Here is a 67976-nt window from a genome sequence, read left to right on the forward strand (position 1 = left end):
GGAAAAGACTGTATTCTAGTAAAACTGCACAAAGAGGCTGTGGGTTCGATTTGAACTCTGGGCCGTGGCTTGCCAGCTCCAGGTCTAGGGCTTCTACAGCTGGGAGGGTCTGGGGCCTAAGGTCTCCCTCCTCTCCTTCTCTCCCGCTTTCTCTCTCTCTCTCTCTCTCTCCTTTTTTCCCCCTCTCTCGGTGTCTACTTCCTCCCTCTTTCCCCAATCCCTCCTGACAGCTGCCTGGCCCAGCCTCTGGCCGAGTGCGCACTAAAAATATCCCCGCAGCAGCCAAAGCACCTGGGGGCCGCGCCTGGAGCATGCGCCAGGAGCCGGATGTGCGACCTTGGCCCGGGCACCCACCAGCTCACGGGAAGCCCCTCCCTGATACTCATGCTGAGCCTGAGCCACACTGCCCCCTGATTCCTCCATGTTCCTTCAACAGCTAGATCACACCTGCAGGCCTCTGCACCCACGGCGTCCTCTCCCTGGGCTGCCACCAGCCAGCCATGCATCAGTGAGCAAATACCGGATACCACCCTGGCAAGTGGGGGAGTCAGACACACAGGAGGATACGACAACCCATGGTGCCTGGGGGGGTAGCACGGTGCCAGAGGAGGACCCACATGCTGCTTGGGGATGAGAGAAGGCCCCATGAGGAAGCAGAGGGTTAAGCCACGTTGGGGGAAGAGGGAGAACACACCTGGCAGAGGGACCCACAGAGGCCCAGGCTTGGTCTTTTAAAGGAACCGAGAGAAGCCTGGTAATATTGAAGCTGCCCAAGTGGAGGGTGCGGGGTGGAGCCGGCCCCACAGCTGCCCCACTGAGCAGTCGGGATTTCCCCTTCAAGGGGCTGGGGGGGGGCGGGAGGGGCCGGGGGGCAGGGGCCCTTTACTGGGAAGATGTGGGCTTTTAGGAGCTAATGGTGGAGGAGGGAGGGGTTGCCTCTCCCAGGAAGAACAGTGCAATAAGCGCTCATCTTCCAAGCCCCACCTGCTAGATCCCCTCCTCCAGGAAGCCCTCCCTGTTCTGCCTCTGGTTCCGGCCTACCCCACTCCAGGCCCTCCTCTGGCTCTTCCTGACCCGCTCCCTTTAAAATGCCACCCCATCCACCAGCAAGTCACCCTCCTCTCTTTCCTTCTAGTCTGTAGTCTGGGTTGCTGCCAGGACAGGACAAGGCAGGCACCCACCTACACACAGTATGTGCCTTCCCCCACCTGGCACATAGTAGGTGCTCAGGAAATGGCTGCAAAGCTGGTGACCTTGGGGATGTTACCTAACCTCTCCATGGGCCCCCGACCCTCGCCTTCCCCTATCTCAGAAATGAGAAAATTGGCCCAAACCTCCAGGTGGCCCCAGGCTGTATTGGCAGTGACTAGACCCCCAGGTTTCCTTCCCTAACAGACAGTCCTGCATCCTGTCCTCCCCATCCCCACAGCTTCGTTTTAGGATCCAGGTGAGCGCTTTGGCACCAGTACACCTAAGTCAAGTCTTGTCTTTGACATGTCTTTGGTGTGTGACTTCAGAGAGTAGCTCCTTGTCCCCGAGCCTCAGTCCCCTATCCTAGAAAATAGGAATCACCACCCCCACCTTCTTACCCCTGGCTGGGGCTTGGGAGAGGTGTGTATGGGGAGTGTAAATGCATTTGGCCCATTCGAGTGGTGCCAGGGCCCCCAAGAAGCTTCCAGCCTGTTGGGGGAAGGGCTGAGCCCAACACAATGCCCTAACCCTGGCGGGTCAGCATTGGGCTGGAAGGAAGCCTGACCAGGGCTTCTGTGTAGGAACTAAGAGCTAAGTTACCGGTTAGATGTAGAGCTGGGGGGAGAGCACTGCAGGCAAAGGAACAGCAGGGGCAAAGGTCCTGCCGTGGGATTGATTTTGTCAGGACGGCAGTGAGAGGTCAGGGAGAGATGAGAACAGGGGTGGGGACAGGGTCCTGCTGCACAGGTCCGGAGGGCTGTGGGGAGGGCGTGGGGTCTTTTCTGAGAGTGCCGAGCCCTAGAAGAGGGTTCGGAGCTGAAGAGGAAGGTGATCCGTCCCTGTCTGAAACCCTCACCGTGGGCACAGGTCAACATCCTGAAGCCTCCATACGTGTACGCTGGAATGGAGCAATTAAGCAAACAGGGGATGGAGGGTGGGAGCCAGGTTTCTCACTGTTGGAGTGGGAGGTTATAGTACAGGCAAGGGGAGGAGACTAGAAGAATCCATTTGCAAGTGGATTAGGTGTGGGGACATCTGCATGAACTCATGTGTAACTTAATACAGATGCAGAGAGTTACATACGGACACATTTACAAGACTGTGTATATTCGCAGGTAATATACACATTTTGTGTCCCTGCTCCGTCAGCTGTGAGGGCCTAAAAGCAATGACTCCCAGGTAGCAAGCAGCACACCTAGATCTCGGTTTGTGTTAGTATAGCAGAGCGCCTCTTCTCTGTGGGGAGTATGTTCCACGAGCCCTGGTGGCTGCCTGAAACCACAGTTATTACCGAACCCTCCATTTCTACTATGATCTTTCCTATACATACACACCTATGCTAAAGTTTAATTTCTAAATTAGGCACATTATGACAATATATTGTAATAGAAGATATGTGAATGTGGTCTATCTCTCATATTCTCATCTTGTCCTGTACTCTCCCTTCTTGTGATGATGGGAGATGATAAAATGCCTACGTGAGGACATGAAGCGAGGTGAATGACGCAGGCTTTGTGATGTAGCGTGAGGCTGTTGTTGACCTTCTGACCGTATGTCAGAAGGGCTATCATCTACGGTTGATCACAGACCACACTGTGCAAAAGGGGAGACTACTGTATTCTCCAGCAAAAGGCACCAGGGCTGCTCCTTGGAGAAAAGGCTGATTCTAGGAGCGGGGCAGGAAATACAGGAGATGAGCATGAAGGATTTTGTACGGACAAAGTAAGGAGGTGCTAAGAGGGGAAAACCATGGATGTGATGGGGCATGTTAAAGAGCCCTGAGAACCAACCGAGTGAGGCTCCAATGGCCAAAGCTGAAACCCTTTGAGCAAGAAAATCAATTAAGTAGTATTGGATTTTAACCCAAAGTATAAAATAAATATCCATGAGTCCATACTGATGTGAATGATTGAATAGAGAAACAGGGAGAAGAGAGGAATTCAAAAACATTTGTGCAGGGGGGAAGCGTGACTCCCCACCTCTTAGGTGTGGGCTGCGCATGGTAGCTTCCTTCCGCAGGGCACAGCACCGACTGGGGGAAGAGAGTAACTTTGCAGCAGAGACACCTGACAGAGGCCACTTCAGGCAGGCCATCCAGGTCAACAACACCTTGAAGAGTCACGCTGATGGCATGTCCTGTGGACTTGGTGTGATGAGCCGGGCACTTCACCTCTGTGTCCTCCCCCAAAACCTGTCACCCGCAGGCCAATCTTGAAAAATCACCAGACAAATCACAACTGGGCGACTTCCCACAACACACCTGACCACATCTCCTCAACACTGCCCAAGTCATCAAAAGCAAGAAAGTCCGAGAAACTGTCTCAGCCCAGAGGAGTCTCAGGAGGCGTGAGGACTATATGTAATGTGGAGACAGAGAGCAGATATTAGGGAAAACAGAGAAAATCTGAATAATGCATGGACTTTGGTTAATAACAATGTCCTGGGGGCACCTGGGTGGCTCAGTCGGTTAGGTGTCTGCCTTTGGCTCACATCATGATCTCAGGGTCCTGGCCCCCATTCGGCTCCCTGCTCAGTGGGGAGTCGACTTCTCCCTCTCTCTCTCTGCCCCTACTCCTGTGCTCACTCTCTCTCACACTGTGTCTCAAATAAATAATCTTTAAAAAAAATAATGTGGGGCGCCTGGGTGCTCAGTCAGTTAAGCATCTGCCTTTGGTTCAGGTCATGATCTCAGGGTCCTGGGATGAAGTCCTGCATTGGAATCCCTGCTCAGCGGGGAGCCTGCTTCTCCCTCTGCCTGCTGCTCCTCCTGCTTGTGCCCTCTCTCTCTCTGTCAAATAAATAAATAAAGTCTTAAAAATAAATAAATTAAATAAATAAATAAATAATATCCTGGTATCAGTTCACTAATTGTGACAAATGTACCATATTAATGTAAGGTGTTAATAATAGGGGAAGTTAGGTGTGGGATACATAGGAACTCTGTACCATCTTTACAATAATTCTGTAAATAAAAAACAGCTCTAAAATAAATTGTTTATTTAAAAAACAAAACAAAGCAAAACCAAATCCATAGCTGCCATGGGAGCAGGGTTTGTTCTGGGCAGGAGTGGAGGCAACAAGAGGCCCAAGTAGGAAGCCGAGGCAGCCTCTAGGCCTGGCCTCGGGCCACGGGCTGTGGGCCATGGGCTATGGGCCACGGGCCACGGGCCACGGCTGGGGGTGGGGGAGGATACAGGAAAATGGACGAAGTGGGTGTTTCAGAGACAAGGCGCCAGCAGGACCAACATAGAGGACGGGAAGAGAAGACTGGGATTCCAGGGCCTCTGGCCCATGCTCCTGGGCTGCCCTTACTGAGCAGTGGACGCCGGTGGGGAAGCAGGCCTGGGGAGGGGAGGTCACCCCGGTGTTCCAGTGGAGGGTCGAATGGCAGGAGCGTTGTATAAATCTCATTTTATGAGGGCCCAGGTGAGAGAGACGGAAGACTTTCTGATTTGTGTCAAGACAGCGTTCTTGGGGATAGTTCTTCCTAGTCCTGGGGCCAGCTCCTGAGACTGCCCTCAAGGGTGCGGACTTGCTGCGTGGCCTCCTGGCAAGTTCTCGTCTTCGTGGAGTCCGTTTCTCCATCTGTAAAATGGGAACCAATAACGTCCCGCCCGCAAGTTTGTGGGGGACAGCACGTGAGCCCAGTTCAGCGCCTGGCACACAGTGGGACCTCAAAAAACTGTGACCACCCCTTCCTCCTCCCCTTCGGTCTCAGGTGGCGGGAGAGGAGCCTGTTGCTTTAACTTATGCAAATACACTGCGGGTGGTGGAAGGGAGGGTAATAAAAAGGAGCCCCGTTTCTGGATCACCCAATCAGCTCGCGGGACTGACGGAGCTGGCCGTCTAAATGGCCCAATGGCGGGCCGCGCGGACTCCAAGCCCGCCCCTGCCTCCGGGTGCCGTCTTGTGGGTGGGGACTCTCAACGCCACGCCCCGAGGGCGGAGCCAGGCGGCTGCCGCGCCGCAACCGCGGAGGTAGGGGCGGGGCGGGCTCGGGTGTCAGAGACCGAGCCGCAGGTGGCGGCGGCCGCGGGGCTTGGCCAGAGCTCGGGAGGTGAGTGCTGTCTCCGGGACCCCCCCTAATCCCTTGGCCCCCGCAGCCCCTCATGCGCACGGCGCCCAGTAGCCCCGGAGGCCACTGGGGGCAAAGGCGCGGCGGGGCATGAGGGATGGCGAACTGGGGGTGGGGGGCTGCGCGGTGGGCCCCACAGCCTCCCGCGGCCATCATCTAGGGTCTTTGGAGGGAGACAGGGACCCCTCTCCAAGTCCCCCGTCTCCTGGCCTAGAACCGGAGCGTGCAGGAGTGTGGCTATGACGTGAGACCCCTCCCCAAATCCCTTTATTCTAAGCCTGGATCTGGGTGTAGGTTCCAGGGCTGCAAAGATGGGGGTGCCTGGCTCCCTCCAGCCTGGGACTCAGGACAGCCGAAGTGGAGACCACTCTCAATTTCCCTCCTCCCAGCTCTGGTCTGCAGACCCCTGAAGACCGAGATGGAAGAACCCCCTTCTCTTTTTCTCCACTGTGAACCCTGATGGGCCTGGAGGAGGAGCTGGGGTCCCCAGGCCCCTCCTCTAGACTGCTCTATCTCAGTCCCCTACCGCAAGGATGAGGTTGGGGGGTGTTTCACTGGCATCCTCTGCAGGGACCCCCAAAGTTGCAATTCTGGGGAGGGGGGCCAGTGTGGCCTCTTGCCTGGCAGGGACTGGCCAGGCCAGGCCTGAAAGGGCCTGGAGCATGGACTTGGGGGTGGTCCCTGCCTCAGTGGGGGGTGGGCAGCAGCATCTGTTCTCCAGGATTAAAATAAATCGAGGTAAATTGGGATCTTGCCGGAGGCTGACTGCTAGTGGGGTGCGGAGGAGGGTTGTGGAGTGGGCGGCCCCTCCATCTGCCTCAAATCTGGGAGTTGCCTGCCCTAGCCGCAGTGGGGACCAGGAGGCAGCTTTGCTGGACCTGCCTTACTGGTGACCTTGGGCAGGTGACAGCACCTCTGTGAGCCTTGGTTTTCTCCTTTGAAATTGGGGATGAGGGCTTCGGAAGCTGTATTTTACAGATTCTGAAACCCACACACCCCATCATATGCCAGACTATAACTCCCCCCTTCGCTTAAGATGTCAGTGGTTTGGGGGTGAGAGGGCAATGGGTTTGGAGACCCCCTGACATGCCTTGCTGGCCTCAGAGCCTCAGTTTACTGCACTGCAAAATGGATTCGTGGTCACTCTGGCCTTGCTGGAAAGGGTTATTCTGCCAGACAGTAAAACATATTACCAAGCTGCAATGGTAGGAACAGGGGCTCCACCACCCTGGTCTTACCGGTGGGACTGCCTGGGGCACACCCTGACCCATATATTGTCACCCACGCCAGGGGCGAGCCAGTTCCTGGGTGGGGTCGCGGTAGGAGGAGATGGAAGCCACCAGGCCAGCCTATCCCCTGATTCCGCAGTGGACACAGGGGTGAGCTTGGGGCTGGGATTCCGACACCCCTGGGTTCAAACTGATTCTCCCCGTGTGTGGCTTTGCCCCCCTGGGCCTTGGTGTATTCTTCTATGGAATGGGCTGGATCCCCCTTGGAAGATCAGAGGAGCTGTGGGAAGATGGGAGCCCTGTAAATACAGACATGGTCATTCTAATACTAATTACAATATTAGTGATCATAAATGGGGTCACAGCTGACCGGGATCAGGGAGGAGAGAGAGGAGTCTGCCAGGGTGTTGCCAGCTGTGTCTCTAGAGCCCAGCAGTTAGGTACACAGTTGGTGCTCAATAGGTGTTTGCCAAATAGATGAGAAAGAGGGAGGTGACTAGTGGAAGAGGACCGAAAAATTCCTGAGCTGGACAGCCTGGTCGCTGTGTGACATAGAGCACGTGCCTCAGTTTCCCCATTGGGGTGAAGGCTAAGATGAGACACTGCCTCGAAACACCACTGTGAGAATCAAGCCAGACTGTGTAAAGGTCATTGGTGGCTGGGCCTAGAAGGCAGGAGGCTCATGACAGGACAGGTCACCGAAACAGCACAGCCAAGAGGCTGGCTAGTCACTGGAAAGGAAGAGAGACATCTCAAACTGGCCCCACCGTGCACGAACTGGAGTCTGGGGGGAGCAAACTATCAGGGACTGTTTCATAGGACCCTGGAGGCGCGAAGGTCAGGGCAGGCGCAAGGTCACAGCACGAGGTCAGGGGCTCTGGACAGGTGGCTCAGAGCCAGTGAGCTCTGCCTTCTTTGCTGACTCCTTTCCTCTCTTGTTCTGTCTGCTCCTGGGCCTGCTCACGTGCTCCGCCCAGTGCAGAGCTGTGGGTTTTGGGGATTTGGTGCTAGGGAAGCGGGCTGTCTGGGCAGAGCCTGGGGCTGGTGTCAGGCACCCCCTGGGGGACTCTTCGGTGCTTTGGGCGGCCAGAAGATGGGGGCATCCTGGTCAGCTGGCGGCCTGCTGTGTGACCTTGGGCAAGTCCCTGTCCATCTCTGGGCTCTGCCCTGGTGCTCTGGAGGCCCAGAGACCTGGGTTCGAGCAAAGCGATTTTCTCCATCACATACAGAGGCCACCGTGTTTTGGACACAATACTTCCAGAGGCCCATGATGAGCTTTGGGGTCCAGGAATACATTTTAATACATAATGTTAATATGTTCATCTCCGTGCCAGTGCCATTTGTAACATATAGTTTAAATTCTTTTTCTTTTCTTTTCTTTTCTTTTCTTTTCTTTTCTTCTCTCTTTTTTTTTTTTTTTTTAGAGGAAGGGGCCTATGAAAGTTTTCATGCGGCCCTGGGTTTGAGTCTGGGCCGTACAGACATGAGCCTGTACACTCCCCTCTCTGAGCCTTGGCTCCCCCTCTGTGAAGCAGGAATCATTCGCCCACCCCGGGGTGGTGAGATGTGGAAGAGCTTAGCCCGGGACAGATGCAATGTGTGGCCTGCTCTATTTCACCATTGTCGTCATGATTATTATTTGCTGGGTAATAACAGCCCCAGGCTGGGGAGGCCCCAGGTTCAGGTGCCTCAGTTTACTCATCCATGGCCGGCTCAGTTCCAGGGAAGTCCCAGGGGTGCTGGCCTGGTGGGGGAGGTGAGACGGCAGTTGGGCGGTAGGCGGGGCGGGGTGAGCTTCCTGTCCCCCACGCACACAGTCCTCCGCTTGGTTGGTGCTGACGGAAGTGGCAGGGGCTGCGTGGCCATCTCCTCGTGCCCACCCTGTCTGTCAGGGGCCCCAGCCCCACTCGCTGCCCTGTCCGGTGAGTTCGAGCCCTGTCCGGAGGCCCCCCCGTTGCACTTCCTCGCCCCTCTCAGGAACAGAAGGGGGGGCCCCCCCCCACTGCCTGGCCTGGGGTTTCCGAGAGAAGCAGCAGGTATCATTTCCTGGGCCGGGCAGGAACCTTCGGGGCAGGGGGCCCACTCTTCGCTCTGCCCTCCTGCCCTCTGTCACGGTTCTGAGTGGTGGGGCTGGCCATGGGGCAGCAGAGGGGACACGGAGACCCAGAGCCACACGCGGTGGTTCCAAACAGGAGTTCTTTGGCAGACAGGCCAGGGACAAAATCACGGTGACCCCAGGACAGTGAGTTACTACTCTGTGCCTCAGTTTCCTCATCTGTAAAGACGGGACTGGGCCCCATGGTGTGGCCGTGAAGGTTGAATGAGCCGGTACCTGGTGGGGGGTTGGGTACACGTACTGGCCTTCAGTATATTGTGGGGGGAGGGGCCGTCTAACCGGACTGTGAAAACAGTAGTGAGATCCTCGGTTTCTGGGGAACTTGGGCCCAGTGGCCCCTCAGATCCTCTAAGAAGCATCTTCTAGCAGAACTTTCTCTACCTGTGCTGTCCAGTATGGCGGCCACCAGCCCCATGTAGCTACTGAGCCCTGGAAGCAAGGTTGGCCCCACTGAGGAGCTGGGCAGTTAATGGTACTTAATTTTACTTAGTTTAAAATTAAGTCACCACACGAGATTAGTGCTTCCCATATCAGTCAGCGCAGCTCTAAGGGATTTGGAGATTCTCAGGGCCTAAATCCTGGCCAGAAATGAAGACGTGAGATGGGTATTGAGGGCTTTTCCCCCTTGGGATGTCAGCCCAACATGCCCCTCCCCCCCGACCAGACTGGGTTTCCTCAGGGACGGCACCAGTGACAGGTTTCTCAGGGGCCCCAGCATCACCCAGCACAGTGTGGTCATCGGGAATATTTGTAGAATCAAATAATTTTTTGCCTGGTGAACTCCTATTCCTGCTTCAACCCCCCAACTCCCATGCCCCCTCCTTCAGTCCAGGCTCCCACAGCCCCTTCTCCCATTTGACCGAGCCCCGAGCCTGCAGGACTGGTGTGTCTGCAGCCAGCTCTAGACTCCTAGTCTGGGGGCTCCTCAGGGACCAGACCCAGGACTGAATCATCTCACAGACCCTGGCATTGTCCTTGTCATTGTCATGTGGGCACCTGGTGGTTGCTGGGTAACTTACAGAAGTCAAGGAACCTGGAGCTAGAGGAAAATGGTTCAAATTAAACTCACTTTCAAGTTTAGGTAAACTGAGGCTCAGTGAAGGCAGACTTGTCTGAGGTCCTCGCTTGGTCCTTTCCTCGTGAGGCCCAAGGAGTTTTCCCATTTGTGGTCACCAGCCCTGTCCCTGCTGCCACTGTGCCTCCTGGGCTCCCAGCTGCTGCCGAGGGGTCATGAATTATGGATGAGGCCTGTGGGCTCCTATGACAAGCCCAGCCTCGAGAACGTGCCAAGGACACCAAGTGTCCCTCCCTTGCCAGGCGGCTTGGCCCAGCCCCCTCTGCAGGGAGGCCTGGCCTCCCCCAGCAAGACCCCTTCTAGGCATTCCCTCTTGTTTTGCAGATGGGGAAACTGAGGCACAGAGCTGGATAGTGACTCAGACACCAGGTGAACACTGGCTTCTGGGAGTCAGGGTTGGGACTCATGGGGCCACCATTGCCAGCTGGGTCATCATGGTGAGGGGTGAGCTCTCCATTCCAGGAGTGTGCATGGGGTGGGGACTGTTGTAGAGGGATTTGGGAGACCCCAAGGGATCTCTGGGGACACTTCAGGGACCCCGACCCCCCTGTGGCCGATCACAGTCCCGGTGTCCATCTCTCAGCAGACCCTTTCCCACAGGAGTAGCCCAGCATAGAGCTGAGTACTCGGGTCTTGATTCAGTTGGCCCAGGGTGCAAATCAACTGTCATTTCCTGGCTCTGTGACTTTGGCAAGTGGCTTCCCTTCTATAGGGGATGGCTCAGTTTTCCCATCTGTGAAATGGCCCTGAGATTTTCTGCTTAGTCTGGAGTTCATCCAGTTACTCTGCCCCCCAGTGGACTCTTATTTGTGCTTGAAAACCCCAACTCCCATGCCCCTTCCTCTAGACTAGGCTCCCCAACGCCTATCCCTCTATCCAGTCCAGCTCTGACCCCACAGGACTTGGGGCATCTATATCCAGATCTGTCCCCCTAGAATGGGGGCTACTTGGGAGCCAGTCCTGGGGATGAATCATCTCAGGGGCCCTGGCATGCTCCCAGCCTTGGGGCTTTTGGTTCCTCCTCCAACCTCTCTCTTCCTCCTCCACGGGGAGGACAATTGGAATTTCCCCTCCTTAGGCCCAAGCTGGCCATGGCTTTACAGCTCAGATTTGCTTCTCTCTTTGGACAGGCACTAAACAGGAGCCTGCGGGGGTCTCCACAGAGGGCATCAGGATGTCGTATTTTGGCGAGCATTTTTGGGTAAGACCCGCTTTTATTTTGATGGAGATGGGAGGACTTGGCAGCTTATGGGCAGAGCCTTGGACAGGTGGAAGGTCTGCGACTCATAGAAGTTAAAGTGGGAGGAGTCAGGCTGGGTTTGAGTCTACACCCTCCAACTTCGTGGGCCTGGTGACCTTGGGCAAGTAACAGCTTGAGCAACAAGGAGACTAAGGCCCAGAGCAGGATTCTTTTATCTTAAATGGCCTGGTGAGAAAATGCAGTGTCAGGGCTCAAACCCCGGGGCCAGAATGAACTTCCAAGATCCGGGGTCATTTCAGCCTGGGAATTTCCACATCTTTCCCATCCTGGAGTGTTGGGGGGTTTCTTGACTTGAACTTAGTGGCCCCCTCACCCCTCTGCCTTCCGGGCTGGGGACCACATACTGTGACCTGAGACAAACTTGTTTTCATTCATTCATTCATTCATCCCCTCCCTCCCTCCCTGCCACCACCAGTCCACACCCAACCAACCGTGGAAGGTGCTGAGGCCCCCAAGAGACTTCATCCTGGCTCTGACCCCAGGGAGCTCACAATCTGGGAGACAGAGCCAGCCAGAAGTCTTCAGCCATCCAGGGTCGGGGCTGGGCCCAGCTCTGGGGACAACCAGAGGAGGGGTCAAGACATGGAGCCATGTTTCCTGTGGGCTTCAAAGGCTGAGATTTTCCAAGATGTAAGAAAGGCATTCCAGGCAGGAGGAACAGCCTGAGCGAAAGCCCAGAAGTGTGGCACGGGTGACCAGTTGAGGGCACAAGTACTCCTCTTACAGCCCGAGGCTAATGGGGAGCCACAGAGGATGTATGAACATAACAGTCTAGGAAGGACCAGGGCTGAAAGCCCCTTCCCCAGTTGGGCCCTAAGCTTGCAGAGAGGAAGCTTGTTGCTAGGCAACTGGTTGCCCCTGGCAACAGGCCGGTTCCCTCCCTTTCTCCCTCCCCAGCTGGGGCTCCTCTTACTGCCACTTGCTTTCTTAAAGGGGCCTCACCCCTTTGCCACCTGCAGGGAGGGGGTGTGGGGAGAGGGCAGAGGGGGGATGGGGCCTGACCTCCACCTTCTGCCCAAGGGTCAGATTCCCTGGATTTTTCTCTGAATGGCTATGTGACCCCAGCAAGGGGCTGCTCGTCTCTGAGCCCCTTTTGGTGCCTCTATGTAAGGGAGTTGACTATTTGATGATCAATTGTTGCCCACGTTTTGGAACCCTGACAACGGCACCTACATTTATTTTAAAGTCTGTTTAATGGCATGGGGCACCTACATTTATTTTAAATTCTTTTTAATTGCACGAGGCATTCAAGCTTGCTGCAGAAAATTCAAATCAGCAGAGAGAAAATAGCAGCCACCCCCAATGCACTCCCAACCCAAAGATAGCCCAGTGCAGAGTAGATAAGGGCTTTGAGTTCAGGATTTGATTTGAGCTCTGCTGGGAGCCCTTGGGCAAGTGATTTTGTGTCTGCAAGCCTCAATTTTCCCATCTGGGAAAGGGGATGAAATTCCTGCCTCTCTAGGTCTCAGGGAGTCCCCTGGGATGTCTGTCACTGGCAATGTTTCTTTTCATCGATTGTTTATATTGGTGGCCCTTTAGCTAGGTGGCACTGGTGCCCTGGCTGGCCTGAAAGAGGCTCCAGTTAGGGGAGATCAAGCCAGATGGGGATGCCCCAGTCCCACTGGGCCAAGGTAGCCTGGAGGCATCGAGGGCACTGGGGAGCCATGGGGGAAGTGTGAGCAGGAGAGGGATACTGTCAAGCTGCATTAGAAAGATCCCTCTGGGGTTGGCAAAGGGGAGAGATTGGAGTCCAGAGGTTCTGATAAGAGATGCAGACCCAAGACAGCCCCTCCTAGGACCCTGGCTGCCAGCACAGCCCGAGAGAGGCAGAAACCACTGGGGGCCTTGCCAGGTCTGGGAAACAGGCCAGGGGTTGGCTCCCAGTCAGCCCCAGATGCTGGCCTGGGCGGCGGTGCCTGGTGCAGCCTTACCCGAGGATCCCCTGGGTGGGGCAGGCGGGGGGCCGCTGGGCCTGTTTGCTGAGCCCTCACCGCTGCACAGGAAGCCCTGTGTTCAGGGCTGTCCCCGCCTCATCTCACCAAGACTCGGGAGGTGGGTGCTGTCATTGTCCCCATTTGTCAGATGAGGAGACTGAGGCCCAGAGAAGTGAAGTCAGCAGCTCAGAGTGACCCAGTGCATAAAAGGAGGCTCTGACACATATTCCTGGGAAGCAGGAGGGAGCAACGTTGAACATTCAGGGAAGTGAGGGTCTGAGAAGGTTACTGAAGGAGGTGGGTCTGGAAGTGGTCCTTGAGAGGTGGAAGGATTTGGATGGGTGGAAAAGAGATGAAGCGTAGTGAGCCGGGTTGCAGGAACAGACCAGGCAGAGGTGTGGTGGCAGGAAGACACAGCATGTCTGTGCATTGCTTGTCGTTTTACTGGTGAGGCCAAGAGGATGCTGGGAGATGACGCTGGAAAGACCATTTCAAGCTAAGGGCTTTGCACTTAAGCAGCTGGTGAGAAATAGGACGCTATCAAGGATTCTAGAATGAGGAGTGATTGTTGGGAGATTTGAGCTTGAGGCTGTGTGGGGTGTGCCCATCTTGGCCTCAGTTTCTCCATTTGTGCAGCAATTAGGGTTATCTGGTTGTGACTTCTGGCTTCAGCCTTCCAGTTTCCAGATAAGTGGGAGGGTAAACTTGGCAGATTGGAGGAAGATGGAGGAAACCACCATTAAGGGAGGACCAGCTGCCAAAGGGATCACTTCAGGGATTTGCGTTGGGAGTTAAGTAACTCCGGATCGCTCCACAAGCTTCTTCTTATGGTCCTACTTATAAGGCCCCGTTTGGTGCTAAAATGTCTCCAGTTCTTCAGACCCCAGCTGATCTCCTTTTTGATGAACAGCTCAGTGTTCAGACATGACGCCCCTTCCCATGTCACAGGATCTGGCTGGGATGAAAACAGTTGTTGCCTTATTTTTTTCCCGTCCCTTTCATTACCGCGTGGGATCCAGGACTTCCAATGAGAATAGTGGTAAAGGTTGCCTTTTTAAGTCAACATATTTGGAGAAGAAACAAGCAAACTTAACACAAACTGTCAACTAATACCACGAATTAGCAAAAACTAGGGTTGCCTTTGGGGATTTGGGGAACCCTGATGTGGACCACTTTGGTGTTTACTTCATCCTCATATGAGAGGTGGATGACTCCCCTGTGCCATCTTAACAAGGAGCCACTAAAAGTTCAGAGAGGGACAGTGACTTGCCCAGATCACAGCACAGCTATGGCGTCCCCTACCATGGTGACCCCAGACCTGGGAGGAAAGAGGTTTTGTCCGAGGCACCCGGGTAGAGGTACTGTTTCCACCAGCCCAGGTGACAGCAGAATAACTCATTTGTTCATTTATTCAACAAACTCAAATGCCCTTTTTGGCGCCACCTTGTACTGGACATTGCTGGGTCCTGAGCGAGGCATCAGACCCCGACTGTGCTCTAGGGATCTCAGAGAGGGTGTTTCCATGTTGAAGGCAACAGAAAACAGCGACTTAACCAACGGGGGTTCTATTGGCTCACAAAGGCGAAACGTTGTAGGGAAAGGCGGCTTTCAGGCTGGGTTTTATGCAGTAGCTCGATTCAACATACTTTTTCTTCCGACTCCATCAGGTTCAGTTTCTTTCCAAATCTCATGGTTTCCACTTGGCTTCCAATATCTCCTATGCCCACATAATTCCTCATTTATGGAAAGGTGCAGACAGAAAAACAGGGGAGGAGACTGACTGAGACAGAAACAGAGGCAGAGAGACACAGAAACGGAGAAAGACGCAGACACAGAGACAGAGACAACCCGCGTGAAAGACCATCTCTCCCTCAGCCGTGGGACAAAACCTCCAGCTTCTCTCTGATTGGGCCAAGCGGCTAGGCCACGGGCTGATTGGCTCAGGCCTGAAGCAATTCCTGCTGCCAAGGGGTTGGGCTTCTGCTGGTTGGCTCCTACGGCCACGCCCCCGTTGCTAGGCAACATGATGTCTCCTCCACCCCTTTACTCAGTCTCTGCCCCCAATCCCCTGCAGGGTGAGAAGAACCATGGCTTCGAGGTCCTGTACCACAGCGTGAAGCAGGGGCCCATCTCCACCAAAGAGCTGGCCGACTTCATCCGGGAGAGGTGAGGTCCCCACGCCCCGCCCACCCCTGGCCACGCCCCACAGTCCACGCAGCAGCCCCCCCACCTCGTGGCCCCGCCCTGGCTCCTCCCCACCTCTCCTCTGCTCATCCCACTACCGCCACGCCACATCCAACCTGCTTGAACCGTTCTGGAAACCAGCGGTTCTCGACACTGTCAGCCCCTATGCCCGCCTGTCAACCATTCCCAGGTTTCTGACGCCTCCTCCTGAAGAGGTGATGATATGACCTACTTACTAGGGGAATTTCGAAAACTCAGTCTCATGCACTGAGTATAATAAAACACATGCGTGATGAAGTAATCTACATTTCTGCATGTAAATGCTCCGACATCCATATCCCAGAAAACATAAAACATTGAAATTGTAAGACAGCCTTCTGCTCTCCGGCTGCTCACTAGCTGAACGCCCATTAAATCCAAGCAGAGTTCAAAAGATTATAACGAGGTTTTTCCTCTCTGTGGCTGTATAGAGGGACCTGTCCAAGCTGTACAGGACAGGGGCATTCTTTACTTTGAGGGCCTTCAGCTTCTGGATCCATCCACGATTGCCTGTGGTACCCTCTGGGTGCCTCTATAACAAAATGCCTCCGTGGGTTTTAATTGGGCACATTGCTGCCCCGAACAAAATCGAAGTTCTGTTAATCTGGGTGAAAATGTGAGTGGCTATTAGGTAGGCACTTAACAGTGTCTGTCCAGAGGGAAGAAGGAAATATGAGTTTGCCTGCTGCAATTAAACGAGACAAGGCGTATAAAGCATTTATAGTGTGTGCTCAAAATTTTTTTGAGTTCGTACCGCTACTGCTCTTCCCACCACTCTTGTTTTTTTTTATTATTATTATTTTTTAAAGATTATTTATTTATTTATTTGACAGAGATAGAGACAGCCAGCGAGAGAGGGAACACAAGCAGGGGGAGTGGGAGAGGAAGAAGCAGGCTCATAGCAGAGGAGCCCGATGTGGGGATCGATCCCAAAATGCCGGAATCACGCCCTGAGCCAAAGGCAGACGCTTAACCGCTGTGCCACCCAGGCGCCCCCACTCTTGTTTTTATTTTTTTATTTTTATTTATTTTTTTTTATGCGACAGAGACAGAGATAGAGACAGCCAGTGAGAGAGGGAACACAAGCAGGGGGAGTGGGAGAGGAAGAAGCAGGCTCAGCAGAGGAGCCTGATGTGGGGCTCGATCCCGTAACACCGGGATCACGCCCTGAGCCGAAGGCAGACGCCCAACCGCCGTGCCACCCAGGTGCCCCCCCCACTCTTGTTTTTAAAACATATTACTTAACTGCACCCATGATTTTCCAAAATGTCTCTCCCCAGCTGGGTACTGTACCATCCTCCTTGAGAGCTACTGCTCAGATGTTTGAGATGGGGAAACTGAGGCCCGGGGGATGGAGCATCTCCCAAGGATGCCCAGAACCTTCTGCATCTTTTCTCTGTTCTACTCAGGGCCACCGTAGAGGAGACCTACTCAAAGGCAATGGCGAAACTTTCCAAACTGGCCAGCAATGGGACCCCCATGGGGTGAGTGGGCTGGAGCTGGGGAGGGGGTCACCGAGGCTGCAGGGTCCTGGGGTATCAGGAGCCTACTCTTGGGTGGACATCTCTTCACACAAGGGATATGTAGACTAGGGAATCAACTGTCCTCTACTTAAGGGGCTAATTGGACAGAGGAATGTAATTCATTCATTCATTCACTTACTACCTCATTCATTCATTCAACACATATTTACTGAGTACCTGCTATGTGCATGGCACATTCTGGGTATTGGACACCCAGCAGCAATCAAGACAGATAAAGCCCCCGGTCACCTTCACGCCATGTTCATGCCATGTTACCTGTGGGGTGTGTGGCAAAACAGACCTTAACTGCAAACATGAACAAAAGTCCTTTCCTGTGGTGAAAAGCTCTAGGAAGAGGATGAAATAGGAGTGTGAGAGGTCAGGTGCTTCCTCTGGCGTGGGCTTGGTTCCTTGAGCTGAGACCTTAATAATGAGATGGAGCCAGCTACAGGGGTATCTGGGTCAGAGACCTGGGCACCAGCTCAGCCAGTGCAAAGGCCCTGAGGCAACCGTGGAGTCTGCATGTTCAAGGAAAAGCAAAGAGGCTGGCATGGCCGCTAGAGCCTGGAGTCCAGAGTGAGGACTCTAGGGCCTCAGGGCCTGGGTTTAAATTCCAGCTCTGATACTCATTTCCTAAGGGGCCTTGGGGGAGCTGTGGAGACTCCTAGGCCTCTGTTTCCCCATCTGTCCCAGGCCTGCCTTGTAGTTGTGCGTGCAGGTGCTTAGCAGGGCCTGGCGCACAGTAGCTGTGCTGTTTGAGGAGGCCCCGGGGGGGGGGGGGGTTACGCCTGCTGGACCCTGGGTGTGACCTGTTTCCAGAACCTTCGCCCCGCTCTGGGAGGTCTTCCGCGTCTCCTCAGACAAGCTGGCGCTCTGCCACCTGGAGCTGACACGGAAGCTGCAGGACCTCATCAAGGACGTGCTCCGCTACGGCGAGGAGCAGCTCAAGATGCACAAAAAGGTGTGTGTGGTGGGCACTGCGCAGCCAGGTGGAGGGGGAGGCAGGGGCTGGAAAGATCCCAGAACCTCCGGGGCCTTGGAACCTCCGACTCCTGGTGTGTGCCTCTGAGAATTCTGTCAATTCCACAGCACCAAACCCAGACCCCCACAGACCTGGGCACTGTTAAATTGCAGACTCAAAAGTCTGGACCAGGGCTCTGCAAACTATGGGCCACAGACCAAATCCAGCCTGGTTTTGTAGAGCCTGAGAGCTAAGAATGGTTTTTACATTTTTAAATGGTGATGGTGGGTGGGGATCAAAAGAAGAAGAAGATTTCGTGACAAGTAGAAATTATATGACCCTTGGATTTCAGTGCCAATAAATAAAGTTTTATTGGCCCAGAGCCATACCGATCCCTGTTTAAAAAGGAAGATGAGGGCGCCTGAGCAGCTCAGTAGGTTAAGTGTCTGCCTTCGGCTCAGGTCGTGATCCCAGGGTCCTGGGATCGGGTCCCCCATCGGGCTCCCTGCTCAGTGGGAAGCCTGTTTCTCCCTCTCCGTCTGCCTGCCGCTTCCCCCTGCTCATTCTCTTTCTCTCTGTCTCTCAAATAAATAAATAAACTTTTTAAAAAATTAAAAAGGGAGTGGTAATAGTTAATATTGTACACTTAAAAATGGCTGGTCATGGAGGTTTTTTTTTTTAATGGCTAAGATGGTAGATTTTCTGTTATGTGTGTTTTACCATGAGTTTTCTTTTCTTTCTTTCTTTCTTTCTTTCTTTCTTTCTTTCTTTCTTTCTTTTTTTTTTTTTTTAAGACAGGGAGAGGGGGTTGGAGGGGCAGAAGGAGAGAATCTTAAGCAGGCTCCACACCCAGGGCAGACCCCCACATGGGACTTGATCTTACAACCCTAAATGAGGAGTCAGATGCTTAATCGACTGAGCCACCAGGTGCCCCTACCATGATTTTTTTTTTAAATGGGAGATGAGAGGGGTGCCCAGCGTGGAGGCTACTTAAAAAAAAACTGGGGACAAGGACATTTTCTGGGGGTTGACACAGAATAATCTTGGGAATAGATTATAAAGCCGAAAAAGCTGTGGGTTAAACAGAGATTGCCCCTACTTGTCGTTTTAAAAAAAGGGGCTAGAACAAACACATTTGCTTGTCTACGTGCCAATTATTTCTGGAGACCTATCAACTCTAAGGCAGAGGCCTGGGAGGCTGGGGATCAGGGAGTGGGAGGTTTTTTCCTGAGTTCCCCCCTTAAAACTTTCTGTAATAGGAATGCTGTGGAAATATTCCTATTTAAAAAGTTAAAATTTTTGAAATTAATAGAATATTCATAAAAGGTACTCCGTGGGATCGGGAACCTCACAGAGTGTTTGGGAAGCTGGGACTTTCACATTGTGCCCCTGCCGTCTGCTTAGGTCCTGCACCCCGGTGGGGGCCTCAAGTGCTATCCACGCTCCCCCTTCCCCACCCCTGCAGTGCAAAGAGGAAGCCGTGGGCACCCTGGATGCTGTGCAGGTCCTCGCAGGTGTCAGCCAGCTCCTGCCCAAGTCCCGCGAGAACTACCTGAACCGTTGCATGGACCAGGAGCGGCTGCGGAGGGAGAGCACCAGCCAGAAGGAGATGGACAAGGTGGGCCCCCAGTCGTAGGTCCCCAGCTACTGTGAGCTCTCGCAGGTCCAAGCAATGTGCCATGGGGGTATGAAAACATATCCCAGAGCGTTCGTGGTTCATCGAAACTTCTGTGGTCATCACACCCTGGGCGCCCCAAGGAGTCTACCTGCTGGATGATGGGCCCCAGGGGGACAAATCCCCTGTGTGTCCCCTCCCGCCCCATCCCCTCCCTGTGCTTCGTAGGCAGAGACTAAGACGAAGAAGGCGGCAGAGAGCCTGCGGCGCTCGGTGGAGAAGTACAACTCAGCCCGTGCTGACTTTGAGCAGAAGATGCTGGACTCAGCTCTGGTAAGAACCAGGCAGCGGGACCTTGGAGCTCCACACAGTCCTTGGCCTGGGATCTACGGGTCTCAGCCGTCCAGAACCTCTGAGACCCTCGACTCCCAGGAGCCTTAAAATCACAGGTTTCAAGACATAGGATTCTAGAGCCGGTTAGCTATTCGGATTGTTGTTGGCGTTATTATTTCAAAAGCCAAAGTGTTTTTGTGCCTCAGTCCCCCCCATCTGTAAAATGCGAACAGTGATAGTACCTGCCTCGTAGAGTTTTGTGGTGATTAAATGAGTCCCTACATGGGAAGTTTTCAGACTAGTGCCAGGTGCATAGAAACCACTCTAGAAGGTATTATTTCTATTACTATTTAAAGATCTATTTGTTTGTTTGTTTACTTGAAGGGGGAGGGGCAAAGAGAAAGGGAGGGAGAGGATCTCAAGCCAACTTCACACTCAGTGTGGAGCCCGACACAAGGTTCGATCTCACAACCCTGAGACTGTGACCTGAGCTGAACTCAAGAGTCAGATGCTGAGCCGACTGAGCGACCCAGGCGCCCCTATTTCTATTATTATTGACAAGGTGTTTGTTTTTTTTTTTAAGATTTTATTTATTTATTTGACAGAAAGAGAGAGACAGCCAGTGAGAGAGGGAACGCAAGCAGTGGGGGGTGAGAGAGGAAGAAGCAGGCTGCCAGGGGAGGAGCCTGATGTGGGGCTCGATCCCAGGACTTTGGTATCATGCCCTGAGCCAAAGGCAGACGCTTAATGACTGAGCCACCCAGGCGCCCCATATTGACAAGGTTTTTGAACAGAGCAGGGTAGGGTTTAGAAGCCGAGAGTCTACTGACAGTTCATGGTGGCTGAAAGACCTGGGTCTCCTCCGACCTCCATTCTTCACCGGCTATGTAACCTTTTTATGAGACACTGTACTTCTCTGGGACTCTGACTACCCAAATGTATAAAAAAGCAGATTGGAATCTCAGGATTAGAAATCAGATTTTTTTTCCTGACTTTGCAAGTGATAGAAAATTGCAAATGATAGAAACCTTCATTCAAACTGACAGGGAAGATTTATTTATAGGCTCAGGGAACTGAGAAGTTTGAGGGGAGATCTTCAGGCATGGCTGGATCCAGGGACTCAAATGGTGTTGGCAGGAAGTTGTGTCTCTGCTTTTCGAGTCTGTTTTTCTCCCTGGGGACTTCACTCTCAAGTAGAGATGCCCTCTTGGGTGTGTATGGGTGTGTGTGTGTGCGTGTGTGTGTGTGTGTACAGCAAAGTGGTCACCAGCACCCCCCACATGAATCCCATCAACTTGTTGACTCAGGGTATAAAAGTGTTTCATTTCCCATAGTTTTAGCCAAAGTCCCAAGGAAGATGCTCCTTGGGTCTTTCCACACCAGTCATTGAGGCCAGGGGGTTGGCACATTCTGATTGGTCAGGCTGGGTCACCTGGCCACTCGTGGTGGCCTTCACCTTCCCATTTTCCTCTCCCTTCCTGGCTCAGCGCTTCCAAGCCATGGAGGAGACCCACCTGCGGCACATGAAGGCTCTGCTAGGCTCCTATGCCCACTCGGTGGAGGATACCCATGTGCAGATTGGGCAGGTGAGTGGCGCCTGGGGTGGGAAGCGAAACAGAGGGCGCCAGGCAAGGGGCCCTGGCTATGCCCAGTTACACACTCAATTCACCTGGCCCAGGTGCATGAGGAGTTTAAGCAGAACATAGAGAACGTCAGCGTGGAGATGCTCCTGAGAAAGTTTGCAGAGAGCAAGGGCACAGGCCGGGAGAAGCCTGGTGAGTTGGGACATCTGTGGGGCTTGGGCTCTGGGGCCGCAGCTGCAGGGAAAGAACGAGACTCAGGGGCACCTGGATGGCTCAGTCGGTTAAGCGTCTGCCTTCGGCTTAGGGCATGATCCCGGGGTCCTGGGATTGAGCCACGTGTTGGGCTCCCTGCTCAGTGGGGAGTCTGCTTCTCCCTCTCCTTCTGCCTGCTGCTCCCCCTGCTTGTGCTCTCTCTGCTTGTCTGTCTGTCTCTCTGTCAAATAAATAAATAAAATCTTAAAAAAAAAAAAAAAGAACAATACTCAAGAGGCAGGGGACTGAACCTCCCTGCACCTCGGTGTCTTCATCAGAAAAATGGGCTGATGACAAAGCTAACTCCACAGCCCAAACAGGAAAAGGATTTGATGTCCCATCCTTTTTTTTTTTTAAAGTATATTTAAGTAATCTCTCCACCCAATGTGGGGCTCCAACTCATGACCCCCAAGATCAAGAGTCATGTGCTCTTCCAACTGAGCCAGCCAGGGGTCATTTGATGCCCCATCTTATATGTAAATCTCTTACAACCAGATACCAGAGGGCCCTTGAATGCCAGGCCCAACTGTTCATACTTTACCCTGAGGGCCTAAGGGAGCCATTGAGGATTGTTGAGCAAAGGACCAATTTGAAAAAGATGTCCAGATGAGGGGTCGGGGAAGGGTTGAGAGCAAAAGTTTTGGGGTCACATCTGGGTCTGGGTCTTTTCTTCATTGCTTGCTGTGTGACCTTGAATGTCTGTCTTGACTTCTCTGAGCCTCAGTTTCTTCATCTGTAAAGTGGGGATGATAATAATCCCCACCTAACGAAGTTATGAATCTTCAGTAATTTGATGCAGGTAAAGGGCAAAGTGTGTTCCTAGCATACAGTAGGCATTCAGTAAATGCTGGTATACAGTTTATGTCCCCAAGTCAACCACTAACAGCAGTCCTTAATCCCTCCTGTCTCTATAACTCAGCCCTGGCTCAGGCCATATCTCTGGGTGTGGGGCCCCACTCTTGCTCTGTTATGATTTGTTATGCCCTGCTTCTGCTCATATACCCTCCGTGGCTCCCCATCACCTTTGGGAGAGAGTCCTGGCTCCTCATCTTGGCACGTGAGGTTCAGCCCACCGCACAGACTCCTGGTCCATCCCCTGACCCACCCAAGTGCCTGTGAGAAAAGCTGGAGGTAGAAAAAGTAACTCAGGCATCACCCCCTCCGGTCCATCCCAAAGTGGGACCAGAACCCCTGGCCCCTCCCCCTCATGACCATCTCTGGGGCTTGTTCAGCATCTCGGCTCATGCACAGGACCCTGACTGGCCTTGAGCTCAGACCCAGGTGCCACTGTGAGTCCAAGGGCGACTGCTCTCCTTCCCAGGCTTGGTCTCCCAGCCAGGCTGAGTTTCTCGCTCTCTTCTGTCTCAGGGCCTTTGGATTTTGAGGCCTACAGTGCGGCTGCCCTGCAGGAAGGCAAGTACGTCTGGGCCTGGATGCCCAGGCTGGACGGTGGGGTTGAGCAAGGGCAGATCTGAAGGGGAAGGGGGCACCCCCAGGGCTCAGCTGCACCCCCCTCATCTGTTCTCAGCAATGAAACGTTTGCGGGGAGCCAAGGCCTTTCGCCTTCCAGGACTGAGCCGGCGGGAGCGGGAGCCACCTGCAGCTGTGTGAGGAAGCACCCCCTGCCCAGCCCTGGCCCAGGCTAGCCCAGCAGCCCTTCCCCCTCCCCAGGCTATCCTATCCCAGAAGTTCCCTGCTGAGGGTAGCCCAGGAGAATTCCTGTTCCAGGCTAGAACTTCTGTCCCAGGCTAGCTCAATATTCCCACTGCCCAACCTAGTCCAAAATTCTTCCTTTGCCACGGCTAGCCCTATCATTTCCCTGCCGAGGCTAGCCCCTACATTCCCTACTTTTTCAAGCCAGCCCTTCAGACTAGCTCCAGGGTTCCTCCCCTGCCAAGCTGTTTGAGAACACTCTGAGCTCAGCTAACTCCAGACTCACTGCCCCCAGCCCCAGGCAAACCCCTGGGCCCCATCCCCTGGAGGACTAGCTCAGGACCACATCGCAGTTCCGGGGCCGCCCCCAGGTGCCCTGTCCAGTGTTGGGGGTTGGGGACGTACAGATGAAGTGGGAGAGCTGACATGAGCATCTCTTTCTCCACCCCCAGAGACTCCCTGGAGCCCGATTCAGGGGTGAGTACCATGGGAGGGGCCAGGCCGGGCTGCCAGTGGGAGGGGTTCAATCCGACCTCGGCCCCCAAGCCTGGAAGCCAAGCCTGGAGTTCCAGGGGCTCAATCTCATCTTTGCCGCAAACTCCCATGCGCCACGTGGGAGGGACTGATGTCCCCACTTAGCTTCAATTTGCCCGTCAGTCTCACCACCTCAGGACAGGCAATGGCATACTCTGTTCCCTCAAGAACCTCGCCACCCCAGGGAATACTGTTATTGCCGTTGGGGCTGTTTTTAGGTCTGAGTCAGGGCCCGGAGGAGGGAGGCGGCGTGGCAGGGTGAGAGGGGGGGTTCAGCAGCGGGGAGCCTGACTCACTGCTTGTCTTCTAGACGTGTCCAGAGGTGGATGAGGAAGGTTTCACGGTCCGGCCTGATGTGACCCAGAACAATATCCTCCTGGTGCCCCCTGGGGGGAACTGTTGACACAGCAAGGACAAAGGTCTGCCCGCAGTGATGCCTCCGCTAATAGCAACCCTCTCTGTGTCCATCCTACAGGGAGCCCGCGGTGTAGACAAAGCAGATTCAAATAAAGACACCTGCCCTGTGGGGTCAGGGCCGAGCAAGAGAGAGCAAGGGGCAGCCCGGAGGGCTTCCCGGAGGAGGAGGCATCAGTGTTGGGGTTTAGCATCTGAATGAGAGTTTGCTAGTGAGGGCTGGGCACACTCGTGCGAAGACTTGGAGCAAAAACATGGTGGCAAGGCCAGGGTGGCAACTGGGGAGAGATGGGATCGTGTAGGGCCTGGAAGGGTGTGAGCAGGAAGGGGCAGGTTTGAGGGCTGAGCTGAGGGAGACCCCCATGTTGGGATCTGCTTGGCCCCTTGACTGTGGCGCACGCACGGCGGAACCTGCCCGCTTTTCCTCCAGTGACTCGGACTTCGATGACGAGGAGCCCCGCAAGTTCTATGTGCATATCAAGCCCGCTCCTGCCCGGGCCCCCGCCTGCAGCCCCGAGGTGGCTGCTGCCCAACTCAGGGCCACGGCCGGCAGCCTTATCCTTCCTCCTGCCCCAGGGGTGAGGCACAGGGGGGGTGTTCTGGGTGGGGCTGGTGGGGCTGGCGGGACACGCCCGTCCTGATGCCACCCACTTTGTCCACAGGGCACCATGAAACGCCATTCTGCACGTGAGCAGCCTGTTAAGGGGTCTTTGGTTTGGGGAGGAGCACGTCGAGGGGAGGCTGGGCCTGGAGTGTGAGCATGGGTTTGAATCCCAGCTCTGCTGTGTGACTTGGCGCAGGCTGCTTACCCACACTGACCCTCAGTCTCTTCTTCTATAAAATGGGGTCATTTGAGAATTAAATGAGAGCTCAGGGAAGGACCCGGGCTGGGAAAGAAGCCAAAACCTGGAGACAGGTTGGCTCCGGCTCAAATCCCTCTCTGCTGGACTTGCTGGTCACCTTGGGCAGCTGGCTGCATGGCCCTAAGCCTTAGTCTCTTGTTTTGTGGCCGGGGGATGGGGGCGGAGGCGAACGGTAGGCAGGGTGACAGGAATGCTCAGGGAGGTGCATCTCTTGTAGGGGACGCTGCTGGGAAACCACAGAGGCCGCGATCTGCCCCAAGAGCCAGCAGGTTGGTCCTAACAGGCGTGGGATATCCGGCCAACAGTGAGTGGGGAGGTGGAGGCCGCCCCCAACTCCTTTCTCCTACTCTCCTTCTCTCAGCCTGGCAGGGAGTTGAGGGCATGCTGTTTTTGAGGAACCACTTAGGCATTCATTTGATGAACATTTATTGAGCACCTGCTGTGTACTGGTGCTATTCTGGGTTCAGAGACAGGACCAAGACAGGTCTTCCTTCTCAGATTCGCATTCTAGTGGCTCAGGTTTTAGGAACAGCAAGTAAGCTAGAGCATGTCCGATCATTCCAGGTGCTATGAAGAAATACAGCAGGCGATGTCGTGGAAGACACCGATAGGCAGTTTCAGTTGTGGAGGTGGCGACTACGCCGGGGGGGGGGGGGGGGCNGGGGGGACTCTGAGCCGCCTCGAAGAGAGCAGGATGTGGCCTCAGGGAGAGCCGGGAAACCGAGAGCTCAGGACCAAGACCAGCCTGTGCAAAGGCCCTGGGGGGGGGAGGCATCGAAACGATAGAAACCATCCCTCCTGTCCACTTCGTCCACAGCTGTGCAGAGAAGCTGCAGTCAGATGAGCAGTTTTCCAAGAACCTCTTTGGGCCGCCCCTAGAGTCGGCCTTTGACCACGAAGACTTTACAGGTGATGGGGGTAGGGGCTTCAGGGGCACAGGCTTGGCTAGCAGGAGGCTGGGTGGGGCCATTGCAAGGGTAGGTGGGAGGGTGGGCCAGGCTGGAGGAAGCATTCCGGGCCCTGTGCGGGTCACTGAGAAGATAGACTGTGGTGGTGGGCGGGGCCACAGCGTGAGTGGGCGGGGCCACCGAGAAGGCGAGGCCTCTGTAGTAGTGTAGGTGACCGTAGATGGATGGGCGGAGCTTCAGCGGAGAAGGAAGGGACCAGGGGGCGTGGCCTGAGGGTGGGAGAGGCTTTGAGTGGGCGTGGCCCGCAGGAGGAAGGATGGGGGCTCCATGTGGGCGGGGTCTGGAGCTGGCACCCCCGCCCCCCCCCTCCAGGCTCCAGCAGCCTCGGCTTCACCTCCAGCCCCTCACCTTTCTCCTCCTCGTCGCCCGAGAATGTGGAGGACTCCGGCCTGGACTCGCCATCCCACGTGGCGCCTGGCCCCTCCCCGGATTCCTGGGTCCCCCGCCCGGGCACCCCACAGAGCCCACCTAGCTATAGGGCGCCGGCCTCCGAGTCGAGGGGGACACGGCCCCTGCCAGCGTCGGACTCGCCACAGCCCCTCGCCCCATCCCCGGGTCCCTGGGGGCTGGAGGCTGTGGCTGGAGGAGGTGAGTCCAGGAGTCAGAGTTATCAGAGCCCTGGGTGGGGAAGACTGGGCACCTACTGTGGCCAGGGCTTGAATGGGGTGCTGGGGATAGCCCAGAACCCTCACCCTTGCAGGGACAATAATGAGATGCATATTTAACAAGGTGCCTGGTGAGGGCTCAGAAGGTTGGAACCTCCCTGAGGAGGTGACCTCTGAGCTCAGAGTTGATGGAGGTGAGGAAGGAACCATTTGGCCATGGGGGGCAGGGTCTTCCCAGCCCAGGGCACATCCTGTACAAAGGCCCTGGGGTGGTAGCCAACAAGGCCCTTTGAAGAACAGCTGGGAGGCAGGTGAAGCTGGAACAGAGTGATGACAGGGCAAAGGAGGGAGAGGAGGGAGATGGGTCCGAGCAGGACCTGGTAGTCTCTGGGAGTGATGTGAGTTTTACCCCTAGCAAGACCTGGGCCACAGAGGGGAGGGCTGTGACTCAGATTATGGGCGCCCTCTGTCCACCTGGGGGCGGGAGCTGGAGACCAGGCTGGTGGGGAAATGGGGATGAGGTAACAGTGGGGAGAAGCGGGCACGCAGACACGGGTGAGAGAGCAGAGGGGTCAGGGTGGAGCTGGGCGTTCCAGGGAGGAACAGAACGGGGGGGAGTATGGGGCAGAAGTAGCTGGAGTGGGGGAATGTTGAGACTGGGTCTCTAGATGTCAGGCAGCCAGAGTTCGGGGGAGGCCAGATTGGAGCTCCCCAGGGGCAGCTGTGTGAAGCAGGAGGGGAGGCCGCCCAGGAGAGGGAGGGCCCAGGGTGAGCTGGGGCAGGGCTAGGCTACAGGTTGGGAGGAAGCTTCGAGTTGTGGGGGGGGCGCGGGGGAGCCTGAATCAGAAGGCTGTGACCACACGAAGTCCCCAACAGCGGCGACACGTGTGCTTGGCGCCATCCTTGATTAGAGAAAGAGCCGGTTTGGATTCAGGGGAGGCCCCAGGGGAGTGAGTGTCAAGCACACGTGTAGACTAGTCAAGCAGAGTTGTCTGAGCCTCACTATAGAACCAGGGTTCTCCACCAGGCCGGTTCTGCCCCCTAGGGGACACTTGGCAATGTTGCTGCTGATCTTAGATTGTCACCACTAGGGGGATGGGTACTATGGACCGCAGGCGGGTGGAGGCCAGGGATGCTGGTCAACACCCCACAGGGTACGGGATGCCCCCCCCACCCGAGATAGCTCAGGACCCCAGTGTCAGCAGTGTTGTTGAGAAGCCCTGTGGCAGAGAGGAGCACACCAGGGGTGTAGGTGGGAGGGGAGGAGGGCGAGCAGGTCTCCATAGATGGAGCCTAGCAGGGCACCTGAGTGATCAGCAGTGCCTAGTGAGTGACCTTACCAGGTGAGACTGAGACACAGGCCAGAGTCGGAGGCTACGTCATACTCATAGTCACAGAGAAGATGAAGGTCACGATTCCCCCGCCCCGGGCATCCAGAGCACCCAGCCCTTGCTCGCATATCCCCAGTAACCCCTTACTGGGCCATCAGTCTGGTGTCTGGGAGGCTTGGGGCTGTGGATGGCCTCTGCAATCCTGTCCAGCACTCTCTCTGCAGCCCCAAGACTTCAGACTCAGGGTGTCTCCCCAGAATAAGCCCGACTCCCAGTTTTGGGGAGAAGTTCCTTTTCTGGGGAGGCCCGAGAGGCCCATGGCAGCATCTCGGCTGTACAGCTGTCTGTCTCTCACACCCTCCCCAGACCTGATGCCCGGGCCTGCTGACCCTGCAGCCAGAGAGGGCCTGGCAGCGCCCCCCCGGAGAGCCCGCGCCAGGAAGGTGTCCTGCCCCCTCACGCGCAGCAACGGCGACCTGGTAGGGTGAGGGTGTGCAGCGGTGGGAGCGGGGCCGGGGGTGCCTCTGGTGGGGGGCAGGCAGCATTAGGGTGCTGCTCACGGGGCGTCACGGCCTGGCCTGTCTCCTTCCCCAGTCCCGGTCTCTGAGCCCCTCCCCGCTGGGCTCTTCCACTGCCAGCACCCTTTCAGACCGGATGGGCTTCTCATCACAGACGGCACACGGTATGGTGGGGCGGCCCTGGGCCCCCTCTGGGCCTCACTCTCACCCTCTCTGGCCCGGGTGGGTGGCTAAGTGAGGCGTTGGAGGCCCTGCTGGCAGAAGGTGGGCTCTGGAGCCTGGGACCTGTGCCCACTCCGTCTGTCCCCATTTCCTCCGGGCCCCACCAGGAATCTCCAGGGGACCCAGCCCTGTGGTCCTGGGCTCCCAGGATGCCCTGCCTGTAGCTACCGCCTTCACCGAATATGTCCATGCCTACTTTCGAGGCCACGGCCCCAGGTATGCGGTGATGGGGGGACAGGGACAAACAGGACTCTCTGGGGCCTCTGGGTCTAGGTTCCAGGAGAGACAGCCTTCAGCTGTGTTTCTTGACCTGCTTTACGGTGGAAGGGCCTCGAACTCTGAGCCAAGCAGCCAGGCCCCTGTCCTGAGAGCAGTGGGAACCACGGAGGGTATTAGAGCAGGGAGAGGCCTCGTCGTAACCACAGGTTAGAGCAGCTGCTCTGGGCATCACGCTGACGGGTGAAGGGAGCGAGACCAGAGGCCAGGCCCTTGGAGGGCTGGGTTAAGGGTGAATCGAGGGGCCAGGAATAATCTGGGGGCAGCGCCCAGCAGGGAAGACCTGAAGATCAAACCACAAAGGGGAGAGTATTCAGCCTGAAACCCGACATGAGGGCAGATCTATAACTGGATGTTTTGCTTTGAGCTTCCTGGTGGCCTAGGGGTCAAGAGAGCGAGGGAAGGGGATGTTCCTGCCTCCTTCAGCCCAGTGTGGTTTCTTCCTGGTGCCTGGATTGCTGTCCAGGCAAGGGCACAAGGATGCCGGGCACGGTCAGGCCCTCTTCTCCCGAGGGGCTCGGGGAGCCCCAGGCTGCGGTAGAGCCAGGAGAGAAGGGAGGATGAGGTGCCGCAGAGCCCCGAGCCAACACCCAGTCTCCTCACCCCCCACCCCAGCTGCCTGGCTCGAGTAACTGGGGAGCTGACCATGACCTTCCCGGCGGGCATCGTGCGTGTGTTCAGCGGGACCCCGCCCCCACCTGTCCTCAGCTTCCGCCTCGTGCACGCGTCCGCCATTGAGCACTTCCAGCCCAACGCCCGACCTGCTCTTCAGGTACCGCAGGAGGAGTTGGGGGGGTCAGAGGCAGGGGGTCCCAGAGGCTGCTGGGGTCCGGGAGCTCCCTGCCTGTGAATTCGGGCCCTGCCTCCTGGGACTGGCTGTGGCCCTGGGCAAGTCACTCTCCCTTCGGACCTCACTGTTCTCTTCTTCTTTGCCTCCCACCCCCCACTCCCAAGTCGGAGGCTGAGGGCCTCGGGAAGGTGTCTCCCCAGGGTTGGGGTGATTATTCCTGGTCTCTGCAGTGACCCCTCCCAGAGCGACCCCGAGACCAAAGACNCCTCCCACCCCCCACTCCCCACCCCCACCCCCACCCCGGGGGCCATGCTTGCCCGGGCCCAAAGTGAGCCAGGGAATCTGCCTCTGTAGGAAGCCCCTGGGGTAGGTCGGAGGCTGAGGGCCTCGGGAAGGTGTCTCCCCAGGGTTGGGGTGATTATTCCTGGTCTCTGCAGTGACCCCTCCCAGAGCGACCCCGAGACCAAAGACTTCTGGCTCAACATGGCGGCTCTGACCGAGGCCCTGCAGCGCCAGGCAGAGCAGAACCCGGCCGCGTCCTACTACAACGTAGTGCTGCTGCGGTACCAGGTGCGCCGAGGGGCTGGGACGGGGCGAGGGAGCCGTGACGGGCTTGGGGCTGGGCAGGGTGAGCAGGACGAGGACGTGCAGGCCGGGGTAAAGAGAGCAGAGGGAGCTGGGGGGGGTAGGCAGTGGGGGGGCAGGCCCCCCATTAGTGCGGGTGGCACCATTATGTAAATTAGGAGAGGCCCCATCCCGGGGCCCTGAGCAGGCACCCAGCAGCTACTCTGTCAGAACGAGGCACTCTCTTGCCCTCTGCTGAAAACTGGTGTCATACAGACTCTGATCGAAATGATCTCTTGAGGAAGAAGGAAGAGGCTCCCCAGGGTGGTATAGACAGTGCTGAGTCGGGTCTGGCAGACTGCTAGGCAGGGTCCAGGGGGTTGAATAGTGCGTGGCATGGCAGGACAGGACGGCCTAAGCTGTGTCCCCTCTCCTGTTCTCGTTCCTCCCAGTTCTCCCGCCCGGGTCCCCAGTCTGTGCCGCTACAGCTGAGCGCCCACTGGCAGTGCGGGGCGACCCTCACTCAGGTCTCAGTGGAGTACAGCTACCGGCCCGGTGCCACGGCCGTGCCCACACCACTCACCAACGTCCAGATCCTGCTGCCTGTGCGGGAGCCCGTGACCAACATCCGCCTACAGCCAGCCGCCACCTGGTGAGGGCGTGCGGGAGGCCAAAGGAGGCGCGGCCATGACCCTAGAGCCCTCCCGGACGTCTCCTTGATGCAGCAGCTAAAGGGTCCGCTGTAGGTCTGACCATTCAGCGGGAGCCCCCTTGCTTAGAGCTAAGGGTGCCGTTATCAGCAATAATAATATCGACACCAACCACTTCCTGTGTGTCGGGCATGTTCCATGTGTTCTATATACACGGACTGGTGCAGGGCTTTTAGCACTCCCTTGAGGTGTGGACTGCCATCATCCCCCTTTGTGGAGGGAAAACTGAGGCAGAGGGAGGCTAAGTCACTTATCTGCCGTCACACCAGGATCTGAACCCGGCCGCCCACTCTCTGCCCTGGGCTCTGAGTCACCCCACCATGTTGCCTTTGACCTGCCATGAAGAACCCAGACTTGAAGGACTAAATGCATTATCTAAAAATGCTGCAAGGCTGTGGGGTCCTCAGGGGCCAGCTGCGCCACACCACACATCCATTTTACAGATGGGGAAACTGAGGCGAGGGAGAGGACCTGGCTTGCTGGGGTCACGGAGCTGAGAGGTGACTGAGCTGGGACCCTCGGCTCCCACTGTCCTCTCTGGGAGAGACCTGACCAAGCTTTTCTTGATGCCAGGAATCTGGAGGAGAAGCGGCTCCTTTGGAAGCTGCCAGATGTGTCTGAAGCAGGGGGTGAGTTATGATTGTGCGTGAGATCTCAGGGGGTTTCGGGTGGGAGGGGCTTGTTTAAAATGTGGGAGAATTGGGGATGTGCTGGGGGAGAAGTGTAGACATGGAGGAAAGCTTAAAAGGGCTTTGACAAAGCTGTGGGAGAGGACATGGTGGGGCAGGCATAGCAGGTACAAAGGCCCTGAGGTAGGACTCCTTTGCAATTTACACATAGCCCCGAGGGGCCAAAGGAAAAGGGTGCAGGGGCACAAGAGGAGGTCAGAAGAGACAGACAGAGGCCACAGTTCAAAGGGCTTGGGAAGACCCTGGGTCCCAGCAGGACTGGGGCTGAGGCTGGGACACAGCTGACCTCAGGCCTCCCCAGGCTCTGGCCACCTATCCGCCAGCTGGGAGCCATGCTCGGGCTCCAGCACACCCAGCCCTGTGGCCGCTCAGTTCACCAGCGAGGGGACCACTCTGTCCGGCGTGGACCTGGAGTTGGTGGGCAGTGGCTACCGCATGTCCCTTGTAAAGAGGAGGTTTGCCACAGGTACTCCCCCACCCGCCCTGCCACTGCCCAGCCCTGAAGCCAGGACCATGCCAGGCCCTGAGCCCCACCCCCTGCTTCTGCCAGGGTGTGGGGCAGGGGGCATCTGGGGTGTTTGGGATGGTTGGTGGGGGTTGGGCCCTGGAGGCCCAGGATGGTGTGCCCAAGTGGGGAGGGTCAGTGAGGGCCGCAGGGGGAAGGGCGGAAGGGCCCCTGTAGGGCGTCCTTGCGAGGACCCAAGACAGGGAGCTGGGAGCCACACGGCCACACTGCCCCCACCCCATTCTCCTACCACCACAAGGGGCTACTGGGGCCCACGGGGCAGTGGGACCAGTGAGTTACAGGGGTGTTTGCAGGAGGATTGGGGGATCCCAGGGGAAGGGCAAGGGACACCCCTCCCTTCCTCCCTGCTCACGGCACCGCCCGCACAGGGATGTACCTGGTAAGCTGCTGAGCCTGCAGAAGCCGACCAGCACCGCTGGCCCCCAGCTCTGCACTGCGTCCTGGTGCTTGCTGACTGATCCCTGCCTTCCTGCCAGACGCTGGGATCGCACCCCGGCCTCCCTCGGGGCCCAGACTCTGCGGAGAAGGAGCCCCACACCCAGCCTGGCTGAGCTGGAGAGTCACTCTTGCGCAAGCCAATTCCCATACAGGTCCTTGGACTTTTAATGTTCTTTGAATAAACTTTATTTTCTAATAAAATAAATAAGCCTTTTCCTGCTCCACGAAATTTCCTTCACATTGCCAGAGAGGAGAGGAAGGGAAGATGGGGGGGGTGTAATACCCCTAATGTTCCCCATCGCCCCCCTCCCCCCACCTAGCCTGTGCAAGGTGGCACCAGGGGGTTGAAAAAGCCAGATATGGAAACCCCGAGCTTCATGGACCTCTGAGCTCTGTGAGCTCAGAGCTGAGCTGGTGGAAGGGACAAGGACTAGAAGAACCCAGAGGGGCATTCAGGCTCTTCCTAAGGAGAGGGCATTATGAATGGGGCTCTGAAGTATGAATAAGAATTTGCAAGATAGGGGCGCCTGGGTGGCGCAGTTGTTAAGCATCTGCCTTCGGCTCAGGGCGTGATCCCAGCGTTCTGGGATCGAGCCCCACATCAGGTTTCTCCACTAGGAGCCTGCTTCTTCCTCTCTCACCCCCCCTGCTTGTGTTCCCTCTCTCGTTGTTTTGAACTAAAGGTGAAGTGAGCCCTCCCCCTCAAGGGGGTCTCAGCTCCTCAGCGGTGACATCAGATCACCTGTGGCTCCCTGAGCTCATGGGCCCATAAAGGAGCCAGAATCAAATGTCTGAGCCAATGGGAGTGTGCCTTCCCTCCTAAGTGTGTGTGTGTGTGTGTGTGTGTGCACACGTGTGCATGCGTGCTCAGTGGCCTCGGCGCCTCCAAGATGGTCCCTGTACTGGCCCTGTGTGGCTGAGTGGCTGGGGTGCCACCTCCCTGCCACGGGCCACTGCATGACAGGACGCAGTCTTATCTGCCGCCACATCCTAGCGGCTTTAATTTGGCTTTCTTCGGGTCACGGGTGAGGTTAGGTGCATTTTAAAACACAGAAGGCGTTTCCTGCGTGTGGTCTTCGAATAGCCAGGCCTTCCGGAGCTGGTATGACTTGTGCCTATCTCTGGAGGACGATTCCCAGAAAGGGGGGGTCCCAGCTGGCCAACTGTGGGTGGGCAGGTTGTCATGTGGTGGCTGATGATGCCCTGGTCTCCTCTGCCTGGGAGGCTCCCGAACCTCCATTTGGGGCACAAAGTGATTAGGTCACTTGCCTCAGAGGCCACCCCCCAGTGGATGAATGGCCTCGTCAGGTTTTCTTTTTTTAATTGAGAGGACATTCAATTAAAATAACAGGAAATGAACCACTGGAAGTGAACAATTCAGTGGCACATAGCACGTTCACCCTGTTGTGCAGCCATCACCTCTACCTAGTTCTAGAACATTCCCTTCACCCCAAAGGGAGACCCCATCCCCCATCCCCATGAGCTGTCACTTCCTCTGCCCCTCCCCCAGCCCCTGGCAACCACCAGTCTGCTTCCCGTGTCTAGATTCACCTGTCCTGAGCATTTCATATAAGCCGAACCGTGCACTTTGTGGCCTTTTGTGTCTGGCTTCTTTCACTCACGATGTATTTGAGGTTCACCCATGTTGTAGCGTGTCAGGGCTTTATTCCTTGTTACGGCTGAGCAATATTCCACTGTAGGTGTTGTTAGCCTTAAACAGCCCGTTATTTCACCAGCAAAATGGGTTTCTTTGGGAACAGCCGAGGAACTACAATTTGGGACATGCAGGTTGCGGCAAAACCACAGGCATGTCCCATAAACAAAGGAGAGTCGCGTTATTTTATGGAGAAGGAAGCAGCGGGGAGGAGTTGTTTTGAACTGGAGTCCATTGGAGAGAAGCAGAAGTGCGGGCGACGACGGTTTTTCATGGGCTAAGCTGCTGGGATAGTCCGTTTCTTGTAGGAGATGCCATGTCCACTGCTTCCTGTTGGGGTTGCTAGTCCATGATTCTTTCCTGTTGCAGGTTCTTCTGTTGGGGCTGTAATTGACACTTCTTCCTGTAATTGACGTTGAGAGGTAGGGCTCCCCCACTCCCCTTTTTGTGAAGTTCCTCTTTATCAATTTTCACATTTCCCCATTTGGATCAAGCTCTGTCTCCAAAGGCATTGCTGAGCAAAAGTTGGGTTTTCTTGGAGCGCCTGGGTGGCTCAGTCGGTGAAGCATCCAACTCTTGATTTTGGTTCAGGTCATGATCTCAGGGTGGTGAGATCAAGCCCCGCATCTGGCTTTGTGCTCAGAGGGGCATCTGTTTCTCTCTCTCCCTCTCCCCTTCCCCCAACTCACACTCTCTCTCTCTCAAATAAATAAATCTTTTTTTTTTTTTTTAAGATTGTATTTATTTCTTTCAGAGAGCGAGCGAGAGAGAGCACAAGCAGGGTGAAGGGCAGAGGGAGAGGCAGGCTCCCTGCTGGGCAGGGAACCCAATGCGGGACTCGATTCCTGGACTCCGGGATCAGACGCTTAACCCTCAAATAAATAAATCTTAAAACAAAAGTCAGGTTTTCTTAATCCAGTGACTTTGTATCCCTTGATGTCAGGAAAGCTCTTTCCCGGGTGTCGTGCCCCAGAACTGCCCAAAGGGCAATTACACAGAATGGAAACCTACTGATGTCACATTGGAGCAACAAGGGCAGGTCTCGGGAGAACCTCAGGCACTTCCCATACGTAGCCCATATTTATCAAGATGGTAAGCGCTGGAGATCATCTCCTTAGTGGGACAGAATCATCTCCTTAGTGGGACAATTACAGAATCGAAAGTAACATAACAACTCCAAACTGTGTGGCAGTTCTAAACCGGGATCCTAGAGCAGAAAGTCGCCAACTAAAAATATTTATTGGCACTCATTCAGATGGGGGAGAGAAGTTCTCTCTATGGAGGCAAATCCGGAGTCACGTCTGCCTCCTGGAAGTCCCTGCTTAAAGGGGCCATGACAGCAGAGTTGGGACGACCGCAGGAGTTCACTGATGAAATTATTTGGGGAAAATTGGGGATATGCGTGTGGGAAGATACGGTGCAAGCATAAGCAAGAGGCAGTAGCCAATGAACTTTTGGCAAAACAGCAACACTTCGTACGCGTGTTAAATGGTATTGTTACCCCCAGAGAGCTGTTTGCAAACAAATAAATACAGCCTGCTGGTTTGCAAGTTCTGACACCGTGAATTTGGACAAGAGGCCAGAGTGAGTAAACAATTCAGATGAAAGAAAAGACTGGTGAATTCTGAAACTTTTAACCTTCTAACCCTTCAGAAAAAGCAATTGAGGGGCGCCTGGGTGGTTCAGTCGGTTAAACGTCTGCCGTCGGCTCAGGTCATGATCCCAGGGTCCTGGGATGGAGCCCCGCATCGGGTTCCCTGCTCAGCGGGGAGTCTGCTTCTCCCTCTCTCTCTTCCTCTGCCTCTGTGCTCTCTCTGTCTCTCATGAATAGATAACATCTAAAAAAAAGAAAAGAAAAATCAAGTGAAAACTTAATTTGTCACTGGATCATAATGAAACCATTTCCGAAGGTCTATATTCAAAAGAAGAGGCTTCAGAAGGTCTATATTCACAAGAATAATCAAGTGAAAACTTAATTTGTCACTGGATCATAATGAAACCATTTCCGAAGGTCTATATTCAAAAGAAGAGGCTTCAGAAGGTCTATATTCACAAGGGCTTCAGAAATGCGGACGAGGGCACAGTCTCTCCGTGAAAGAAAGAAGATACAACAGTGAGGAAAAGGATATGGGCCTGCTCCGGGCATCTTGGGGAACCTGCCTTGGTAGATGTCGTCGGCTTCAGCTCTGGGAAATCTTTACTTACCTGTCACCAGATGGCACGTAGACACACCCAGCCAGGATTTGGTGCTTTTTTTAGCTGGGTCACGTGAATCCAAGAGTCTGTTCTCTGGAGTTTGGTGGCATGAGGTGGCTAGTAATGCCTGAGGAGGGCCTTTCCAGCGAGGTTCAAGGGAGCCTTTCTGGAGCTGTCTTTTCCAATAGACAAAATCACCAGCATTCAAGGAGTGATGCTTTAAGGTCCTNCCCGGGCCCCCCCCCCCCCCCCCCCCCCGGAGGGCACTATGGAAAGACTGCCCTGCTAAAGCAATTTTTTTTTTTTAAGAGAGAGAGAGCAGGAACAGAGGAGGAGGGGCAGATGGAGAAAGAGAGAATCTCAAGCAGCCTCCACGCTCAGTGCAGAGCCCAACTCGGGTTGGGTCCCATGACCCTGAGATAATGACCTGAGTCAAAACCAAGAGTCGGGTGCTTAACCTACTGAGCCACCCAGGCACCCCTAGCATGGTTATTTTTTCCTCAAAGCAATTAGGTCTTTACAATATTGAAGTCTATCTCCTTTATCAGCTGTAGGGCAAAAGAGGCAAGAGTCAAGTGCATCGGACATCCTATGACCATCTCAAGGCGTGAGAGTCTAGGAGTTCCAAAGGGGGTACACCTGAGGTTTCAAAAGACCTATGACAATGCTTTCGGCCAAGGCATTTGGAGGGTCCCTACAAATTCTGTGTCCTAAACAGAGTCTTTTTTTCTTTTTTAAGTGAGCTCTATGGCCAACGTGGGGCTTGAACTCAAGACCCTGAGATCAAGAGTCGCATGCTTTACCGACTGAGCCAGCCAGGCGCCCCTTAAGTTAAGCCTCAGTGATGCTGTCAGGGTGCTCGACTAACCCTGAGAATTGGGGCCGGTATGCCCCCCGAAAGTAAAACCAGCCCAAAGCAGACTTGTCAAAGCCCCTGATGGTTAAAATGGGCTTCCCAATCGTTATGAAGTTCCAGAGAAGTTCCAGGGAGAGATAATCTTTTCTAAACCAATTTTAGCCACAGAAGAAACAGTGGCCTCTACAGCGGAAAGCTTCGTTCGGTCCGGTGAGAAATATACAAACCATGACTAAAACGTATTTATACCCATGGGGCGAGGAAGCTCTAGGAAATCCATTTGTGTGAACAGGTTCCCCAGGACTGTACTTGGAACAGGTTAGTTGAGCAAAGGAGGCACTTGTTGTGGCCTTATTACAATTTCCCCACCGACACTGGTTCGGGGATGCTCTCGTTGTGTCAGCGGACCAATGGTTTAATGCATATACAATGGTAAGTTGTGGGACTTTTAGAATTTCTGGTAGAGGGGTGCCTGGGTGGCGCAGTTGTTAAGCGTCTGCCTTCGGCTCAGGGCGTGATCCCGGCATTCTGGGATTGAGCCCCACATCAGGCTCCTCCACTATGAGCCTGCTTCTTCCTCTCCCACTCCCCCTGCTTGTGTTCTCTCTCTCTCTGGCTGTCTCTGTCTCTTCAAAAAAATGAAAATTTAAAAAAAAAAAAGGAATTTCTGGTAGAGCCGAATTGTTAGTTGGTCCAAACCAGAGTTCTCTCTTTTTATCAAACCAACAACTATTAGATTTCCAATACTGTTTTTCCTTTTCTGGGGCCAATGATTGGATGTCTCTGTTCAGTTTTTTGTTTTTGTTTTTTCCAAATTATCGTTTGGGAGAACCTCCCTTGGGACAATGACAGAGGTTTGGCGATTGGCTTCCTGGAGAGCAGCATGGGGGGCCAAAATATCAGCAAGGTTGTTTATTTGGGCCTCCAGGGAGTCAAGTCTGGAATAGTCAGGAATCTTAATAGTAGCCAGGGCAACCGGCAAAATATGGTATCTAATACATTTTGGATGTAGGAGCTGTTTTTTATTATATTCCTGCTGGAGATAAGGGGACTTTGCTGTTTCCAGAACATCCCAAAGTTATGGACTACCTCAAAGGCGTACTGACATACGTATGGATGTAAATGTTTGCAGTTTTGCCCTTGGCCAAAATACAAGGATGGACCCCAAGAGACAATTTCTTCAGTGGCCTTAACTCAAAGGGCAGTGGCGGAAATGGCTGTGAGGCCAGGGGGATGTCCCCAGGCTGCAGGGTGCAGCTGTCGGCTCTCATACCCCCTGGGTGGATGATGGTCCCCACGATGAGGGAGCAGAAGGCAAGCTGAGGGTGAAGCCCAGGGTGACACCCCGCGATCACCCCCCTCCCAGCGGGGCGATGTGTGACATTCCTCAGGCACTCCAGGCCGCCCTAAAGCTAAGGCAAGGGAAGACAAAGGGTTAACTAATACTTCCCTGCGGGAAGCTCCCAACTGTCTTAAGGGAAAAACCCCCTGAGCTTGACAATGGCCAGGCCCCCAGGATCCTGAGAATTTTCTAGAGCATATGAAAGCCCTTTTGAAAACCTCCCTTTGTCCTGACCTCCCCCAGCTTCCAAGTATATAATTAGTCACCCCTCACAGTCCCCTCACAGCCCCGGGCAGCAGCCCTTTCTGCCCACGGGTCCTGTCCCCGTGCTTTAATAAAGTCGCCTCCTTGCACGGAAGACGTCTCAAGAATTCTTTCTTGGCCGTCGGCTCTGCACCCTACCAACACTCCTTAACCGCGTCACCCATATTGTTAGATGAGCCCACGGAGGGCATTTCCTTCCCTCTCACAGACCAAGAGGCAAAAAATGAAGTAAATCATTAGGATGTCCTAAGGCAAGGGGCTTTATTAGGTTTTTCTTTAAAGCCTCAAAGACTATGTCACCCCTGTCTTTCCAAACATTAGGGTTAGGGCCATTTTATTTTATTTTAAAGATTTTATTCATTTATTTATTTGACGAGAGAGAGAGAGAGAGAGAGCACAAACAAGGGGGGCAGGAGAGGGAGAAGCAGGCTCCCCACCAAGCAGGAAGGCCAGTGCTGGGGCTTGGGGGCTTGATCCCAGGACCCCCGGATCATGACCTGAGCTGAAGGCAGTTGGTCAACCGACTGAGCCACCCAGGCGTTCCAGAGCGATCGTATTTTAATAAAGCACAGAGAGAATGAGCCCTAAGAGAGAAGTCTGGAATTCAATTCTGACAGTAGCCAGCCAGTCCAAGAAAGCCTTGTAAATGGCGCTTAATTTTAGGTTTTGGGAAAGTCAGGATGCCTTGAAGTCTACTTGGATTCAGAGGAAGTCCTCATTCCCAAGATCAAGTACCGTAAGCACTGAACTTGAGTTTGGGCAAAGGGCAATTTGTCCCTTTAAGGTCAAGAATGTTAACAGGTGGATGCTGTCTTCCTGTGAAGAGCTTTGAGAAGGGAGGCAGGGAAACAAATCATGGGCATACTGGAACAAAGAAGGACCTGCAGAAAACCTGACGTCATCCAAAGCAGCTGCAACCGAGAAAGTAAAAGGGGGAAAGTAAGAGGCTTCCTCTGTGAAACAATGGGCCATTTCCGTCCAGGTGTATTTCCATTCTTCCCAAGTGAAAGCAAAAAGATAGCAGCTTTTCTTATCAATTGCAATACTAAAAAGCCACTTGAAAAGGTCAATTCCTGAGAAAAATTGGCTTTCACTGTGAATGGATTTTGAGAATGGGGGATGGGAGCCTCGGGGTGCTGAGGGATCATGATGTGATTTGCTTTGGGTCCCAGGGCAAAAGGTCAAGAAAGACTTCTTGAGATGTTTTTGGTGCAAAAAGGTATTTTTATTATAGCACGGGGACAGGACCCGTGGGCAGAAAGAGCTGAACTGGGATTGTGAGGAGTGACTGATTCTATACTACGAGGTCCGCGGAGGGAGGTGGGGGTAGAGAACACGTAAATTTCTAAGGAATTTCTGTATGCTGAAAGCAGGGTCTATGGGACCTTGGAGGTCTGACTATTGTCAACATAAGGTTGCTTTGGGGCTCAGTGGGTTAAGCATCTGACTCTTGATTTTGGTTCAAGTCGTGACCTCAGGGTGGAGAGATCGAGCCCTGCTGAGCAAGGAGACTGCTTAAGATTCTTTCTGCCCCCCCCCCCTCCCCTCTCTCTCTCTCAAAAAAAAAAAAAGATATCGTTGCTTTTGTTCTCTAATAAAACCTCAACATTAAGGCAGCCATGAGTTCCTTGAGGAATGTGATGCTTCTCACGTTTCAAAGGATTCATCAGTGGGCTGCAGGTTGTAGAGAGATTTATTTTAAGCTACATTTATCTTGCTTTTGTTCTCTTCATCAGTAACAATGTTATTTATTGCTCAGAGGTCCGGACAAAGCTTTATCCTTCGCTTATCGGGTTTTGTCACAGGTAGAACAGGATTATTACAGGGACAAGTGCAGGGGATAATGAGTCCATGAGATTTGTAATCTTCTGTTATGAACCCTGATGCCCTGAAGGGCTTCTTTATTTATAGGATATTGATTAATTCTTTTTTTTAAAGATTTTTATTTATTTACGTGACAGAGAGACAGCCAGTGAGAGAGGGAACACAGCAGGGGGAGTGGGAGAGGAAGAAGCAGGCTCCCAACGAAGGAGCCCGATGTGGGACTCAATCCCGGAATGCCGGGATCACGCCCGGAGTCGAAGGCAGACGCTTAACGACTGCGCTACCCAGGCGCCCCTAATTCTTTTTTTAAAAAACGATTTTACTTATTTGTCTGAGAGAGAGAAAGAGAAAGCATGAGCGGGGGGAGGGAGAGGGACAAGCAGACTCCCCCCTGAGCAGGGAGCCCGATGTGAGACTCGATCCCAGGACCCTGTGATCACGACCTGAGCTGAAGGCAGACGCCTAAACCACCGAGCCATCCAGGTGCCTCTCTTTTTTTTTTTGTAAAGATTTTATTTTTCAGAGAGAGAGAGAGAGAGAACACAAGCAGGGGGAGCAGCAGGCAGAGGGAGAAGCAGGCTCCCTACTGAGCAAGGAGCCCTACACGGGACTCAATCCCAAACGTGACCTGAGCTGCAGGCAGACGCTTAACTGAGCCACCCAGGGGGCTCCCTAATTCTAGAGAGAAGTTTTAAGGGATCTATCTGAATCTTGATGGGAGGTGCTCTGTGAGTTCTACTGATATCTGTTGGAGACTTTGCCCATAAAGAGGATGGTAGCTGATCCCATGGGGACAAAGGATCAGTGTCCACAGACTCCGCTATCGTGCGGTCAGAAACAGAGCAAATAAAAAATGCCAAAGGTTTGGGGCACCTGGGTGACACAGTCAGTTGACTCCTGATTTCAGCTCAGGTCATGATCCAGGATCTTGTGGTCAAGCCCCACACTCAGTGGGGAGTCTGCTTGAGGTTTTCTCTCCCTCTGCCCCCCCAAAATAAATAAATACATCTTTAAAAAAATATATCAAAGGGTCATTTAGTTCACCTGGTTGGCTATTTTGATTACTACTGTCAAATGCTAGAATTAGTCCCCCCTTTCGGAAGAAAGAAATTCCAGCATGATATTTTTCCCAGAAATCTTGGCCCAATAAATGAACAGGGGCAGAGGAAGAAGGGAGAAAAGGGTGCATCTCTCTCAAAGGACCTAGATAGAGGAACTAGGTTCCGAACCAGGAACCCGTTGAGGTATGTTAGAGCCCCCCCACTACTGGAGCTCCTTTAGACTTCCGAGACTGGGGCTCCTGGACAGCAGTGGGGTTCAGGACGGAGATTGTAACTCTGGCAGCGATAGGGACACAGAGAGCAGAGAGATGCATTCCCAAACCGGACAGGGGTTTCTCTGAGCCAACTAAGGGGGGAAGACCCCCGCCACTGGGAATTAGAAGGGCATCAGAAAGGGTGGCTAGGGGGCTGAAGGCACCTTGGGACTTACATTGATAACAATCTTTTTTCTAATGTTCCAGCCCTTGGCAATAATAGAAAATAGGGGGGTTGGGGGGGGCTTCATTTGCTGGAGTTGAAAATTGAGAATGAACGGACTTTAGGTGACTGATCTAAGACGCGAGCGAGCTGGTTTGCCAAATTAACTAAATCTGGAGTGGAGATAGTTTCCCATTCTGTCCTGGTCCTTTTTAATTAAAAGGAGAAAGATCCTGGTTCAGCCCATTAATAAACAAAGAGCTAAATGCCACCCACGTGGATTCAACATCTAAAGGAAGTCCAGAATTTTTTTTAAAGATTTTATTTATTTATTTATTTATTTATTTATTTATTTATTTATTTATTTATTTATTTATTTATTTGAGAAAGTGAGAGAGAGCGTGAGTACGAGCAGAAGGGAGTGCAGAGGAAGAGGGAGAAGAAGACTCTGTGCCCCCATCTGGGGCTCGATCCCAGGACCCCGAGATCATGAGCTGAGCTGAAGGCAGACACCTAACCCACTGAGCCACCCAATTTGAAATTGATTCTAAAGGTCATGAAACAGTTCACCAGGCTTTCGTGTGCAAGCCTGACCTTCATTCCAGAAGCTAACAGAATTGCTCAGTGGAGATTCCCAGCGAGGGTTCTAGCATCTAGCCAAAAGTGAGAGGGTCTGGGGCTCCTGGGTGGCTCAGTCGTTAAGCATCTGCCTTCGGTTCGGGGTGTGATCCCAGGGTCCTGGGATCGAGCCCCACGTCGGGCTCCCTGCTCTGCTGGGAGCCTGCTTCTTCCTCTCCCACTCCCCCTGCCTGTGTTCCCTCTCTCGCGGGCTGTCTCTCTCTCTCTGTCAAATAAATAAATAACATCTTTTAAAATAAATAAATAAATTAATTAATTAAAAAAAAGTGAGGGAGTCTGTTTCTCTAAATCTCTTTCAGGTTGTTCCCATCCGGCTAGTTTACCCAGTGTTTGGCCTGGCCCTCACCAACAAGCAGGTGGACTAATTGGTCTAAATCTCAGAAGCCCGCTTGGTAAGTTTTAACTAACCAGGCTAAATTCTTCAGCAGACCTATGGGGGTCCTCAGTCGCCCTAGGAAACTCTGTCTCACAATTCAGCTTCAGTCCAGGCAACTGTAAGAAATGTGGGGTTTCTTTGGTTCCTCAGAATACTCACTTTAAAAGGGCAGGTTTTAAGGGGTTCAGGAGAGAAGGGAGCAAGGAGAGCCTTGGAGGAAGATGAGGAGATAATCAGAATGGGCCTGGGGGGCAGGAGGCGGTGCCCAAGGAAGGAGGATGCTGGCCTTGGAAGTGGAGTTTGAGCATTAAGTGGCTTCTGTGTGTTTGGAGACAAAGAAACCGGGGGAAAGGGGAAAGAGAGGCCTCAGAAGCCATTTTGACTTCTTTCAATTGCTTGTTTGCCTCAGTTAGTTGAGAAATCGTATTCTGGGAGCTCCGGGGTGGCTCAGTTGGCTGAGCATCTGCCTTGGGCTCAGGTGGTCATCTGGGGGTCCTGGGATGGGGCGAGGGGGGGCGGTTCCTGCTCAGCAGGGAGTCTGCTTCTCCCTCTGCCCCTTCCCTCCAGGTGCTCCCCCCTCAAATAAATAAATAAAATCTTTAAAAAAAATAGTAGTTTGCAAAAAGGTAATTTTTAGATTCATGATAACATTTGAAAGCTTCAAAATACCAATTAAATTAGGCATCCCATGCGGTTTTGCCAATGTTATTTTATTTTTAAAGATTTTATTTATTTATTTTTTTATTTTTTAAAGAGTTTATTTATTTATTTGACTGAGATAGAGACAGCCAGCGAGAGAGGGAACACAAGCAGGGGGAGTGGGAGAGGAAGAAGCAGGCTCCCAGCGGAGGAGCCTGATGTGGGGCTCGATCCCATAACGCCAGGATCACGCCCTGAGCCGAAGGCAGACGCTTAACTGCTGTGCCACCCAGGCGCCCCTAAAGATTTTATTTATTTATTGGACAGAGAGAGAGCACAAGCAGCAGGCATAGCAGGCAGAGGGAGAGAAAGAAGCAAGACTCCCCGCTGAGCAGGAAGCCGGATGTGGGGCTCGATCCCAGGACCCTGGGGTCATGACCTGAGCTGAAGGCAGACGCTTAACCGACTAAGCCACCCAGGTGCCCCAGATTTGCCAATTTTAGAGCCACGGCTGTTCAATTCAGTTTTGAGAAAAGTTAAGTTTGGGGAGATCAAAGCTTCCCCATAATCGCCAGTTCTAAATTAGTTCGCTTCAGAGCCCATTTAGTTTGAAACGTGCAAGAGGAGAGACCACAGTTTTTAAACATAAAACCAGCTGGGGTCCCAGAAAGGGGGGCATGGAGGGGGAGCGCAAGGCATTTTGATGACTAAGATCCCATTTCTTAGAGGTATCCCTCTAGAGTGAGAAGAAAAACTCGCTAAACGGCACAGTTGCCACAGGAATAGCCGGGTCCCAGCAAAGGCCAGCACTGTTCCACTGGGAGCGGCCCAGTTCCAAAAAGAAGCCAGCTCAAAGGAGTCAGTTCCAATAGGAACAGTCTGGTCCTGTAAAGGATACAGCCCAAAGGCCTAATGAGTAATCTCAGAAAGGACAAAGCCTTAAAACAGAGCCTAAATAAAAACCTGGAGAGCTCAGGGGCACCTGGGTGGCTCAGTCGTTAAGCGTCTGCCTTGGGCTCAGGGCATGATCCTGGAGTCCTGGGATCGAGCCCCGTATCGGGCTCCTCCGCTGGGAGCCTGCTTCTTTCTCTCCCACTCCCCCTACTTGTGTTCCTTCTCTCCCTGGCACACGCTCTCTCTCTGTCAAATAAAAAAAATAAATAAAATCTTAAAAAACAACAACAACAACAAGAAAAAAACCTGGAGAGCTCAGAACACAAGAGGGAGTAGAGCTTGAAATCAAGGAGAGATTTACCTTCCGTGGTCAGGAATAAAGCACTTCGCTCATTGGGCTCTGTGGGTTCTGGAAACCACTTTGCTCACTAGCCTCAAAGTTGTTGGGCGCCTTCTTTGAATCCCACTTCTGATCACCAAGTAATCTTAAAAATACAATAGCTAGTTGTTTTGCCAGCAAAATGGATTTATTTGTGAATAGCAGAGGAATTACAGTTTGGGACATGCAGGCTGTAGCAAAACCACAGGCATGTCCCATAAACAAAGGAGAGGCACGTTATTTTATGAGAAGGAAGTTGGGAGAGGTTGGTCTGAACTTAAGTCCATTGGAGAGAAGGAAGAGTTCAGGGTGATGACAGTTTATTGGCTGAGTTCCAGGGGTAGTTGACTTCTTATGGGAGATGCCATGTCCACCTTTTCCCCCCTTTGGGGTAATGTCATTGATAATTGTTGCCAGTTGATGGTTCCTCCAAAGGGAGTCTATAATGCACATTTCTTCCTGTAATTGATATAGAGTGGTATGCCTCTCCCTTCCTGACTCCACTTCAGTGAGTTTTTCCTTTGTGTGTGTGTCTGTGTGTGTTAAGTTTTTATTTATTTATTTCGGAGAGAGAGAGAGAGAGAGACAGAGCCAGAAAAAGCATGAGCAGGGGGAAGGGCAGAGGGAGAGGCAGAAGCAGGTTCCCCACTGAGCAGGGAGCCCGATGTGGGGCTCGATCCCAGGACCCTGGGATCCTGACCTGAGCCGAAGGCAGACGCTTAGCCAACTGAGTCACCCAGGTACCCCGAGGTTTTCCTCTATTAATTTTCACAGAGTACACACATGTGTCCATCCATTCATCTACTGATGGACACTTGTGGTGTTTCTGCCTTTTGACTATGATAAATAGTCCCGCTACGAACACGCTTGTACAAGGATCTGTCTGAACACCTGTTTTCAATTCTCTTGAGTAGATACCTGGGTCATAAGATACTTCTAGGCTGAATTGAACCCAGGCCCTCTAGTGCCGTAACGTGCCCTGGAAGCTTTTGGGGCCACTTCTGCTGTCTCTGGCCTTCCACCTTCTGCCTTGGCAGGCCTCAGTTTCCCCCAGTGAGCAGGGCTGGGTGTGCCCCAGCTCACTTCCTCCACCACCACTCTGAATACATTAGAGCAGTGTTAAGCTTCCAGGGCAAAGGGTGGCAAGAAGTGTCTATTGTGGAAGGGATGAGAGGGGCCCGCCCCCCCCATCAGACAATTGGTTCCAGCTCCTTGGGGGGCCCATGAATTCAGGGGAGCGGCAGTGTCCCACGAGGCAGGGAGGAACTTTAGCTGAAGCCTGAGCTGTGGCCCCCTCCAGGGGGAGAATTGGCTTCAACAGGCTGCAAAGTTCAGCGTTTTTCCTGGCAAGAAAGTGTTGCGCTTACGCCACTTCGGCCTGAAATGCCGGCGTCTGTTCCAATGACATTTGATGTAATCGCGCTTCATCCGGGCAGAGTGTAGATAGCGCCCTTGCTCTGTGTGGACCCTGCTCCCCTGACCTCTCCCAACTGGAGGAGCCAGGGCTTAGGTCCTCCATTTTACACAGGAAGAAACTGAGGCACACCCAGGACCCGCCCCTTTTCCTCTGGAAGAAGTAGGGTTGGGGCAGGAGGCAGGGGGTAACTAGAACCATCACACCTATGGACCTGGATCTCCCCCCACCCCCACAACCAGACCGCCGGACTCCAACACATCTAGACTAGAAATTTCTAGAGACTCAGACGCAACACGGGGCAGGGTCCGAATCTTCAACAACTCCAACCCCCAAAACCTTCACATCTGACTTCCAACTTCCAGAACCTTTCCCATCCTGAGGGCTGTGGGCTCAGGACAGGTTTTCGGGTTCTGGAATCTTCGAACCCCTTGCAGAGATCTGAAGAGCCCCTAGATTCAACCTGCCTCCCTGTCCCCCTTTCAATCGTTTCTTCATCAAACACGCTTCAGATCAACCCTGCAAAGGGCTCTGCGCCAGGGGCTGGGAAGAGGTGGGGTGGAGAGCCCAAGAGGCGCCGGCGAGGTTAAGGGGCGGGGTCGAGAAGGGAAGAAGGGAGGGGTGGGCGTGGTGAACTTCGACTGGGCCACTGAGAAGCTCGGCGGGGCGGGGAGAGGGGGTGCCTGGCGGGAGGTGAGGCGGGGAGGAGGCAGGAAGGAGACAGACCTGGGGGGGGGGGGCGGGGGCTCACACTCAGGTGAAACCCTTTGCCCCTGCCCGCCGCCCAGAGGAGCTAAGAGGTCGGAGGCTGGGCGGTCGTCTGGGGTGAGTGTTGGGGGCCCCTGAGGATCTGGCTGACGCCTTTGGTGGGGACGGCAAGATCGGGGCTCTAGGGAAGCCCCGGCAGGTCCCTGGGGTCAGGTGTCCACCGCGTTTACCCTCAAGGTGCCGGGAGATCCTGGAGCGCCGGGTCTCAATAACCCCGTTGCTCTCCCCCGTCGGTAATAGTAGTGGTCAGCATTTCCAAGGCCGGCTCCAGCCCGGCCGGGAAGGAAGTCGCTCCCGGCACTGCCCCGTCGCAGCGACGTACACAGCGAGGCGTCCCTGGACCCCTGTCCCTACCCCACTAGGCCCACCTCCCAGGATAGGGCGGACTCGGGATGGAGAAGTGGAGGGCGCTCGCTGCGCTCTGGCCGTTACTGTTATTGCTGTTTGTGTGGAGATTGTTAGCGCACTGATTGGAAGGATCTGGCAGGAGCAGCACCCGAGTCTCCCCAGGTTGGGTTTTGTATTTTTTTCAGGGGGCCACCGCTGACCCCCAGCCTTGCGGAGCGCTGGGCCAACGTTCCTGCCTGGGGACTTCAGCTCGTGGCTTCCCCTGGGGTTCAGTTCTCTCCGTGTTCAGCTGATGCTGGGCTGTGTGGCTCCGGCAGGGTTGTCCTGGTTTTTGAACACGCCTCAGTTTCCCCTTCCTGACTAGGACAGTGACCCAGCTTCCAGGAGGATGCCTGAGATGTTCAGCCAGTGGAAGCTTGGGGGGGGGGGGCTTCAAGTGAGTGACTTTGGGTCTCGGAGCTTCTGTTTCCCTCTGGGTCAAGGGGAGGGGGCTTGTAGAGGACTGTGGCCACTTAGTGGGTACCGAGGGAAGGACAGCTGTCACTATAACTATATTAATAATTATTACTAGGGCACGCGGGTGGTTCAGTTGTTAAGTGTCTGCCTTCGGCTCAGGTCATGATCCCGGGGTCCTGGGATCGAGCCCCGCATCAGGCTCCCTGTTCAGCGGGAAGCCTGCTTCTCCCTCTCCCACTCCCCCTGCTTGTGTTCTCTCGCTGTCTCTCTCTCTCTGTCAAATTAAAAAAAAAACTGTAATAATTATTATTATATCATTAGCCACCATTCCAGGTTCCTGACCAACTTTCCCTCTGGGTCAGAGTTTGTTTTATGGTCATTTTTCAGTTGGGGAAACTGAGCTCCCCCACTCCCCCACCCCACCAGAGCCTCCCGTAGTCCAGGGGGAGCTGCCCGGGGGAGCTGCCCAGATTTGGGGCCAGCCCCGGGGCTACAGCTACCTTCCACAGCCCTGTTGGTTCCTAAGGCAATCACGCTGCCAGGCAGGGCTGAGGAGTCTAGAGTAAGAAGGATGGACCCTGCGGCAGGCAGCTGGGCCCCCACTTGACCTAGGTGACCAGGTTATGTTTGTTCATCCCTGTCCAGCCGTGACGTCCACCCCTGACACCTAGGGTGTGGCGTTTCCTGCCAGGTACTCTGGGTGTGGGGGAACCAAGAAGGGGCCTTGGAGTGTCAGTATCAAGGAGCTCCAGGTATTTAGACAGGCTTCTTTGACCCAGGAACCTTGGGGCTGGGCTGGGTGGATCAGCCCTAGGGAAGGAGGTAAAGTGTCACTGGGCGGCTTCTCGCCCAGCCACTGTCTCTGAGGCCCAGAGTGGGGCAGCAACTTGTCCCCACCCCCATGAGTCAGGGAGCAGACCCATTGTGGTCCCTTCTCCTGCTGAGAGTCTGACTCTGCTTCATTGCTTCCTCCCTATGATGGGGAGCTCACTACCAACATAGCAAACTAAAGAAGCCCCCCGTGCCCCCCCCCCCGTGGTGGTTAAAGACAGGGATTGGGCTCCACTTGACCTTCCTTGAATAAGTTCCTTGGATGAGCGCTCTGTGCCTCAGTTTCCCTATCCATAAAAACGAGGCTAACAAAGCCTTACCTTCTGGCGCAGGTGTGGTGGGTAAAGGAGCAGATGGCCGAAAGACCACACACAGGACTGCTGTGTTAACTTTAATCCTGATTATGTGGCTCATTGCGTTCTCATTCGTGGTATTTATCTTTGCGTGAGAGAAATAATGTTGTGAAGGCTGCAGGGCTCCAGCAGAAGGCCTGGAGGAGGTCTCTGAGCAGCGTGAACCTGTGGGGGTCCTTCAGGCAGTCCCCAGAGGCAGGGCCCAGGAAACCTGAGTTCCTCCAGCTAGGAAAGCAGTCCAGAGATGCCCTTTTGAGGCTCAGCTAGGGCCGGGGTCTCCGATCCAGCCACCGATCCCCACCCGGACGCATCCCAGGTACCCTGAGCAGTTTCCGAGGAGGTGGGCTCCCCGAGGTCAGCTCCTCCAAATGAGTCAAAATCCATGAGCCCTGGCAACCAGAAACAGAGAAGTCAAGGTCTAAAGGGCATGTGTCCCCCCCCCCACTCCCCGCACCCTCTTCCTCACCCCCGGGTGCCCCAGGACCTATGTTTGCATAAAATCAGCTTGCTTACACAGTTTTACTAAAGCAGGGTCTGGCCAGAGGGAGCAGAAGGAATTATCTTTATTGGGTTTTTTCCTCTTTTTTTTTTTTTTTCCCTTCCGTTTACAAAAGGAGCTTTTGATTCTTGCCTAAAGAGACCAGCCCATTGTTACTGGCAGGCCTAGCTGGTACGAACTGGTGAGGGATCACCCTAGGGTCCAGAAGGTTGGGTTCTAATCCTAGCAAGCTCTCTTGGCCTCAGTTGGCTGTGTGACCCGTGGTAGGGAGGCTCCCCCTTTCTGCGCCCAGCTCTCCCACCTAGTAACTGGAAACCAGCCCCCCGCCCCAAGAAGGCTCAGTGAATCACAGGGCTCATCTGCAGGCCAGGGGCTCACACCGTCTCCTGCAAGTACCCCCGACTCCCATCCTGGAGTCTCTTCCACCCTGGAATTTGCTCTTCTCCCCAAATCTGTCTTGTTCACTGCCTCTCTGTCCCCCTGTTAGTACATCAGCTCCGGGAGGCCTTTCTTGCAGACGTTCTAGGCTGTGTGCCCAGAACGTAGACCAGGGGATGGCACACATTAGGGTCTAGGTGCTCAGTGCCGGCTCCTAGCGGTCACGAGCATGCACGTGACAATGGTTACTGACACTGAAGTTAATATCATCACCGTTGACTCTTCATCCTTTAGAGAAAAGGCCAGTGTTTGGTCCTACCTATGGCCTTTCTCAGGACTCAGGTCCTTCTGCACACAAATGGGCTTCTCCTGTCACCCCCCACCCCTCACCTCGCCTTTTGGAGGTCCCAGAATGTTCCATGCATGCCCCTTTGGAAATCCCAGCTGAGGGCTGTCAGGAAGTACAGAACCACGAAGACCACAGTGGCGCTGATGTTGGAAGTGAGTCAGGAGCTGGCCCCTGACCCCATCCACCTTTGCAGATGAGGATGCTATGGCTCAGAAGGGCCAGCCGCCTGCGCCAAGTCCGCCCATGGTCAGTAGGCAGGTCAGGAAATCTCCCAGGAGCCACTGCAGCGGCTTCAAGGGCATCAGCTCTCAGTCTTCCCGGCTGCTGGGCAAGGGGATTCCGAAACCAAGACCCAGCGACTGGGCCCGTTGGGGCCACCAGGCCTGTGGGTCACTGGAGCTGGAAGTGGGGTAAGGAGGGACACGGGTGGGTCTGTGGCTAACGGGCCAGGAGAGTGACTGAGGACTCACCCTCTCCGGCCTTGCTTCCTCAGATCTGGAAAGTGGGAGCGTCCAGCGGGGAATCACCTTGATTTGCTGGGAGCCTCGAAGTCCTGGTCAGGCAGGCCTGCCTTGGTCTCAGGGTAGCGCAGAGCGGGTGGGGGCACATCCGGGCCCCGAGGGTGTAAGCAGGTGGGGCCTTGCCTCCCGGACTGCACCGCATTCTCTGCCTCCCCGGACTGCTGACGAATCGAATCGTGACAAGAACAGGGTGAGGAGGACAGAGGTGCCTGGAGCCACATTTGCCTGGTGACTTGCCAGGCCTTGGTTGTCAACCTGGGGGGGTGGGGGCGGTAGGCATGGGATGTAGGGCCAGAATTCTGTCGCTAATAGGGGTCCTGAATTAATTCTGTTGAGGGCTTGGCCCCTTTGGTACCTCTAGTGCCTCATTAATATTCAGTGAATCCGGGGTTCAGTCGGTTAGGAGGTTAGGAATCCTGGCATCGGGCTCCCTGCTCCACGGGGAGCCTGCTTCTCCCTCCCTCTGCCCCTCCCCTTGCACGTTCTCTCTCTCTCTTGCTCACTCTCACTCTCGCTCTGCTCTCTCTCAAATACATAAATAAAATCCTAAAAAAAATATTCAGCGAATCCTTAATATTTAGTGCTGTGTGTTTGCAACAGATGGTGGCTATTCAGTGACAGTACGTTGGTGTCCCAGCGGTGTAGTGGCTTGGTCACATTCCTTGTGATAATATTCATTCGTGCTTCACGAACGTGCCTGGCTCCTCATTGTCGCTCTAACTTCTGGGTGCCTCCTGCATATTCAGCAGGGCATGAACAGTATTTACTGACGTTCGGTTTGTTGCTCGGTAAATGCATCGTGAGTATTTCAGTGCTGTGGGTACCTAGCTCTTTAGGGCATTCGGACCCCTTGGTCATGTCTCTGGGGCACACAGGCACTTGTGAACTTACCGTGACTGAATGGCCGGCATCCTCCAAGGCCTGCGGGGACGCGGACGGGTCACCGGCAGCTGTCATCAACAGTGGGTTGGGGCTGAAATGAGGCACGAGGAAATCGCGAATGTGTGGGATGGTCCTTAGTATTTTTCCCTTGTTGAACAAACGACCAGCGAGCGTCACATAGGGACACAGCTGTTGGGGACAAGGTCCCTGGCCCCACCTCTGGGGCTCCAGGCTGGTGGAGGAGATAAAGAGAAGTGAGTGGATTTCCTGTGTGCAGGGGTAGGTGGTGAGAGCTGCAGAGAAAATCAGAGCCAGGTCAGGCTGTTTTAGCTGGGAGGTTGAGGCCCTTCTGAAAAGGCAACATTGGGAGGCGCCTGGGGGGCACAGTCCGTTGAGGGGCTGACTCTTGGTTTCGGCTCCGCTTGTGATTGAGCCCCGTGTGGGTTCCGCGCTGAAGGGGAGAGTCTGCTTGAGATTATCTCTCTCCCTCCCTCTCCCCCATGTGTGTGCACGTGTGCACGCTCTCTCTCAAATAAATAAATAAATCTTGAAAAAAAAATAAAAAGGCAACAGTGGGCTGAGCCTGAAGATCAAAGAGAATCAGGGGGAAGAGCAGGAGTCCCAAGTGGAGAGAACGGGGGGGGGGCGTGGAGAGCAGGAGCCCAGCAGGTGCAAAGGCCCTGTGGCAGGGCTGAAAAGGCTGGTGTGGCTGGAGCAGACCAGCTGGGGCAGAGGTCATTGGGGGTGGGGACGCAGGGGCTGAGAGGTCCCACACCGGGCAGCCACAGCCTAGGGGGAGGTCTTGGATCTTGAATATAATGAAACAAGTGGCTTTTATGTGTATGTTAGAGGAAGCAGGTTCTGGGTGATGGCGAAATCGCACCAGTGTATGGAGAGCAAACAGCCGGGAACAGGAATAGCTGGTCTGCCAGTGAGGGTCCCTGATAGTCGTCCCGGATGTCACTGCTGTGACTCTGTCCACAGCCACTATGTCTGATCTGGAGGGAGAAACGGAGGAGACGCTGCCACGTCTCCAGTATAAGGATGCAGTATAAGCAGTATAAGGATGTGCTCATCCATCAAACACCTCTTGGGCCTTCCCGGTTCCCTTGCCATTGTGTCCCCACAGCTCTTGCCTGGACTTCACACCTAGGTCAACCACTGTCCCATAACGTCCCATGTAAAAGGCCACAGGCTTCTTGGTCTGTTTCTCCTGGTCCATCCTTTTCTATCCCCCACAGGCTTTAAACATCGACGACTCCATTATATTCCTGACCACCCCCCTTCCCTGCACTTCACTGATCAGCTCCTGTCCAGGCCTGCAAATTCTTCTGCCTGGTTGCTTCCCCAGCCTCTGACTCCCGCCCTGATTGTCCTTATCCCCTCAGTGGCCGCAGGGGGCTTCTTTTAAGAAGCATAAATCAATCTTCTCCCTCCCCTGCTCACACACCTTCCGTGGCTCCCATTGCTCCTCACACGCAACGGAAGAGGTGCTTCATGGCCTGCCCCATTTCTTCCCCACCGTCCCCTCCGGCATGGCCTGGCAGCCGGCCATCATCTCCCTCCTGTCCCCCTGCTCCAGCCACACGGGCCCCTCTCTCTCCCTTCAGCGCCTTACATTTGTGGTCTCGCCCTTTGCAACCATGCTCTTCCGGATCTTTGAACTTGCTGTGCCCTCTGTCTAGAATGCCCTTCCCCCAGCACTCTGACCAGGTGATTCCTTATCATCCTTCAGGATGTCCCCAGGCTGCGCAGGTCCTCCCCACGGACCGTTCCTTCTCAACAGTGTTTATCATATTGCTACTAAATTAATTGCCTCTTCCTGTATTAACGACATCAGGGAGGGGCTGATTGGGTCATACCTATTCACAGGTTCACTCTCTAGTCCGGCCCAGCAGCTGGAACGTTGGCTGACGTGGGTCCGAGTTGTCTGTCCTTGGTCAGATGTTTAAGTGCCTGGTTCCTCGTGACAGATTCTGGAAGGCTCTGCGTTCTGGGTGGGGAATCCCCTGGAAACTCCACATCATGAGAAGGATAGGATAGACAGACTGACGGACCCCACCCTTCGGGGTCCTGGGTTCCATTCTGCTTTTTTGCTGAGTCTCAGGATCCCCATCTGTAAGCAGGGACACTGGCGGCAGTGAAAGAGCCAGTATAATGAGCCAAGGTCACCGAGTGGCTGCCACACAGTCAGTGTATGCTAAGTCCTTTGACACACAGTCCCCAGTGACCTCATGGTGTGTGTGTTGGTTGGGGGTGGTGGGTTTCAACACTCCCATGTCCTGATGAGGAACTAGACTCCAAAGGAGAAGTGGCTGCCCAAGGGCTTCTTTCTGCTCCCTGCTCACACACCCTCTATGGCTTCCCCTGACCTCCAGGAGACAGCCCCACTTTCTGTCTGGAGTTCAAGGTCTTTACCAGCTACTCCCTAGCCTCAGAAATCACTCCCTCTCCAAATTCTGCTTTTCATCAAAATAAACTGCAGATGATTTCTTGAATAGACCTTGTCTGCTTTCCCTCCATGTCTTTGCTTTCGCTCTTTCCTCTACCTGAGCTCCCCGCTTGGTGAACTTCTCTGCACCCTTCAGATCCTCAGCTTCAGTATCCTGGTCCCCTCTTCTGGCCCAGCCCTGATCCCACGGGTGCTTGGATTGGTCTCCCCCAGATTGGGAGCTTCTGGGGGGCCAGGCCTAGGGTTGAGGCTTCTCAGGTTCCCCAAACCTATTTGTTGAATGAATGAATGAATGAATGAATGAATGGAGTAGTTTTCATATGTGTTTCTTGGGAGAGGAGCTGCTGAGACTCTTCTCAGGACTGAAGGATCTGGAGATAAAGCAGGTCGTTTCTGTGGTGATGTGAGGCACCCACTGGGCCACCCTAGAATAGCTCTGAGCTCCACTTCCCCATCTATGAAACAGGGGTGGTGATTCCCCCAGTTACTCAAAACCCACAGACTTTGCTGAGTGAGCAGCTGTTTGGGCTTCTGCAAAGCCAATCGTTCTGCCCCGTGAGAACCGGAGAGGGTGGATGGCAGAATCTTGGTTGAGGTCAGGAAATCGGATCCGAGCCTTCAAGGAGCTTCTCATCAACCGCCTCACCCACCCAGCAAAGGCTCCAGAGTCACTCGCGGCTGCTCGGGCGCCTGGAGGAAGTAATACCAAGAAACTTCCCTTCCTTGGTGGAGCTGGGCCTCTGAGACCCCGCCCCTTCAGATAGTAAAACCCATAAGGACAGATCGGTGACTCCCTAGGGCCTGGGGTGCAGCCCACAGAGGCATCCAGCAAGGTTTACTAGACCAATAAATCCTCAACACACTCACCCTTGCTCACAGGGAGGCCCAGAAGTTTGTTTGTTCTTTTTTTTTTTTTAATTGAATTTAATTTTTTAAAAGATTTTAGTTATTTATTTGCCAGAGAAAGCAAATGCAAGTACACAAGCAGGGGGAGGAGCAGGTAGAGGGAGAAGTAGGCTCCCTGCTCAGCAGGCAACCCGACGCAGGACTCGATCCAAGGACCCTGAGATCGTGAGCTGAGCCAAAATCAGACACCCAACCAACTAAGCCACCCAGTGTCCTCCCAGAAGTTCTTTCTTATGCCCGTCCAGTGTGAGATGTTATGAGGACAGCAACATTACATGCTTGAGGGTTTAAGGGGCTATGAGTTATGAAGGGCCTTGGTGGATGGTAAAGGGAAGGGGATCTATGCTGTGTTAATAGAGGTCTAATATAGGGAGGAGGAGAAGTGAACCTTCCTCCCCTCCCTCCGACTTGAGCTCTCAAACCCTTGAGCTCTTAAACCCTAATCAGGACCCTCAGGGGGCTGGGAGGGTAGAGTAGCAGAATCCCTNCTTTTTTTTTTTTTTTTTTTTTTTTTTAGATTTATTTATTTGAGAGAGAGAACGCAGAAGGAAGGGGAAAAGCAGACTCCCTGCTGAGCAGGGAGCCTGATGTGGGGCTTGATTCCAGGACCCTGGGATCATGACCTGACCTGAAGGCAGATGCTTAACTGACTGAGCCACCCAGGTGCCCCAGTATCCCTCCATTTATAAAAATCTGAGACATGGGGGCGCCTGGGTGGCTTAGTTGTTAAGCGTCTGTCTTCAGCTCAGGGCGGGATCCCGGAATCCTGGGATCGAGCCCCGCATCTGGCTCCTCTGCTGGGAGCCTGCTTCTCCCTCTCCCACTCCCCCTGCTTGTGTTCCCTCTCTTGCTGGCTGTCTCTCTCTCTGTCAAATAAATAAATAAAATCTTTAAAAAAAAATCTGAGACGTGGGGAGAAGAAGTTGGGAATGCTGGTAGCCAACAAAGGGTAAATGTTCCATATGCAAAGAGTTCTTATAAATAAACAAGAAAGAAAAATGCAAGAAAAAGAACAGCCATTAATGGAACTAATTAAAACCAAATGGGCACTCCAAGAGGTTCTTTTTTGCCTTGACACCCTGGTAAGAGCCAGTTAGTCATTTCAGTCCTTCTCGTGCCTCCCCCTTCCCCAAAGCCCAAGTTCGGCTGAGTTGTAAATATTCATATTTGCTGAAGTATCTTCCTCTTCCTTTATTCTGAAACCCTTGTTTGGACCTTACAAGACACATTTCCAGGGAACTGGTCCTTGGCCACTTAGGTTTAATTTTCTATTTAATAGATGGTTAATAAATTTGTAAATAATATAAAAATAATAAATCTCATAAATACTTCATATGATGAATTTATACAAACCCATATCAAGGGCTTTTGTTCGATCTTGATTTTCCTCTTCTCATCTTCCCTTGTTTTGAGTTCTTTATTTCAGGTTTCTGTGTTGGTTTAGACCAGGATATCTCAAGCTTGACAATGTTGACATTTGGGGATGGATTATCCTGAGGTGGGGCTCTCCTGTGTTTTCTAGGATGTTAATTTAAGCAGCATCGCAGGCCTCTACCCACTTAATGCCATTAGCAGTACCATACCTCCACCCTGCCCAAATCCTGACAGCTAAAAATGTCTCAGGACACTGCCAAGTGTTTCCTAGGAGACAGGATCACCTGTTTGAAGATCCCTGATTTAGGCTCCAAAGTGCAGATGGGTGGGAGGGTGAATCACTCGAAAATGTTATGGGTCCTGGGGCACCTGGGTGGCTCAGTAGGTTAATATAAGCCTTTGACTTCGGCTCAGGTCATGATCTCAGCATCGGGGCTTCGCACTCAGCGGGGAGTCTGCTTTTCCCTCTCCNCCCCGTGTCCCCCCCCCCCCCCGCTCATGCGCACCTGTGCACACGCTCTCACTCTCAAATAAATAAATAAATAAATAAAATGTTTTAAATAAATAAAACTTTACGGGTCCTAATGAGAGTGTCTCTTGCCCAGCAGTTGAGTTCTGAGGTGTGCCGTTGTTTTCCAGGATCTGTGAGTCTCCGGCCACAGGTGTGGCCCAGGAGAACACAGTGATATTTCTAGTCTGATTTCCTTTTCGGTGACGTGGTCGTTCTGTTACAGCTCGTGTGTTGTTTTCCTAACCTTGAAGCTCAGGGATCTGCCAGGTTTGCCCGGGAGCTTTCCTTTGCCGTCGTCCATCCTGGACTCAGGCCTCTGTTCAGCTCAGGAAAATGTCCTTCTAGGATTCGGTTCATTCTCGTATCGCATTTACCAGCACACAGTTTCATCCCAAGATTATTTGCCTTTTTGGGTCTCCCAGACCCCGTCCTCCAGCACCCGAAGCCCCAGGGCGGGCAGTCAAGCTGGGACACCATGGCAACAAGACAGGCTCTTTGCCGCCCGCATACAGGGTTCTGAAGCTGCGTAGGCTCCGCTGGCTCTGGCTTGTTGCACCTGCCGTTCCCTCCCCTGGGACCTTTCACCCAGCCCTCAGCCCTACTAGCTCTCTTGTGCCATTCACATCCGGCTTAAATGTCATCCAGTCCTCGAAGTCCAAACCTGCCACGCGACCCCGTTTCCTCCTGTGGCTTTCGTCACCTGTCACCTCGTATCATTTCATTGAGGTTTTCATTAGTGTTTGTTTCCCCTCAAGGGTGCGGCTTCCATAGCGGAGACGTTGACGTATCCCTGTGTCTGCAGAAACCCAGCATCCATCCAGCATCATTCAATGCACATTTGGTGTCTACTATGCCCCAAGCGCAGTTCTGGGGCTGGGGGTAAAAGGGTGAACGAGACAGGTCACACGGAGCTCAAGTTCTCATGAGGGAGATGAAGGCGAAACTACGAATGTTGAAAGTTTTATCCTGTATTTCAGGAGGTGAAAAGTGCTGTGGAAGAAAAAAGGTAGAACAGGGTTGGGGATCAGGGATCAGGGGACCAGTGAGATATTGGGTCCTGAGGAGTCCTTCCTGAGAAAGGGACATTGGAAGAAAGATAGGAAGTGAGGGAGGGAACCACGTGCACATCTGGGGAAGAACATTCCAGGCAGAGGGGAGAACCTGTGCAAAAGGCCTGAGGGGGGGTCATGCCCAGTGTGTTTGAGGCTAAAATCCCCACCACAACACTCTTACATAGGGTTAATTCTCCCCGTTTTATGTGGAGGCTCAGAGAAGTCAACCTTCTTTTCCAAGGTCACACAGCAGAACCTGTGGGGTAGGATCTGAGCCCTGTTTCTGGGAGACATCTCTCTGGAGAGGCTTGGCCAGGCAGTGTGCAGAGACAGCGAGGGGCATGTTGGTGAAATGGCCTCGTGGGTCGAGGAAGAAAGCTCTGTTCTGGCCTCTGAATGGAAATGGGAAGCCATTCTCTTCCTTGCTTCCAGGCACTAGCTGGGTAGGGTCGCTTAGGAAGGGAGGAGCCTTCCAGAACCCGCTGACTGCCACGCGTTTTCCAGGTGCCAGCAGGGAGAACAGAGAGACCCCAGGACAGCAAGGACATCCCACGGCCACCCGAGGTAAGTTCTGAGCTTCACACACTCATTGCACAATACTCGTTGAATGCCCACGAGGTGCCCCGTGCTGGCAGCGCCCTGCATAATCCTGTGAGTTGGGGATTGCTCAGATGCCCCCTTTTATAGCTGAGGAAACCGAGGCCCAGAGGATGAGGGTTGTGCACACAGCCAGAAGATGATGGAATTGGGCTCTGGAGTCTGCGCCTCTCTGGGGGAGTCAGTCAGTGTTTGAGAATGGTTAAGTCCTGCCTTGGGTCTAATCCAGTACTTTCATGCTGCTAGAAAATAGACCTTCAAGTTTAGGGCTGAAAAACAGTACCTACGTCTCCAGACAAAAGGACATTAAGGGAATGCAGGGAAGCTGGGGAAAGGGACCTGCAGAGGGAGACCAAGGGCTCTGCCTGGATATGGGAAAGGAAAGCTTCTAGGAGGAGGTGACATTACAGCTGGGGTTTTGAAGGGTGAATAAGAGTTTGCTAGAGAAAACCTTAATGAATTTGCTTTTATTCATAAATTTTATTCGTTTAAACACTCCCTGCTCCTCCCATGTGTCTGCCTCATCCTGGGCCAAGCAGGGACCCTCAAGAAGCCCCCGGTCTTAGACAAAGCTAAACACAGACAGCCCCATGGGATCAAGACTGGGCCAGAGCGGTAGACGGAGCTAGAGGCGCCAGACAGAACCAGGAGCGTTCCTGAGGGGCTAAAGAGAACTTCCCAGAGGATGGATCATTTAAGATGGGTTATAAAGGAAGCATAGGAGTTTTGCAAGGATGATAGCTCTGTTTGAAACTTGCTGGGCCTGAGGGATCTGTGAGGAGCCAGGGGCCATGCTCCAGTGACAGGACCATTAAAAATAGTCAAGAAGAATGGGTGATGGTTTGGATCAGAGTGCCAGAAGCTCGGAACTTCCTGGAGGGGCAGGGGGAAGGGGAAGCAGGAAAGATCCCAGTAGCTCTCAGTGCTAAAGAGGCCGTTCTTGGTCTCCCTCGGGGAGGCTCCCAGGCCATCTCAGAGGCAGGGACGTGAGGAGGACCAGGTTGAAAGGGGGGATTCTGGGCACACCGATTCTGGGAGGGTCACCTTGGCATCTCCATGCCTGAGTCCTTTCTGTAAGTACTTAACCCCCTTAGTGCCTGAGCAACTGTCAGAGCCAATGGGCTGAGGTGCTGGAGGAGGTGGGGGGTGTGGGGGAATAGGTGGGGGGGTGCATTTCAATCTTGTACCGACCTGAGCACCTACGGGGCCGCAGCCAGGTGTTGGGGTCCACAGGCAGCTCAGGGAAAGTGCTCGCCCCATCCCGTCTCTCCAGCCCACGTCACTCTTGGCAGAAACCCCGAGGCCGACCAGGATGCGGTGTCGCCAGCCCCTGCGGACAGAGGTGGGCCTGGCCGTAGCCCTGAGCATCTTCTCCCTCCTTCTCCTCCTCCTCTTCAGTCTGCACGTGTCACCACCCACCTTCCAGAGCCAGGAGGAGCCCCAGGGACCCCCCCTGGCTCTGACCTGGCCGGCTCAGCCCTCCCGCCCACTGCCCACCCCCTGCTGGGCCAATACCTCGGTGGCCGCCCTGCCGAGCTTCTCAGAGCAGCCACAGCAGGTGCGCGACTTCCTGCTGTATAAACACTGCCGCGACTTCCTGCTGCTCCAAGACGCGCCGCCGAGCAAGTGCGCGCAGCCAGTCTTCCTGCTGCTCGTGATCAAGTCCTCACCCAGAAATTACGAGCGCCGGGAGCTGGTGCGGCGCACGTGGGGCCGCGAGCGCCGGGTGAAGGGCGCCCAGCTGCGCCTCCTCTTCCTGGTGGGCACGGCCCCTGACCCCCTGGAGGCCCGCAAGGTCAACCAGCTGCTGGCGATGGAGGCGCGGGTGCACGGTGACATCCTGCAGTGGGATTTCCACGACTCTTTCTTCAACCTCACGCTCAAACAGGTGGGCGGCAGGGCGTCCCCTGATCAGGGCCACCCATCCTTCCTGCCCACTCGCCGCCCAGGGAGCCAGAAGCCCCCAGTCATCCCGCCCCTCTCCCTCGACTGTCCTGGTGGCCATCTGAAGTCTTCTTGCTCTAGGGGAGGCAGGGGAAAGGGCAGGGTGGCCTGAGGTTACCAGTGTGGCTCTCAGAGCCCATGAACCTGGGTGTGAACCCAGGCTCTGCTGCCCACTTGCCGTTTGCCTTTGATAGATAATCATGTTCCTCTCTGTACTCGCTGCTTCTTCATGGTCATCAAGGAAATGGGATTTCGGGATTTCGTTGGATCCAGCCGACCTCTGAGGGCTGCTGTGAGGATTAGGGGAGAGGATATTTACATGTTTATGAGGCAACCTGGAGCGCCAGTAACAGAGGCCTAGACCGTGGGTGGGGGTGGAAGGGCACTGGGCAGGACACAGATTGTTTATTTGTTCTTATTCTCTCCCCACGAGGCCCACATCTGGGCGGTAGCTGCCCACTAAAGACCTTTTTGATGGACAAGAACCCACAAGAAGTGGCGGGAATCCTGCCCCATGCACAGATAAGGAACTGGAGGCTCCAAAGATCCACCCAGGTGTTGGAGGGGGCCCATTGCAGGGTCCCGCTCTGGGCTCGAGACCTTAAGTTGCTACTTTTCTGTTGTGTGACCTTGTTCCCGGTGCTTTTTCTGGAGAGCCTCTATTTCCTCGTCTGTAAATGAGATGGAAGACCACACCTGCCTCCTAAGCTTTGCACGAGAGATGGAAGGCAGGGCAGGCACCGAGCACAGTGCAGGGCATGCCGCAGAAGTTGTTATGGGGGAAGCTGAACCCGAGGGCCAGAACCTCTCAGCGCGCCGTGTTCTCCATGCAGAACACAGAAGTGCGTAATAAATGTCTGCTTGACAAACATGAAATCCAGTACCTGTGAAGCAATGACCACCAGTGGGTGCTGGGGGGATGACATAGGGAGGAGAGACACAGCCCCCACCCAGGGGAAGCCTAGAGTCCGGGGCGGGGCGGGGGGGAAGGTAGAGGCTTAAGAACAATCACCCAAGTAATTATTTAACTGCAGTGCTTGGCCCGACAGAGTCAGAAGGAAATAGCAATAAATGTAAATGGGACAATTTTCAAGCACTTCTTGGTGCTTTACAGAGCATCATTTCCGAGGACCCCCAACAATCCCGGGGGCAGGTCCTACGATGAGATCTGTCTGGAAAGTTGAAAACTGAGGCTCAGGGTGGGGACTTAAGCCCAGGCTGGCCTGACCGGGGGACTTGGCCTCATCTGGGCTCCCCGGGCGGGGGCGGCCCACAGGGACCCAAGGCTGATTGCCCCAGCCGTCCAGCATGTGCGTCCTGTGTCCCCCCTTGGCCTGCAGGTACTCTTCCTACAGTGGCAGGAAACTCGGTGCACCAATGCCAGCTTCGTGCTCAATGGGGACGATGACGTCTTCGCACACACGGACAACATGGTCTCCTACCTGCAGGACCACGATCCTGACCACCACCTGTTTGTGGGGCAGCTGATCCGCAATGTGGGCCCCATCCGGGTTCCCTGGAGCAAGTACTACGTGCCAAAGGTAGTGACACAGGAAGAGCACTACCCACCCTACTGCGGGGGTGGTGGCTTCCTACTGTCCCGCTTCACGGCCACCGCCCTGCGCCGGGCCGCCGCCACACTGGACCTCTTCCCCATCGACGATGTCTTCCTGGGCATGTGCCTGCAGCAGGAAGGCCTGGAGCCCGCCTCCCACAGTGGTATCCGCACAGCCGGCATCAGGGCCCCCTCGGCCCGCACGTCCTCCTTCGACCCCTGCCTCTACCGGGAGCTGTTACTCGTGCATCGCTTCCTGCCTTACGAGATGCTGCTCATGTGGGATGCGCTGACCCAGCCCGGCCTCACCTGCGGCAAGCGGCTACACATCTCCTAGGTGGCACCAGGGCCCCCAGCCTCCAGGCTCCGATCTCCACCCCCATGCAAAGGGGCAGCCCCTTCCTCCCCAGAAGTGGAAATCTTTGTTCCCCGAAGCGGGTCAGGCAGAGGGGAGTGCCAGGGAGGGTTTGATGAGTGCCCAGGCGAGCTGGCAAACTCCTAGACGTCTTTCCAAACCCATCCGGTACTTGATCCCACGTTCCATCATCCTCCCTAGACTCTCAGCTGAAGGGACTATCTCTTTCCGTGGCAGCTAATTGGAGAAGCCCCTCTGCTAGGGGTTCCAGCTGCTGCTCTGGCATCAACCGCATTTGAGTCAAGGTCCATTTCCCAGCTCCGACCTTCAAGGTCAGTTGGGAGCTCCGAGGTCCATTTGCAGCTGAAGTGAGCAGTATTTTTCAGCCTGGGAAAGTTTTGTTCTCAGCCTCTCCCCCGGTCTCCACCCACCTCAGATGGTAGAAGGGGCCCGAGAAGCCATGAGTGGGACCTCCCCCTCCCTGCTTGTGGTATCAGGTGTTCTAATGGCGGAAGCATTGGGCAGAGGAGGGAGGCGGCTGTCTGACTCAGGCAGTGCCAGCTCAGAGTTTTCTGGAGTCCCTGACGCGGCCCAGCTCCCACACTTGTGCTCCCCAAGAATTCAGGGAATGATGCTGGGGCCAGAGGGTCTTCACTAGGCCCAAGGTCAGCACACACACTCACCCCAACGCCCAGAGAAGGGAGAGATTCAGGTCCTTGGGTGTCTCTGAGCTCTGGGGACCCAGAACCGGCCCCCACCCCAGTATGTCTTTCAGACTGGGGAGATCCAAGCAAAATGTTGATACCCCCCTCCCCCCACAGCCCTGCTGGCTCTGGGCGGGTGTCTGGGGCCCGGGCTTCACAGGCATTGGAGTGGTGCTTGGGACATGGGGATGGGGGGACCTCAGACAGCAGAATGATCACTGGGAAGTGGGTATCAGGGAATAAAATGTTTTGTGAAGACCTGAGGTTCTGTTCTTTTTTTTTTTTTTTTTTCCTTTGAGGGATTTACAAGTTTTAATTCAGACCAGTCTACAATCAGTAAAAGTCTCATTTTCAGTAGAAAATATGGACCAATACAAATGGCATGGATAAAGTGGGGGCCACAGGAGTTTCTATCAGGCGGGTCCTGCCCCTGCTCACACACCCTCCATGGTTCCCTATCACCCTCAGGTCGTATCCCACCAAGACTGGGTCTCACTGCCAGCTTGATGGCATGCTCAGGAGAGAGAGGCACAGGGTGAGACTGCTCCTGGCTGTGAGGGACAGTGGGCCTGCCTTGGCCTCCTGCTTCCGGCAAGACCCCTTCCGCACACCACCCAGCCTCCCACTCTTCACCAGACTCCTCTCCCACTAGGACTGTGGCTTTGCTGTCCTCTGTCCCACTTCCTTTCCCTTCTGTAAGTATTCATTGCGCATCTCCTGGATGCTGCACACCTTGCCCTATACTCCTGCTCCCAGACCCACCGGGATGGCAGATACCCAACTCATAGTGAGCAAACCTGTGAACAATCCAACAGGAAGTTATCAGAAGCAGTGAGAGCTTCGAGAAGTAAAACGAAGCAGTTGGACACACAGCGATGGGAAAGAATATTAGCTGAGCGATCAGGGGACTGGGACTGATGTGACATTGGAGCTGGGACGTGAAGAAAGAGGACATGGCCTTAGGAAGAACCAGGAGAACAGTGTTCCAGGCAGAAGGCATAGCATGTGCAAAGGCCCTGAGGTGGGATAATCGGGGAGCGTTCGAGTTGCAGCGAAGAGGCCATGGCTGGAGCTTGGCGAGTAAAGAGGTTCTGGAGGGAGGAGATATGTGAAGTCACAGGGGCTGTGATGGCACCTTTGGAGCAAGGAGATGACAGGATTGATTTTTTAGTTTTAAGTACCCCTGTACTGACTGTTGGAAAGGGAGGTGGAAGCTGAGGAAGGCAGGCTTGGATGAGACGGCGGCGGTGGGGGTTTCTAACATAGGTCTGACCTCAGCTAGCCCCCGCTCACACCCCTGCAGCTCCCCTTCGACCTTGGGAGAGAGTCCTTCTCTCCTGCTGTGCTGGATTGAACAGTATACATCCCCCCTGGGGCCTTAGAATATGGTCTTATTTGGAAATACGGTCTGGCTGGGGTGGCTGGGGGCTCAGTTGGTTAAGCGTCTGACTCTTCATTTTGGCTGGTCTCTGGTTATGGTCTCTGGGGGGCGAGATCGAGCCTCGCATAGTTGGGCTCTGTGCTTAGCAGGGAGTCTGCTTGAGATTCTCTCTCTCTGCCCCCCCCCCCGCTCGCTCTCTCAAATAAATAAATAAATCTAGGGGGGAAAAAAGAAATAGGGTCTTTGCAGATATCATTAAGGTAAGGATCAAGGTGAGATCATTCTGGATTAGGATGGGGTGGGCCCCAAATCCAATGAGAGCGTTTTCACAAGAGACAGAAATGAACACACAGAGACACGGGAAAGAAGGCCGTGTGAAGACAGACAGAGCTTGGAGTCCTGAATCTAGAAGCCAAAGAAGGTCAAGGATTGCCAGCAGCCACCAAAAGCCAGGAGAGAGACACAGAGCAGACTCTGTCTCAGAGCCTGGCAGAAGGAAACAACCCTGCCACACCTTGACTTCTGTCTCTGGCTTCTAGAACTGTGAGGGAAGAAAGTTTTGTTTTAGGACTCCTGATTTCTGGTAATTTGTGACGGCAGATTTAGGAAAGGGATAACGTGGGACTGGCTCACAGAGTCAAATGCTTGGTCATTTTGCCCCAGCCCTAGAATGTAAGCAAGTTCCATCTCGGGGCAAAAGGAAGGTGCAAGTGACAAAAATGGTCAGAGTTAGATCAGTAAGTGTCCACTATGACTCATCCTGATGTCTGTGTGTCTGTCCGCTGTGATGTGGACTTTAAGTGACATTAAGCTCCTCCCACCCCCGTGGGTCTTGACAGATGTCCTCAATTCAAATCCTGCACTTGGCCATTCCCTCCCCGTCTGACCTTGGCACTCAGCCATCTTCCCCAGCCTCAGTTTCCCCACTTTGAATCGTGATGACTCTCAAGCTGCTATCAAGCTTCTGAGAGTGATGGTGAGTCCATGGCGGCCTGGGGCTTGGGGGGGGGCAGCCCATGCAAGGGATGATGCAGGCTTGTCCCCTTTTCTTGAGAAAATGCAAAAACCTGCTTCAGATTCTGCGGGAGCTTCATTTATTTACCATTAGGGAGATGGCAAGGAGGGGTGCACAGATCCGGGGAGGGCGGCACCTGGGGCTCCTCAGAGGGCAGGACATTTAGCCCCAAGTGTCTGGCATCTCCACGAAACCACGGCTCTTCCAAGCCAGGGTTGAGGTGTGATTTTTTTCGCAGTTGGCCCCACAGAGGAAGGTGGCCTGGGGGAGGTGGGGAGCACGGGGAGGTGATTTTTCTCACCATCCTCCCAGATCGGGCTTTGCGGTGCTGCGTGGCTGCAGGAGCTCACCAGCCCGGACCCCTCTGGGTCTCTGGATCCTCCGACACCACCCCCGGGAGCGTTCAGTGAGGACACAGGGTCAGCAGGTCTTGGCGGGAGCAGCCGCTGAGGCAGCAGTGGTGGGCAGGGTTGGCGGCCGCTGCCCGCCGCCAGCGGTGGTGATGGCGAGAGGCCTGGGGCAGGGGCTGTGGAATGAGAACCAGCGTGGGGTCCCCTTCGGCCACCAGCCCGTGGAGATGTCGTCCTTCCAGCCACTGCAGCAGCTCACCTGGGGACAGAGCAGAATTCAGCATGGGCAGGGGACCCTAGAGGACCCCTCCCCAATGTGTGCACACACCTGCACACCCACGTCCCGCTGAGTGACCCACTGAATGCTCGTCTTGTGCACAAATAGAAAGTGAGCACCTATTAAATGCCCACTGTCTACTGAGCACAGATATACTCCCCCATCCTGATGTGTGCACTCTCGACCCACACCCACACTCAGGTCCCCAGCTGTGCACATTCCTGCAAGCCACCTATCACGCAGACGCATAGACACTTCACAAAGCCAAAGACAGCAGGGTGACATGTGACATATACACGTGCACACGTGTGCAGGCAGTGGGCTCACATGGACACACGCACGCACCCTCATGGCCCTTCCCAGCCTTCCCATGCGTGCCTCTGCACATCCAGCTGCATCTGTGTCAAAGATGCGTACGTATAGGACACACACGTGTGACACGCGGGCGTACACGGCTGTTTTATACCCTCTGCACCGGGGCGGGGCCGAGGGTGAGGAGAGTGATCACTGGCCTCAACGCACAATTGAAGGGGGCGCCAAAAAAACTCAACAACGAAGATCAATCATATTTCAGTGCAATGTTTTTAAAAATAAAAATTAAGGCAAAAATTCACGAAGATCAAAATACTGAAATTACAAATAAGGCAGGATCTGACCGTGCACTTGCAAGACTGCCTGGCTCGCCGCGCACTGTTTCCTGCCCGCCAGGGGACGCATCCTTTGCGCGCTTGCACATCCGCACCGCCCGCAGCGGACCCCGGTACGTGCGCGCAAACCCACCCGCCTGCCCCGACGGCCACCAGCGCCGCGTTCACCTGCCCAACCTAGAAACCCCAGAGCGCGGTCCTCGCCCGCCCCCACTCACGGTCGCCGCCAGCCACCCGCCGCCCGTCTTCGGAGGACCAGCGCGGGCCCCCGCACAACCGCACCAGCGCGCGCACGAAGTGGTGGCCACACAGCTTCTCCCGCGCTTCCGGAGCCGGCGCAGAGCCCAGGGCGAGCGCCAGAGCCGTGCCCAGCAGCACCAGTGCCCAGGTGAGTGGTCGGGGGTCCATGGTGGCAGGAGGCCGGTCCCAGAGGGGACCCCTTCTTATAGGCATCCAGCCCGCCCCAGCTGAGGACCTTGGATGGGGACAGAGCATTCCGCGGACGGCTCAGGGAGGTCAAGGGCGGGGTGAGTGCTGAGTGCAAGTGTAGTGTAAACCGAGCAGTTGGGTTTTCTCTCCCTCTCTCTCTCTCTAAGTAATCTCTAAGCCCCGGCTGGGGCTCAAACTCACCACCCCGAGATCATGCTTTGCATGGTCCACCCACCGAGCCAGGATTTTTTGCAGTGTCGGACTTAAGCTTTGATGGCTCAGGCATCCCCTTCAAAGGTGGCTATCTGGAATAAACCTATTTGCCAGCCATGCGGCTAGATAAAGGGCCAGGCCCTTCCTGCACTGAGGCTCCCTTGTTTGGGAGGTCTTTTTTTTTTTTTTTTAATATTTTATTTATTTATTTGACAGAGAGAAACAGCCAGGGAGAGAGGGAACACAAGCAGGGGGAGTGGGAGAGGAAGAAGCAGGCTCCTAGCGGAGGAGCCTGATGTGGGGCTCGATCCCAGATCAAGGGGATCGCGCCCTGAGGCGAAGGCAGACGCTTAACCACTGTGCCACCCAGGTGCCCCATCTTTTTTCTTTTCTTTTCTTTTC

General features: G+C 54.3%; 3 protein-coding genes and 1 long non-coding RNA gene across 10 annotated transcripts; 2 read left to right on the top strand and 2 right to left on the bottom strand.

Annotated features, from left to right (window-relative positions):
- Positions 1 to 5190: 5190 nt before the first annotated feature.
- On the top strand, positions 5191 to 32680 carry FCHO1 (FCH and mu domain containing endocytic adaptor 1). The gene is given in 29 exon segments (XM_034658044.1): positions 5191 to 5248; positions 10011 to 10055; positions 10817 to 10887; positions 14956 to 15047; positions 16514 to 16588; positions 17447 to 17588; positions 19054 to 19206; positions 19432 to 19536; positions 21024 to 21122; positions 21215 to 21311; positions 22740 to 22784; positions 22900 to 22978; positions 23477 to 23501; positions 23869 to 23926; positions 24372 to 24550; positions 24635 to 24659; positions 25053 to 25104; positions 25653 to 25744; positions 26116 to 26391; positions 28106 to 28218; positions 28334 to 28421; positions 28587 to 28695; positions 29371 to 29512; positions 29514 to 29527; positions 29983 to 30115; positions 30562 to 30761; positions 31393 to 31448; positions 31810 to 31974; positions 32403 to 32680. Coding segments are annotated over 27 exon segments (2664 nt in total). The 5' UTR covers positions 5191 to 5248; positions 10011 to 10055; positions 10817 to 10860; the 3' UTR covers positions 32426 to 32680.
- A 12459-nt stretch (positions 32681 to 45139) lies between these two features.
- LOC105236622 lies at positions 45140 to 54236 on the bottom strand. 4 transcript variants are annotated; one of them, XR_002142215.2, is made up of 5 exons: positions 53675 to 54236; positions 51822 to 52044; positions 50451 to 51091; positions 49151 to 49572; positions 45140 to 45472 (listed from the first exon to the last, which is right to left on the bottom strand). It is a non-coding gene; the product is annotated as an uncharacterized LOC105236622 (long non-coding RNA). The 4 variants fall into 4 exon arrangements; XR_004624642.1 differs by having other exon boundaries at positions 49151 to 49601; positions 51822 to 51903; positions 53675 to 54235; XR_004624640.1 differs by having other exon boundaries at positions 51822 to 51903; positions 53675 to 54234.
- Positions 46751 to 63520, top strand: B3GNT3 (UDP-GlcNAc:betaGal beta-1,3-N-acetylglucosaminyltransferase 3). Of its 4 annotated transcripts, none has more exons than XM_011222075.3 (4): positions 46751 to 47252; positions 58612 to 58671; positions 59918 to 60592; positions 61989 to 63520. In XM_011222075.3, the coding sequence occupies exons 3-4, from the start codon at positions 60017 to 60019 to the stop codon at positions 62538 to 62540; spliced, it is 1128 nt and encodes a 375-aa protein (XP_011220377.1). In that variant the 5' UTR covers positions 46751 to 47252; positions 58612 to 58671; positions 59918 to 60016; the 3' UTR covers positions 62541 to 63520. The 4 variants fall into 4 exon arrangements, with proteins under 4 accessions (XP_011220377.1, XP_034513936.1, XP_011220367.1 ...); XM_034658045.1 differs by having other exon boundaries at positions 59938 to 60592; XM_011222065.3 differs by having other exon boundaries at positions 46752 to 47252; positions 59978 to 60592.
- A 2194-nt stretch (positions 63521 to 65714) lies between these two features.
- On the bottom strand, positions 65715 to 67740 carry INSL3 (insulin like 3). The gene is made up of 2 exons (XM_034658048.1): positions 67151 to 67740; positions 65715 to 66267 (listed from the first exon to the last, which is right to left on the bottom strand). Exons 1-2 carry the CDS (start codon positions 67425 to 67427, stop codon positions 66062 to 66064), a joined length of 483 nt encoding a protein of 160 aa, XP_034513939.1. The 5' UTR covers positions 67428 to 67740; the 3' UTR covers positions 65715 to 66061.
- Positions 67741 to 67976: the final 236 nt, after the last annotated feature.

This window comes from Ailuropoda melanoleuca, chromosome 4, assembly GCF_002007445.2.
Source record: "Ailuropoda melanoleuca isolate Jingjing chromosome 4, ASM200744v2, whole genome shotgun sequence".
NCBI lineage: Eukaryota > Metazoa > Chordata > Mammalia > Carnivora > Ursidae > Ailuropoda > Ailuropoda melanoleuca.

Excerpts from the sequence above, each read along its gene's own strand:
- B3GNT3 (XM_011222075.3), top strand. The coding sequence starts at position 60,017 with ATGCGGTGTCGCCAGCCCCTGCGGACAGAGGTGGGCCTGGCCGTAGCC. Across the intron at positions 60,593-61,988 it reads TCAACCTCACGCTCAAACAG|GTACTCTTCCTACAGTGGCA; the intron begins GTGGGCGGCAGG and ends CTTGGCCTGCAG.
- INSL3 (XM_034658048.1), bottom strand. The coding sequence starts at position 67,427 with ATGCTCTGTCCCCATCCAAGGTCCTCAGCTGGGGCGGGCTGGATGCCT. Across the intron at positions 66,268-67,150 it reads GCGGGTGGCTGGCGGCGACC|GTGAGCTGCTGCAGTGGCTG; the intron begins GTGAGTGGGGGC and ends CTCTGTCCCCAG.